The 72089-nt window shown below is 43.1% G+C and overlaps 1 protein-coding gene across 1 annotated transcript; it reads left to right on the top strand.

The window, feature by feature from the left end:
• Window positions 1-13223: 13223 nt before the first annotated feature.
• Window positions 13224-43552, top strand: SCD (stearoyl-CoA desaturase). The gene is made up of 6 exons (XM_066600549.1): window positions 13224-13426; window positions 22279-22543; window positions 27844-27974; window positions 30946-31151; window positions 32086-32318; window positions 37025-43552. The coding sequence occupies exons 2-6, from the start codon at window positions 22297-22299 to the stop codon at window positions 37222-37224; spliced, it is 1017 nt and encodes a 338-aa protein (XP_066456646.1). The 5' UTR covers window positions 13224-13426; window positions 22279-22296; the 3' UTR covers window positions 37225-43552.
• The last annotated feature ends 28537 nt before the right edge of the window (window positions 43553-72089 follow it).

Below are 72089 nucleotides of genomic sequence, written 5' to 3'. Positions count from 1 at the left end.
CCACCTCTAGCCTGGATACGTAGTAACTAGAGATGAGCGAGCATACTCGTCCGAGCTTGATACTCGTTCAAGTATTAGGGTGTTCGAGATGCTCGTTACTCGTGACGAGTACCACGCAATGTTCGAGTCACTTTCATTTTCTTCCCTGAGAAATTTGCGCGCTTTTCTGGCCAATAGAAAGACAGGGAAGGCATTACAGCTTCCCCCTGCGACGTTCAAGCCCTATACCACCCCCCTGCAGTGAGTGGCTGGCGAGATTAGGTGTCACCGGAGTATTAAAATCTGCCCCTCCCGCGGCTTGCCACAGATGCGTTCTGACATAGAGGAGGGAAAGTGGTGTTGATGCCGGAGCTGCTATGAATTGTCGGGAAGGGCTTAAATATATAAGCCCTTCCCTGCAATTCATCCAGAAAAGTGTTAAAATAAAAAATATATATATATGCTCACCTGCTCCCGGCAGCCGGAGTTCCGCGCAGCCGGCCTGCAGTGGGTGTGAAGGGGGTGTGAGTCAGACCTGCCCCCTGATTGGCTCAGCGCTGAGCCAATCAGGGGGCAGGTCTGACTCACACCCCCTTCACACCCACTGCAGGCCGGCTGCACGGAACTCCAGCTGCCGGGAGCAGGTGAGCATATATATATATATTTTATTTTAACACTTTTCTGGATGAATTGCAGGGAAGGGCTTATATATTTAAGCCCTTCCCGACAATTGATCCCACACTCGCCCGCAGCGCATTGCTTTCGGACAGCTCCAGCCCGTTTCTAATGAAACGCGGCTAGGAGCAGATTTTCGGGCGATTTTCGGGCACCGGTCACGCGATTTGCGGATGCGCATCCGTCATGCGATCCGCAAATCGCACAAAAAAACGCCCGTCTGACTAAGGTTGCCTACCCACTAGCGTTTTTTTTCCCTGCGAAATTCGCAGCATTTTTTTCTCTGCAGTGGTCTATGGGACTTGTAATGTTAAAATCGCGATCGCGCAAAATCGCAATTTACCGCGAAATCGCGATTTTGCGCGATCGCGATTTTAACATTACAAGTCCCATAGACCCCTGCAGAGAAAAAAATGCTGCGAATTTCGCAGGGGAAAAAAACGCTAGTGTGTAGGCACCCTAAGGCCTTAGGCCATAGAAATCGCAGATTGCACCTATGTGCGATCTGCGATTTCTGTTCTCTTCTCTATATGCGCTCAATGGGGCCGGCGGCAGCAGCGCCGACCCCATTGAGAACATATAGAAGACAAATCATTCTTCTCTGCCACAGCTGTAACAGCTGTGGCAGAGAAGAACGATGTTTGCCCATTGAATTCAATGGAGCCAGCAATACAGCAGGTTCCACTGAAAGCAATGGGCTGCCGGCGATCGCAGGATGAATTGTCGGGAAGGGCTTAAATATATAAGCCCTTCCCAGCAATTCATCCAGAAATGTGTTAAAATAAAAATATATACCGGCGTATAAGGCGACGGGGCGTATAAGACGACCCCCCAACTGTCACCTTATACACCGGCAATACAGTGGAGCAAAGAATGAAAATCATTACTCACTTCTTCTGACGTTCTGCGGTGCTCCTGCAGGCTGTCGCTCCCTCCTGGTTCCCGGCAGAGCATTGCTTTCTCTACGAAGGGCTTTAAATCCCCGCCTCCAGAAACACACGTGCCTTCAGCCAATCACAGCCAATGGCAATGATGTCATTGAATGGCTGTGATTGGCTGTGTTTCTGGAGGCGGGGATTTCAAGCCCTGCGTCCAGAAAGCAATGCTCTGCCAGGAACCAGGAGGGAGCGACAGCCTGCAGGAGCGCCGCAGAACATCAGAAGAAGTGAGTAATGATTTTTATTCTTTGCTCCACTGTATTGCCGGCGTATAAGGTGACAGTTGGGGGGTCGTCTTATACGCCCCATCGCCTTATACGCCGGTATATATTTTTATTGTAACACATTTCTGGATGAATTGCAGGGAAGGGCTTATATATTTAAGCCCTTCCCGACAATTCATCCTGCGATCGCCGGCAGCCCATTGCTTTCAGTGGAACCTGCTGTATTGCCGGCTCCATTGAATTCAATGGGCAAACATCGTTCTTCTCTGCCACAGCTGTTACAGCTATGGCAGAGGAGAATGATCTTTACGCTGACAGTGCGGGGGGGGCACTCTTGCCGCTATTGTGGCTTAATAGTGGGACCTGTGAACTTGAGACGCAGCCCAACATGTAGCCCCTCGCCTGCCCTATCCGTTGCTGTGTCGTTCCCATCACTTTGTTGAATTGCCCAGATTTTCACAAACGAAAACCTTAGCGAGCATCGGCGATATACAAAAATGCTTGGGTCGCCCATTGACTTCAATGGGGTTCGTTACTCGAAACGAACCCTCCAGCATTGCGAAAATTTCGTCCCGAGTAACGAGCACCCGAGCATTTTGGTGCTCGATCATCTCTAGTAGTAACATAATATGTAAGACCGAAAAAAGACATATGTCCATCGAGTTCAGCCTATTACCCCCACAATGTTAATCCAGAGGAAGGCAAAAAACAACTAATGAGGTAGAAGCCAATTTTCCCCATTTAAGAGAAAAAAATTGCTTGTGTTTGTCGGTGACTCAAACAATCCTCTCTACTGGTGGTCAGTCTCAGTCGTCTAGGACCTATTTGCCATGTGTGCATGTTCCCAACACTTCCTAACAGCTTGGTCAGAACAGTCTAGATCAGGGTTTCTCAATTCCAGTCCTCAGGACCCCCAACAGGTCATGTTTTCGGGATATCCTATAGTAAGAACACCTGTGGCAATGTCTGAGACAATGACAATAATTACATCACCTGTGTAACACCGAGGAAATCCTGAAAACATGACGTGTTGAGAATCCTGAGCACTGAAATTGAGAAACACTGGCCTACATGGTGGGCAGTTTGTCGAAACAACCATCCTGCTTCTCTCATTCCAATGATGTGCCTCTACGCAAAATTTGGGCAACATGTTGCATGTAATACCAAACCTGGCCACTGCACTGAGAACGGAGCTGTTTGCTCATGACATGAGAACACTGGTCCAGTGAACAGCTGATTGCTAGGGTTCCTGGGTGGCAGACCAACGCTTATCCACTATTGGTAGCCTATCCTGCAGATAAACCATCAATAGTATATAATAGGACAACCCCTTTAAAGAAGAATTAAAGCCTTCTCCTTTCAGATAGATAGAGAGAAAAAGAGATTATTGCATAAATATACAAATAACTAATTAGACAATTTCATTAAAAATGAGAAAAACACTGCATATTCTGAAGAGAGGAAATCAAATAACCATGTAATATGTTTCATCACAACTGAAAGATATCTGTAGTTAAGAAATTTATAGCTTTCTTATCAAATGTATGATAAGGTCACTATTTGATGCTGTTGTGCCAGGAGGATTGATTTCTAGATAAGGTCACATGCAGATAATGCAGAAGAGTCCTGGTATATAAGGCTGGTGAGTTGCTCACTACATGTCATACTCAGAGGTGGCACAGATCTTGTTCTACACTCTGTGGTCCAGCACTTTCACCTCCTACTGCATTACATTCTGGTGAGTAGATACAACTTATACTGTAAGTATTAATGTGCCTAGCATGTTTCTATATTTTATGTTGCTTTACTACATTCTAAACCATAACTTATATATAAATATGTCTCTCATCAAGGATATCTTGGTGACTTTACCTTGGTTTTATATGAGGTGTTACATGGTTGATTTTGTGACTCTTTCTTTTCAGTGTTGTATGTGGATTAGATTACGTTTATCACTTTTTCTACTTTGTGGAATCAGACTCCATGACATAACTGACATATGTGACACATATTACTGTAACTGCAAGGCCATACATTACTGGTTAGTCTAGATGCAGATAGTATTAATCAAAATGTAAACAATCCATAGAATAATAGGGTGTATGTATTAGAAAGGGATCCGGGGAATTCTTATTGCTGAAACATGTGATCATCATTTCTGTAAAGGCTAATTTACACGCAATGATTATCTCTCACAATTCGTCCAAATGACAGCTTTTAAGCAATAGCCGTTCCGTGTAAATGTGTGCCCATCGTGCACTTACCTTGCACTCTTTGTCCATCGCTGAGTTCAGCTCAGCATAAAATCCGTCGCCCCTGATAAGAGGGACGGCATGCTGTGTTCTCCGCGGGCAGCTCTGATAGCATTGTATGCAGCTGTGAGCCTGTGGCAGAACAAAAGCAATGTATTTAGAGAACAGACCACCCGCTGTATATTTATATGTATAAATATATATGTGTATGTGCAATAAAGATTAGTCACTATAATCATTGGTGTGCAAGCACATCCATATACACCTCGCTTTAATTCTTCACCTGTATTTATAGTTTATGATTGTGTATTTTGCTCATCTCCATATTTCTGGAGTTACCCTCCGTGCTCACCTTGCCTATTGTTGATAAGTAGTGCTGAACTTACCTGCCTTCCTAGTGAATTTTAAGTAAAGCTCTTATTGGTACAGATCTAATAAACCATTCAGATTGACATATCGTTTAATATGAAGGTCAAAAGATGACAAACTGGACGCACTGAGGCTATACAGCTTGATACTAAGGCAATGTACAGCCTCCATGCACTACTATACAGTCTCTGGGGGGTCTGCTGTGTGCATGAGACCTAGGAAGGTTTATACAAGGTTACCATATGGTAGAACATCCAGCGCCCAAGGCTCCACAGTGAGGGGCCTTTGCGAAGTTTATGCCTTATGAATAACGTCTAAAGCTACTTTAACACTACAGTTTCTGCTGCGTCCCCGCTCTCCATCTTTTTCGTCATTAAGACAGAAACCTGGAAGTAACCATAGTGTTTAATAAGTGAGACATACAACACTTTGGCTCTCTGTTTTACGAATTCCCTATCAGTCTTTTCACCTGGATAGAAAAGCATCATCCATGGCACTTTGCTATACCGCATAAAAGACAGACAGTAAAAGGAGTCTTAAGAAACAGAGACTAAAGGCCCATTTACACGGAGCGATGATCGCTCAAAAATCGCTCAAACGACAGTATGAGTGACAGCTTTGAGCGATCATTTTGCATAAACTATTAGGTAGCTACTCAGCTACTTAACAGCTTCTTAGCGTGCAACTGAAGCCTTTAGATGAATGCAGTTAATAGCCCGAGGGCTCCTATCGCCATTTAGCTCCTTTGTTCTCCGGTGGGTTAAATAGCTGAAACAATATCAGCACTACCCGCAGAGAACTCAGCATGCGGTCCTGATAAGAGCGCACGATTTTTAGGCTGGCTTGAATTTAATGATCAACAAGCAGTGCACGAAAAGTGCATGATGGCCGCTCGTTTTGACGCTACGATTATCGCTCAAAAGATAGCTTTTGAGCGAATTTTGAGTGTTCATCTAAGTTTCCATCTAGGTGTCAGTTTATCATAAAAGACAGAAGAGAAAAGACACAGGAGAAACTGTAGTGTGAAAGTGGCTGAACAGGAGAGAGAATCAACATTATTCACTTCACCTGTCAGCAGTTTTCATGCTGTGGCTGATTGATGTACATATAACATACATTTAAAACTTTACTTATTTAAAAAAAAAAAAAAAAAAATCACAATGCTTTGAAAAGCATTTTGTTCATCAGTTGATCAATATGTTCGGATCCACTAGGAAAAAAACATGAACCTATTCTAGGTTTCCATCCACACTATTCACTCATAACTTCCATTCACAATTCATCGGTGTAGAACTTTCAATAAACATTGTAATATTTAATATGCCCCAGAAAGTACTGCTATAGATACTTGAGGTAGGCGCTATGAAGAGGGGCTGGATAATCCCTCATTTTACCTTAAAAATGTGGGCATAAGGATGTTTTCATGTGCGGTATGTTGTATGTAAATGAGCTGTCTGATTGTTGGTCCCACACCTTGTAGTGGTCTGGGCTGTCTTCCACAGTAATCCAGTCCCTCACTCTGCTTAACACATTAGAGACCACAATACGCCTTTTACTGACCTCACTAATGGGCTTTAAATTTGCACATCTTTTTAAGGCGGTGGCTTGACTGACTATGGACAGCCAGGCTCCTGCTCTAACAGCCAGGAGAGGAGAAACCTCAGATGCTGTCAGTTTAATCTCTTACATATTACAATCAATAGAGACTGAAGTATATAAACAGACAACAGGAGGAGGGGCTCTTTCTGTAAAATATCGGCACCCTGCAGTGCGATCGCAAAGTATCCGTGGGTCCCTATCAGGGCTGTAACTATAGGGGATGTTGAAGATGTAGTTGCACCCGGGCCCAGGAGCCTTAGGGGACAAGTAAAACTTCTCTTCTCTATTTAGGATGCACGTCGGGAGCCTTCCGGGAGTACAAGCTAAACGTAAGCCTTTCGGGAGTACAAGCTAAACGTGCCTCCTCTCCACCCCCCTGCACTATTTTCAATGATGAGAGGCGGGACAGAGGCGGAGCTAATTCCCGGAACATAGCCCCGCCCCACCTCCTCTCATTTCAAATAGTGCAGATGGGGTGGAGAGGAGGCAGAGAGGGGGCGGGAGCTCAGAGCACTGCTCCCGACTCTTCCAGCCTCCTCCCCCTGCAGAGAGAGACGCCGTATATCAGCCGGCATGAATACACGGCCGATATACGGTCGTCTGAATGCGCCCTTAGGCTGAATTCACACGGGTGAGCGCGATAGCAACGTGTATTTTTCATGCGGATGTGAGTCGTTTTTCATATAGAAACAATTCTCAATCATTGTTCTAAAGACCTGTCTAAAAAGATCGGACATTGAATTGCAGGAATGCTGCCATCCAATAGGTGGCGCTGCAGAGCCATTGTTCCATCCTACTTATTTGCATATATTTCCCAGAGGAGCATGCATGACTTTATAAGTCTCCTCACTCCTCCTAGGTGCTCCCCTTAAGGAGTGATGATACCCCTAATGACTCTTTTCAAAGTGCAGTATGCTCTAGCTGTGCCATTTTTTTCTGTAGTTTTTTCCTCCAGGACTCACACATAATGCTCAAAAAATTAGCATGTTAAAAATGTAATAAATAGAAAAAATGTCACCAAAAGTTCATGTTAAAAAAAAGGAAAAGAAGTTGCTTTAAATTCACGGCTTCTGTGACCTGAATAGTACTTGTGAAGGCTGGGGAGGTAACTACAGGTCATGAGCCATTTGACACATCAGCACAGCAGGTCTGAATCACTCTTCCCTCAGGCTGGAGCCCACAGTGCAGCTCTGGGTGCATGCTCTATTCCCGAGGACAGGGACAAGTCTTGTAGAGCAATGACCAAAATAGAAGAAGCCACTGTGATTTATGACATGTTTCACACCACAGGTTTCTAGCCATGGCTAACACTACACCAAAAGAATGAAGTACACTATTTGTACTATACAATTCAGGGCAGTTTCACAGGGACGTATATGCAATTGCATGCGACTCAGCACAATGTATTTGCATTTTTGAGAGTGTATCCTACTGTACATTTTGCGCCTGTGATTTAAATAGCTATTTAGCCTAATGAGTTCCAGCAGAATTGTGCAACTTATTGCACATCCGATTGCATACTGCGTGCACATTTGCGCACCACTCATAGACTTCTATGGAGAGCATTTGGTGTGCAAATGCACACAAAGGTATAGCAAGCCGTGAGGCGCGCAAACAAAGGAAATGTAAACAAACCCATTAAAATGGGTTCAATTGCCTGCATATAGCACATGCAAGTCTTGCGCACGCCCATGTGAAGCCATCCTGCCCTATCCTTCTGCTTATACAGAAAGCTACCATAGAAGTCTATGGTAAGTTTTTTTAAAATCACGGTGAAGGGTGTGACAACCCTTGTTTATGCGCAGGTACACTCCATTGTGGCAAGTGTATTTGTGCATATGTATGTATGTGGAAGCCCTTAGGCTGCCTTCACATCTGTGTTGGATCCTACATTCTGAGATTTCCATTGCAGATCTGGCACAAAATACCAGAAGAAATGGAGCTGCATGCAGTGCTTTTTCTTCCGGTAAAATGCTGGGCAGCTGAGCAGAAACTGAACCAACCCCATTATAGTACATGGGGTCTGTTCGGCGCTGTTCAGTTCCGTCATAAGACCGGTCTTACACGGGCGATCCAGATTTTGAATGCGGGAGCTCACGGTGGAATTCAGCTCTGACCCTGGCTGGCGACCCTGGGTTCCGTTGCTTTTCTGTATTGCGGATGAGCACGGACGCTCGCCGTTGGTCATGTGCAGTACAGATTTTTTTAAAAATATTTGCTTTTCCAGTGCTGTCACTAGGCGATGACGTAGGTACCCGTGGCCTATGTGTAATGTCAATTGTGGATGGGTTGGACGGCTTCCATTGTACTGCATTACAAAAATAGAACATGCTGCGATTTAACTTCCGCTTACAGAAATTGCAATCGCTATCCGCTCATCTGAGTGTGCAGAATACCGTGGATCGTCCGTACGGGTGACAATCGTGGATTCCGCAATTGAAATCCAGTTGTGCGTGATCGACCTAAGACAGAGCTGTTCGGCCAGGGGATTTCCCTTTCCTGCTTCCCAATTGGAGCAGGAAAACGGAAGCCCCAACGCAGATGTGAAAGCAAGAAATACAACTTTTTATAGTGCAGAGCTGGAAAATTAAACTAGTTAGTAAAAGTTAACCCTTTCAATTGTATTATGATAGCAGTCCATGTGTACATGTTCTCACCTAATAGTGACACGGTATATCTTTATGGCCAGTTCCAGATCAGACGTGTTACATATGACATTATGGGCTTATTTAGACGACCGTATATTGGCTCGGTTTTCACGCCAAGCCAATATACGATGTCCTTGTCTGCAGGGAAGGGAGGGGGGATGGAAGAGCCAGGAGCAGGAACTGAGCTCCCACCCCTTGCCACTATTTGCAATGGGAGGAGCGGGACGGGGGTGGGGCTAAGCGTCGGGACTTAGCTCCGCCCCCGTCTCGCACCCTCCTATTGCAAATAGTGGCAAGGGGCGGGAGCTCAGTTCCTGCTCCTGGCTCTTCCATCCCCCCCCCTGCAGACAAGGACACCGTATATCGGCTCGGCGTGAAAACCGAGCCAATATACGGTCGTCTAAATAAGCCCTACAACTGTATGTCAGCAGTATTTGATCAGTATTGGCCTTCTCATTGTTTTTGTTTTCTACTGGGCAAATATTGATCCATATACGAAGGCAGAAATGCAAAAAAATAGGTCATGCTGCATTTTTAAAAATACACAGCATATTTATGTGAACAAAAACTCCCATGAATGGCCAAATATGCAGGGAACTGCAATTTTTTTTGCCCACGTAAATCCGCAGCATATTTATGTGATTAAGGGCTATTTCAGACGACCGTATATCGGCCGCATATTCACGCTGGCCGATATACGGCGTCTCTCTCTGCAGGGGGAGGAGGCTGGAAGAGCCAAGAGCAGTGCTCTGAGCTCCCGCCCCCTCTCTGCCTCCTCTCCACCCCCTCTCCGCCCCTCTGCACTATTTGCAATGAGGGGATACGGGACAGGGGAGGAGCTAATTCACGGAACTTAGCCCCACCCCGCACCCTCTCATTGCAAATAGTGCAGAGGGGCGGAGAGGGGGTGGAGAGGAGGCAGAGAGGGGGCGGGAGCTCAGAGCACTGCTCTTGGCTCTTCCAGCCTCCTCCCCTGCAGAGAGAGACGCCGTATATCGGCCGGCGTGAATACCCGGCCGATATACGGTCGTCTGAAATATCCCTAAAACCCATGTGAACCAGCCCTAAAGGGGTATTCTTGAGCAGATTTGTGCTGTGGATACCAACACTTGAAAAACAAGGGTTAAAATCTGCAGCACACCTGCTACGAAAATCACGGCCAAATTCACACCATTTAGGGCTCCTTCACATGCATGTATCCACACTTCAGCGCAACGTATTTGTACTATGAATGAGGTTGATTTGCATGTGTATCAGCGCATTTTAATGTACTTTTTCTGTGCGCAGGGCATGTTAATTTGCGTACAACAGATGAACACGCCCCAATTTATATGGGTATTTAGCCTAATGAGGTCCAGATGTGTTCTGTTTCCAGCGGAATTGCGCAGCCCACTGCACATTTGGCATCTCCCACAGACTAATATGGGGACCTTTGGTGCACAAATGCACAGAAAAAAAAGTATATCCTACGTTTTTTTGTGTGCATTAGAAATGCGTGTGCAAAAACAGAAGATATCAATGGGTTCTATTCTCTGCATATTGCGCACACAACTTTTGTGTGTGCCAATATGTTCATGTGAAGGAGCCCTTCGGTGAGGATTTGGCCACTGCAGTTTTTCAGCATATTTCCTGCAGATTATCCACTGTGGGAAATCTGCAGCAAATATCGGAAAATTTCCGTTCAGGAGACTTTAGAAAACTTTAGACTTTACAAACCCACAGCATTTCCGCAGTGTCTGAAGCCACCCTTTAAAATCTGTTACTGCAGAGGGAGATGCTCTGGATCTTCACACTGCATATATGTGTTCGAAAAGGGTTAAATCACTATTTCATTATTTTAGTGCAGTATTCTATGGATAATAAGCATAATTTACTAAAAGTTGGAAACTACAGGGAAAAGAAAAATATATCCCCCAAAATGTATATTTATAAATTCTCATCATTTCCCTGCAGCTGCTGGCTCTAATTTATTATTAATGGGGTCCTTGGATGCCCCTCATTTATAATCCTTGTTTGCGATATATAGTAATAAGGGACGTTTCACACGGTATGGAATAGGCCAAACAACGCAGGGGAAGCCACAGTAAATTTTGGACCAAAATTTGCAGGTTACCTGCTGATTTTGATGCAGAATTGAAAATGGCTTAAAACCTGCCTGCAATTCTTACGCAGCAAAGTCTGCAGATTTGTCCGCGTTGTGCGCCCTATTCCATCCCGTTTGAAAGGTCCCCATCTAGGATACTCTGCATCTATCACACTGCACAGACAGAAGCAGGCTGTGCTAAGGAGAAGAAGAGTTAAAAGCGGGACGGCGCTCTGACAACATCCTATCCTGTTTATTTATTCTTACCTTGTGTACTGTTTGTTATATTAGGCCGCCTGCACACGAGCGGGTCGGATCCGGCAGCGAGAATTCTCGCCGCGGGACCCGACCCGAGAGCCTGCAGGGACGAGCGCGTACTCACCCGCGCCTGGCGGCCCCGGCTCTTTCATGTGCCAGCTGCGGCGCAGCCGGCGCATGCGCAGACCGGAGCCGGCGGCCGGGTGAGTGCGTGCCCCGCACAAAAATAGGACATGCCGCGGTTTGTCTGCCGCGCGAGATTTCGCGCAGCCAAACCGCGGCCGTCTGCATAGGAGTGCGTATTGTAATGCACTCCTATGCAAACTTTCAGTGGCGGAAATCCCGCGGGAAATCCCGCGGCGGGATTTCCGCCCGTGTGCAGGCAGCCTTAATATTGGTTTTATTTCCAGTCTATTATTTATTTGAGAATGATCTGTTTATATATTTTTGGCTAATTAATGCTTTTAAGGCAGCCTGCACACGAACGGGTCGGATTCTGCATGCAGGAGCCCACAGCAGAATTTGATCCTGTGCCCAGCCGGTGACCCCGCCCGCGTACCTTTCAGTTATGTTTTTTTTTCTGTACTGCGGATGGCTGCGGTAAGCCCCCATTGGATATGCGCAGTACAGAGTTTTAAAAAATGTTTCTCTTTCTGGGTACATGCAACTTATCTGCAATGTCAACAGTGGATGGGCCATGGGCGTGACAGCTTTCATTGCCTTCAACTAAAGCCGTCCATGCGGAAACTGCACAAAAATAGAGCGTTCAGCGATTTTTCCTCTGCTCGCGAAATCGCATTTTATTTTATACGCAAGAGTGCAGGAAGAAGCGTTTTTCCATAGCATGCTATGAACAGTATTTGCTGCGGATCCGCGATGCGGACAACCGCAGATTCTGCAATGCAAATCCGTTCTTGTGCAGGCAGCCTAAGGCCGCCTGCAGACGACCGGGTCGGATCCAGCTGCGAGAATTCTCACAGCGGGACCCGACCCGAGCACCTGCAGAGAGCACCGCAGACTCACTCGCTCTTTCATGTTGCGGCTGCCGGGCTGCCGGCGGTTGGTGAGTGACGTTTGTTTCTGTGCGGGGCTCTGCAGGCCCCGCACAGAATTCGAGCATGCTGTGTTTTGTTTGCTGCGCGTGATTTTGCGCAGACAAACCGCGGCCATCTGCATAGGATTGTGTGCTGTAATGCAATCCTATGCAGGCGTCCAGGGGTGGAAATTCTGCGGGGAATCCCGCCACGGAATTTTCGCCCGTCTGCAGGCGGCCTAAGAGTGGCATATATTTGCATCTATTTCTAGTTATACATAGACCTTTTTCATTGTTTGTTCCTCATTTTAATTTAGATGTTGTTAGATATATTTTTATATACGTTTCCCTGACCTTATTGTCCTTATTAATATTGTAACATATTCTGTACCTCCATAATTATATTAGTGCCACACAATTTGGTGACATCCTTGTTTGCTGTCCAGTTTGTAAGCCTTGCACTGAAACACGTTGCATCTACTTCTATACCTAACTTATGGAATAAACATGTGCATTTTCCTGACTGGCGCCTACAGTGTCTGCTTTAACACGAATGCATATTGATAACTAATGAGCCATGCGAGATGTAAGGGGGGTTAATTGAGTTTCACCGCCCCTTCTGAAATTTGGATTCTAATCATCTCATTCACTTCAATTTTCTGTTTCTTTCTCCTACACCTTGGATATATATATACGCTCTTTCCTTTTCTGCACTCCTGCTAGGGATGTTTTTTCCGTTTCTTATGTTTTCTAAACCATGACGTCTCTGTATTATATTACTATAAACGATATTTTTTTATACTAGACTTGCTGCACCGTTGGCTCTGATGAAGTACCTGTGCTCCGAATCGCTTCGGATACGCCTGTGATTTTAACGTCTCATGAATACAATAGGATTTGCTTTCAGGTGCTGGCATCCTTTCTAACCTTCACTGAATTGCAACTCACTGCAACACACGAGTCATGCTGAGGGGTGGACAGGGTTAAGAGCTGGAGAGGTGTGTGTGTGTGTGTTCGAATTCCGGCTTGCATAGCAGTCAGCAGATTGCCTCTCGGCCAATGGAAGTGTACAGATCATGTGGCACCAAATTTCACTACGCCAATAGAATGGCCGTGCTCTTACTGGAATAATGTACAGACATCATTATCATTTCAATCCCCTCACCGTCAGCAGCAGCAGCAGAGGCAGCAGGGCACAGCTCCACTGGGGATCACATGCACCAAGCAGCCTTCATATCCTTAACCAATAGCTGCTGAAGAGCCTGTGCATCGTCTGTACGCAGCATCCATCCCTGCAGTGCATGACAGATCATTACCCAGTGCTGCAAACAGAGCTGCGGAGATACCAGGATCCAGAACATACAGCAGGTACCAATGCACCGACTGCCTGGCACAAGCAGCTCCTGCAGAGGGGTGACGACATACATCACATACATTCAGTCCTGCCATCTGACATGAAGAGAGATGCAACCTGTCATATTCTACATCACTGTGGAATAATAGGTTTTTTCCTTACTATTTTTTTTAATTACCTGCTTTGTATTCATTCAATGGGGGCATAATAAATCTAGGACGCATCCCTGGTGCCCTGGCATTATTAATCTTCTAATTTTCTATGCGTCTTTCGCCATCTAATGCTTTCTGGATGCTCCACTAGGGTGAGCTACGCAGGACACTGCAAAATAGATGATACATGTTAGAATGTAGCTAGAATGTTCGTGATTGATACAAATGTTTCCATATGTATTCATTCCATAAGCAATATATTTGTATGATCTGCAATGAATGGAGCAGACCTGATGAGGGCATATCTATTAATAAACAGAGAATGAGGTCTGTTGTGGATGATAATTTATGTATTAGTCTGCAGTTCTTCTTCTTTCCTTCACGAATAGATGGTTGGTGCACAACAATCCACCGAATGTGCGGCATCTTAAGGGTGCAGATTCCCATTTCTGCTTCATATATAAGACAGAGAATTGTTGACATGTCTGTCTTCACCGTCACACCCCCCTCTGGTGTATAGGCTGGCACAAGGCACAAAATGAAATGGTAATGGTGAACATAGAATAGGAAATTTGGTGCATTAAGCAATGCCAAAGGGTAACCTTGCAATGTTTTTAATGAAATGGTCACAATATGCCATTTTGCATAGAGTGTGCGACGGTTAAATCCCATTCCATCCTTTCTGTGCTTCTCCACAAATCGCAGGCTGGCCTGCTACCCTGACTAACCCAGTGACGTGGGCTAGTTTGCAGCCTGAATACATGATGTATACAAGAAACGATGGCACATTTCAGGAAAGTTTGGTTATGTTGTGTTTGCATTTGCTTCTCTAGTATGTAGATTTCCCATTTTGGATTGATTCGGAGACCATTTTTGTGCAGGGAGAGCTGTGGAGAACAGGCCTTTGTTCGAGGACTATCTTTTATGTTACTGCGTTGCAGTCATTTTTTTCATTTGTGCTAATTGTTTTGATGCGACATCATGTGTCAGGATTACTGCATGCAGCATCTAACATCAGTGGGAGTTCATCCCGCTCATTAAAGGAAAAGCCACACAGCACATCTGTCAGTTTTACAACCGTATTCTTGCGTCTGTTAGAAGTATACATTGCAAAATATGAAAAAGTGTGTATTTATAGAGAGAGAGTCAGAAGTTGTCTTAGGGGAAATATCATCAAGAATTCATAAGCCAGGCATGGAACGTAAGGAGAGAATGATGTTTAGAGTTGAGGTGAGACAATCTACGTCACAATGTCTTCTATTGGTATGTACTTTCAGATATTAGGGTACATTGGCTTTGTCGAATTTACATGAATATGATCAGGAACTCCATAAATAGGCGATTTCTGAATATATACTAATATTCTCGCTACAAGAGGGGGTGATCAATAATTGAGCAGATAAGCAGCAGGTAACTTCAATTCCCTGATGCGGTCCTGTCTGCAGTTACTGGCTGTTTAACCACAGCCTGCATTATCCTGATGGGCTTGGAGTGCAGCATTGGTGAACTCGATATTCCGGTAGCTCTGCAAGATTATTGCATGATCTTTCACACTTGTAAGGACACCAGATATTTCATGTAGGGGACAAATAAAAGGTAGGTTCACTAAAGTTGTACTTGAGACAATATTTTGTGGAATTTACCATAAAGCTACGTTCACACTAGTGTTTTTTTCAACTGATCCAGTTTTACTAAAAAGAGAAAATCAGCAAACAGAGATAGGCACAAAGCATTCCTTTCATTTATTTGGTAGACTTATAAAATGGATCCGTCAAAACTCCTGTTTTTCAGCATTGGAAACGGATCAGTTTTCTTATGCAGCCCAGTAGAGATGAGCGAACCGAGCCCTTACGACAGTAGATACTGCCCATCTGCACTACAGGAGGTTTTTGTGCTCCCCTTAGGACACCTGCATTACAATGATGATAGTGGTGGCTCTTCAGTGAATGTGGCTCAGTGGTTAGCACTGTTGGCTTGCAGTACTGAAGTCCTAGGTTTAAATCTAAAGGACAACGTCTGCATGGAGTTTGTATGTTGTCTTTGTGTTTCTTCTTCTTGTTCTTCTCGTTTTCCTCCTCTAGAGAAGGAAGAACAAGTATGGTGGTTCAATCGTAAGTACTGCTGCCTTGCTGTGTTGGAGTCATAGGTTCAAATCTGATTGAGGGCAACATCTGTATAGAGTTTGTTAAAGTCCTTACAGATGTTTCGAAAAGGCCCTAGCAGAGACGTTAGAATGAGACCTTAGTGATAGGGCTACAGCCATGGCTTCCTTTTGGTGAAATGCATTAAATACAGCTGTGCCTAGTTTTGATCCACAATTGTTGTGGTTGCACACTGCCTCTTAGCCAATCAGGCCAGGAGGCATTATAATTAACATATGATACATGCTTTTAAATGGCGCCAAGAATGGTAGTTGGAGGCATTGTTCAGGGGGTACTATAAAACACAGTGATATTAATTTTTTATACAGTAGATACTCTTTACAAGACATTGACTTGTAAATGCTAATAATGGTGTGTAGTACTTCTAGAAAATTAATTTACAAAAATTTTCTGGCCTGGTTTATACATAGAGGGGTTCCATGAGCAATGCAAGGGAATTTGTTTTCCCTTTAGATATCCTTCACTAACTAAAAAAAACCCTTCTGCTTGTGCAAATACCAGAAAAATTGCTTGATGTACATGCTGAATATAAACACCCAACATATGCAAGTCTATGGGATACAGTTGCATATGCTCTTTCTTGATGCATATACTGAATGCACCAATCAAATGCGCTGTGATCATAGTCTTAGAGGGTTACATATTCCCTAGTATACTTCTGTGTGCCTTCAAACCACAAGTACAATGTAAATTAAATGCATTTATTGTGGTGCCCAGGAAAAAAATCTGCAGTGAAAGGTGAAATGTAATAATCCTGCTATTATAGGTCTGGAGCAGAGGCGTAACGTGAAGCTCCTGGGCCCCAATGCAGAAGCTGTAACAGGGCCCCCAACTATAATGCTTTATTCATAGTACTGGACTCCCTATATGGAGAAGAGGCCTTATGGGCCCCCTAAGGCTCCTGGGCCCGGGTGCAACTGTATCCCCTGCATCCTCTATAGTCACGCCAGTGGTGTGGAGCAATCCCATGTGCCAGGCAACCAACATGCTTAGAGATTCCCCACTGGCGCCTACATTTTTAGGTTTCATTGGTAACTATGGGATTCTTGTGCATTGGCCACGAAAAGTAAAAACAAAAATTGGTCTAAATGGTTCCTTAAGTCTGAAGTAGTTTGTCCATATTTGATCTACTATAACTAGAGATGAGCTAGCGGTTGACTACAATATCATATTTTGTGCCTCTGTTGCTATGTCGCTCAGGTAGATTGCAGTAGAATACCACCTGTCAAACACTTCAATCTTCCCTGAAGTGACTTCATACTTCATGTGCCATCCTGAAATAATCACCTTCCCTGTAAACTATTCCATATGACAGTCATCAATTATTGCTTATAATAATAGTCATTTTTCTCTGCCCACGGAAAATGTCAAACCCGTAGAACTACAGAGGGCCCATCTTGAGGTTGAGTTACTGCTTCACATGATATCGTAGATGAAACAGATTAAGGCAAATCTTGCATTTCTTATAAAAAAATAAGAATAAACTGTCCTTTCATCAGAGAAATAGGTGGCTTCTGTTCAGTCAGAACTAACGATTCGGCACATTCGTTATCAAACCCGCATTTCTCTAGAACTGGATACAAGAAGATATTTTCATAAATGAAGGCATAACAGTATATTGCACTTTAGCCTACTGACCTAGTTCTTCTTAACTGCAGCAGTCCAAATGCAATGCAAGCGTTTGAACTCCAATTACCCAACCAGTAGGAAGTGAAGAACCGCATGACTTCTGTGTTCTCAAAGTAACCGCAGTTTATGGTTGTTGTCGGTAAAACTTCTCTGTAAATCATACACAACACACAGCATGGGTTAGTTCTACATGGGAAGGCTATATGCGAGCAACGAAAGGCTTCATCAGGTCATATTGTGTTCTGAATAGTAATTTGGTACATCTTTCCTTACCTCACTATCAACGTTGCTAAAATACGAATCCAACGTCTCCCCTTTACTATTGTTTTTCATTAAATTACAGGTTATAGTCACTGATTACTCAGAAGGGTTGTTGAAGAAGGGATTTATTCTGATTGCCAAATTGAAGTTGGGAGGGAATTATATTCCCCTAAAATGAGGAAAATTGGCTTCTATCTCATTGGGATTTTTTTTGCCTTTCTATGGAGCAACATTGGGGGGTAATAGGCTGAACTGGAAGGACATATGTCTTTCTTCAGCCTTACACATTAAAGCGACCCTCTGGTTTCAGGACAAAATTAGTAACATAGTATGTTAGACCAAAAAAAAGACATAGGTCCTTCCAGTTCAGCCTATTACCCCACCACCACCACCACCACCACCACCACCATCAGTGGTGAGGTAGAAACCAATTTATCTCATTTAAGGGAAAAAATTCTATCCCCGGACTGGGGGAGTAGGGCATATATTACCTGCAGTTGTTATTCTCATTTTTGGCTGTCCAAGATCTACAAGGCAATTTTATAACTACCTAACGTACATTGTGTACTGCTCTCCGAGCAGCTCTGGTCGATCCTAGAGTAGGTATAGTGCATTGGTCATCTAATGCTACCAATGCACTGTGGGGTTTAGGTGGTTTGAAGACTGCTTTGGCTGTTTTGGACTGCCCAAAACTTGGCCTGACAAATCGGAAGGATGGCAGAGGAGAACAAATGCAGGTAATATACTGCCCTCTCCCTCTGCCCCGGAAAGGAATTTTGTCCAAAAACTGGAATGTCGTTTTTAATAACTAGGCTTTCTAAAAACAGACTTCAGTTAATCATGAAAGCGCTATGTTGATCTTTCTCTCCAGTTGTTAAGATAATGCTTCCTCTCTGTCATTGATCACCTATTTCTTCTAGAATTAAATACAAATTACCTTATTACTCATTCACAAAACTCTCCATAGTGCTGCACCTCTCTACATTTTATCTCTCTACTCTTCAGCAACCAACAACCATCATATTCATCATATCCTGCCTTCTCATAGACGTCTGCACTGCACTCACAGTCTGGAATGTTTTGTCTGGGAACATCATACATTAAAGGGTTTATTCCGAGAGGGATATACCTGATCTATTCTCAGACCAGCAGTACCGTCATCCCTTCTCTTCCGGCCCAGTTCTGACACTAGGTCATGTGGTATGGAGTCTTCCTTCCCCTCTCATCGGTTCCATCATCCAAAGGGGCTGACTATTTGGCTCATTTCTGTAATTAAGCCAGCCCCCTTCTTAGTCTCTGAATCGGTCATGGCAGAGAAGAGGGCTGGTTTAATTATTGAAATGAGTAGATGCAATGATGTCACTGACAACGAAATGGGGGAGAGACTCCGCAGCACATGATACAGTGGTGGAAGTGTGACGGCACCACTGGATCCAGACTGGATTGGTTAAGTATTTCCCTCCATTGATAAAACATTTAAAGGGGCTTTCCTGGACTAAACTATTGATGGCCTATCACGCATTATTAATCCTTATTTTAAACATTACCTAAAGCCATATTTTACAATAGCAATGACAGCCACAAGATTTAATAATGGGATGAGGGTAGGTAAAATCAAACCCTACTTTTAAAGAAAATATCTACTCAGGATAGTTGTTACTAAACTTCACCCAAATGGAAGTCAATAAAATGGCTCAAAGATGTATTCATACCAGATGAAGTTGTAAGTAGCACCACCCTGCAAAGCATCATGGCCCATTAAAAAAACATTTAGCGCCCCCTAATGCTATATTTATAAATCAATGCCAATTGCATCCATGTATAAATAATATCTAGTTGAAATTGCTCTTTGATGCCCAAACATGCCACTAGAAGTTATATCACTTCAATAACCACACATCAAAGCTTTTTAACTTGTGCTATAAATTCCTTTCACAGCAGCTGACTCAAGATATGTGAATTGACATGAAGTCTGTTATAAAGTGTTCCTTTTTTAGCTTTTTAAAACACAAAAATGAAAAGGTACTTTGAGTTAAGTGATTGAAGAAAAAAAAAACATATTCGTGTGAATGAATAAATACTGTATGGCAGTAACAACAGAGCCATGTGTGTGGAGCCTGCGTGGTAATGTACAGAGGCTGTACGACTGGTGCGCACAAAGACATGCAAGCTCTGTTGGGTGCAGTATGTGTTGTTTTCTACTATAAACAATAACTTTGTATATATAGTTTGCATGAAGTAATATGTTATAAGCTTTATAAGTTGCACGTGTCTGTATACATCTTGACGCCTGTAGAGCGCTGTTTCATCCTGTTAGTATGTTTGCAGCCAGAATGACATGCACCTAAATGTATTTAACGCTTTCCAATCCACTGTCTGATGTCTTCCTACATTCTGATTGAAGCTTGTACAGCTCCAATGTCAGAAGACGTCCGACAGGGTATTCTTACCGTCTATTGCCAGCCACTCTGCTGTTGGAGCCTCTCTGGCGCACGCACATTGGCTTTAGCCAGCAGATGGCACTGTTGTACAACAGCAAAAAGAGAAAGTCTTTTAGGAAACCCTAAATCCAAAATTGGATTGGAAAGGGTTAATATTCCAATATATCACTGATTACGTCAGAAGGATTGGTTATGCAGGGATTATTCTGATTACCAGTCTGGACTGGGAACTTAATTTAGCCCTGGAAAAAATCGTTAAGTGGCCCCAAGTTGTAGGTGGGTTTAATTATGCAAAGGGCAGGGACAAAATGAGTAAGTGGCGACTATTAATTCTGCTTCCTATGTATAAGAATATAATATATTGAGGCCTATGGGCAAGGATATAGCCACTGTAATGATGGCCCTCATGCCAAGGGGGTAACATAGTGTGTAAGGCTGAAAAAAATACAAATGTCCATCCAGTTCAGCTTATTACCCCCAATGTTGATCCAGAGGAAAGCAAAAAAACGCAATGAGGCAGCAACCAATTTTACTCATTTTAGGGGGAAAAAATTATTTCCTGTGTCCTATCTGGCAATTGGATCACCGGCCCTTTTAAAGTAATCGGTGACTATAACATGTAACATTATTACACTCAGTAGTAGTAGTAGTATTGCAGTGGCATTGCTATAGTAGCTTTATTCTTGGCTATAGGGGCAGCATGGTGTGCATCAAAGCCTGGCAAAGCAGCCAGGACTTAAGCCACTTTCAAACGGGTGATAAAACCGTGCAATTTTCCCACAATGTGACAGGGCTACAAATCGCATGTATGTGAAGTCCATGCTTTTCAATGGGTTCCTTCACATTAGCGATGTTTTGGAGGCGGCTGCATTGCAAGAAAAGAAAATCACGGCATGTTATATACAGCCGCGATTTGCGATGTTTTGTAGCCCATGTTTCTCTATGAAGCCTTCTTTTGTGTTGCATCGCACAAAAAACGTGTTTTTTCAGGCGGCGCGGTGCAACTTTTACAGTAGAAAGTCCTACTGTAAAAGCCCTAAAATAAGCCCTAGCTGCATAAAAGAATAATAATAATAAATCACCTACTAGGCGGTCATCTCCGGCGCGGGTCCCCTCTGCAGCTCTGGCACACTTTTCTGTAGTCTTCAGGCAGCTCTTCCTGGATAGGAGTTTTAAAATCCCTGCTCCAGGAAGAGCTGGCTGTGATTGCTTCTCAAGCACTATCTCTGCTCAGCCCCCCTTTCACTGTGATTAAAATAAGGAAGATGGAATAATACCTTCACAGTGCCACCTATTGAAGGCAGCATTTCTTCAAGCCAAAGTTAGACTCTTTATACAAGCCTTGTAACAATGAATGGGAATTAAAACCAAAGCCAGACTCCATGTACATACAGCTGTTTCAGGGTGTTTGCCCTTTATCAGTGTACAGTAGGAGTCTGGCTTTGCTAGTGAGAGGCCTAAGATGGGGGTCAGCAACACTATCTTTTCTTTTTAGGGAGAGCACCTAGACAGTGAGTGAGTGAATATATATTAATCCAGCTCCCTTATTTGCATATATATTATTCTATCTCCATTATTTGCATATATTATTATTCCATCTCCCTTATTTGCATATAGCCTTTTGAGTCTCCTCACTCTCTGTCTAGGTGCTCTCCCTAAGGGGTGAGATTAAAGGCACATCCCATGCTGGTCAGTGAATAGAAGCAGCAGGCCATGTGTGTAATGAAGCACAGTGGTAGGCCCATGATACAGTGAGAGGAGCAATTGGCCCACAATACTTGGCCAATCCTCCCCTGATGTAATGTGGTGCTGCTGATATCAGGTTCTGCCTGCACAAACACCAAATATAAATTACCAGATGAAGCGCAGAAGATATTCCCACGTCCCTAGATATACACACAGACTTTATATATAACCACAGGTAGTTAAATGAAGTGATTGCAATATACCGAAAAACTAGGGGAAAAGGAAAACTCGTATATCATGGACTCTCACGGTTATCACATTGATGACTGTCTACACTAGTAGAGCAGAGGTTATATGCACATGATGTTGAGCCCTTTACTTCACTTTCTCAGATAATCGCAAGCACTTGCTGTAACTACCTGTAGCTTTGGAGACATGACATAGGATCCTAGCCTTGCCTTCCAATGTGACACTTTGTTATTATAAGATAGAAAAGAATTTTTGTACCATTCATTTTTCCTGTTCTTATTCTCAGTGTTGATCAACGTTTAACATGATGTATCGGGGGAGTCAGACTGTTGGCACATATGTGGAAACTCCCAAACCAAAGTGTGAGGACGATGGACAAGATCGTGAAATGATGGATGACATATTTGACACTACTTATACCGCAAAAGAAGGCCCCGAACCTCCCAGGAAAATAGTATGGAGAAATGTCATACTGATGTCTATGCTACATATTGGAGCTTTGTATGGGTGCTTTTTTATATCATCTGCAAAACCCGCTACTCTTCTTTGGGGTAAGGCACTCTTCTCTTCTATCTCATTTTATAGTCTTTGTTAACTTTAACAATTGTATAATTTCCATGTTAAGGTTATGGACACCCATAAATCTGTATTTAAGGAAACTATAGATTACCTGTTACAGTTGATCCATTGTCAAGCGCTACAATCAGAGGCGTAACTTGAAGCTCCTGGGCCCCGATGCAAAACCTGTAACAGGGCCCCCAACTATAATGCTTTACTTATAGTACTGGGTTCCCTATATGCAGAAGAGAGGCCTTATGGGCCCCCTAAGGCTCCTGGGCCCAGGTGCAACCGCATCCCCTGCATCCCCTATAGTTTTGCCCCTGGAATGGATCACTGAGCAACGAAGACATGAACAGCTTACTATTTTCATGGTGTTCCTTTTGTCGAAAAGTGAGTTTCACATAATAAAGTTGACTGAAATAAGAAAAAACGGTCTGCTTTTCTTCCCATATACGGCTCCACTCTTTTCCTTGAGCTATGTTCTGGTTTGAAGCTTGACTTGAAGTACGCCACACAACCCTTTTGAGATGTCTTTTAACATGATATAATTCACTGCTGAGGCCGGTAGTAATGGTAGATCCAGTAAACTGAGATCAAACAAGATTGGTTTCTCTTGGTGGTGGCATTGCATCTTCATAGCATGTTTCTACAAGAGGAAGCTCTTTATATTTTCTCCATTTTGGGGAATGGTGATCAGATTTGGGGTTGTATCCCAAGCCTGTTACATGCTACAATATTTACTGGGGTTCTTTTACATAGAAATGTACCATGAAATGATCAAATTAGGCTGCTTTCACATCAACATTTAGTATTTCATTTATAATGGAAGCCACAATGATGTGCTGGATTTGTTGCATGCCGAAAAAGAGTGGGCTCAAAGAAACCCAATGATGCAATGGGGTCTGTTAGATTTTGCTGAAGTGTTTGCTGTTTTAATGAACAAAAATAGTGCTGCATTGAGCACTATTTTTCCTGTCAAAATACGGAATCTGCAATGTAGGCTTAGAATAGAGCCTTCAATGCGGATGTAAAACTAAGTCTTACACTGAACAATCACTGCCTTAGGAACAGCTGGCGTATTACATCCTGCGATCAGTAATGTAGTATCACGTGATGACTGTGTCATGATCTGCTCTCATATAATGTGCTTACCCCTCCTCTGCACAGCAGAAGGCAACATTTGGCAGTTGTGGCTAAATGTGGTGACTTGAGTGATTTTAATCGTGGGTAGATTGCACATGCCTGGAGGTGTGGTACCAGAATTTCTAAAAAACACTCATACTTGTTGGCTGTTCCCAACGCATTGTGTAAAGAGTGTAGTAAGACTGGTTGAACCATGGCCAGACATCCAACAGAAGATAACACAGCGGCAAGCCACATATGGTTGATCTTAATGGCGAGCATCAGGTGGTATGTCTGGTATCTCACCTGCCACAGTGGACCAACTGACCCAGCAGTGAGGAGGTTAGACAAATTTCCACAATAACCAAACGGCGTACCTTGCATCAACTGGGGTTCGATAGCCAAAGAATGACAAGGGTGCCCCTAATGACACTGTGTTACCACCAACGATGTCTCAAGTGGAGCCAGAAAAGACATTAGTGGACCTTGGACACATGGCAGAAGGTTGTCCGGAGTGACAAGTCCTGTTTTCTGCTAAACCATATCCTGTATCCCTTGAATGCACCGTTGGGGTTCAACAGGCCGGTGGTGTTATGGCCTGGGGAGTGTTTCTGTAATGTGACCTAGGACTGTGGGTCATCATGCCACAATCCTTGAATGGTGAATGCTACAGGCAACTGTTAGCTGTACATCTGTAACCATATCTTCAGGAAAACTTCCCCAACTGCAGTGCCATCTTTCAAAAGGAATGTGCTCTGTGTAATCGAGCTCGGATCACTAGGGAGTGGTTGGAGGAACATGGCAATGAATTCTTCACACTGCCTTGGCCCCCAAACACACCAGACTGTAACCCCATTGAACATGTTTGGGATATGCTGAAAAGGGTTGTGCTCCCACTTATCTGTAAAATGTGCACTAACTGACGGAGTCGCCACCTTATGGAATCTGTTCCCCGACGTCTGAAAGCCATGACCGCCCAAAAGGTGGAACTAACTGTTATTGCGTAGGTGTTCCTAATGCAGTGTTCATTCGTGTAGATACTTCAAATGTTGAATAAAGGTTGGTAGACTTTCAAAACTAATACCATCTGGGAACTTCATTGACATAAGCCCTTTAGCAAAAGTAAAATTCTCTATCATAGTGTTGCTTTTTACTGCATTTTTGGTCATGGCCTCCACCAGAAAGAGTTTTAAGGGCATATTCAAGTACATATTTCTGTAGGCATTAGAGTTAGGGTGAAGTCACACGAACGTATGTCGGCTCGGTTTTTACGCCGAGCCGATATACGTTGTCCTCGTGTGCAGGGGGGGGGGGATGGAAGAGCCAGGAGCAGGAACTGAGCTCCCGCCCCCCTCTCTGCCTCCTCTCCGCCCCTCTGCACTATTTGCAATGGGGAGAGGTGGGACGGGGGCGAGGCTAATTCGCGGAACTTAGCTCCGCCCCCGCCCCGCCTCTTCCCATTGCAAATAGTGCAGAGGGGCGGAGAGGGGGACGGGAGCTCAGTTCCTTCTCCTGGCTCTTCCATCCTCCCCCCCCCCCCCTGCACACGAGGACAACGTATATCGGCTCGGCGTAAAAACCGAGCCGATATACGTTCGTGTGACTTCACCCTTAGCCTTTAAATACTCACCAGTACTCCCATAGGTTTAAGGACTAGTTAAATGAGTTATCTATTTTAATAATCAGCACTCTCCGTGTGTCATGTGACTTGTTTTGCCTTATTGAGCATCTAGAAAGTTTGCATAAATCTAATTAGTGTTGACAGCAAGTATCTCATTATAACTTGAGTTCAAGTGGAAACAAGTGATTTGATTTTTTCTAGTACGCAGTTGTTGCATTTGTAAAACAGTCCAATATTTGTATTCGCTAAATCATTTACTATATGCAGGGTTTAAGGATATTTAACAGCCAGAACCACGAGGTATCAATTGGCTGTTTAAATAATATGCCTCAATCCTTCTTGAGAGTTAAGAACATTGATTTTAGCTGTTTTATCTCAGCGGAATAGACCATTTATAGCCATTTGTTATTTACCCTGAGCATAATAAAGTGTACAGTATTATTTATTAAGCAGAAATTGGCCCACATTTAGAGAAGGGAAGTCAAAATCCATTATAGGGGAAGTTCTAATGATTACTAAAGCAAATACTGATAGATTGCCTCTATGAAAGGGTTGACAGATAAGAATCAGAAATAAAATACTGACAGGGCTTTCATAAAGGAGTATATATAATAGATGTAGCCTTTGCCGTTGTTACGGAGAAAAGTCCAAGTCAGATTCAGGGTATAAACCGGTGCAAGGCTTCCTATCTACCCAATGTTTACAAACTGAAGGCTCTTACACACGGGCGGATCATGAGCGAAAATCGAATGAGGGTCAGGCAGCTGCAACCAAGTCGCGGCTGCATCTCCTGTTATAACGCCCGATCTGATGGCCGGGTTGTGGCGTGTATACTCCCTCCCCTTCTCTACCCCTTGGTGGCTAGCAGCAAAGGAAGGGGGCGGAAAGGGGCGGAAGATAGTGTGTTAAAATCCCGCCCCCTCTCAGCCTCTTGCTGGTTGCCGCAAAGGAGAGGGGGTGGAACAGGGTGGGAGCTTTGTAGAGCCAGTGTACTAATCTCCCGCTCCATCCCGCCCCCTCCCTTTGTTGGCAGCCTGCAAGCAGCGGAGAGGGGGAGGGAGTTTAGCAAAGCCGCTCCTAAATGTCCTCCCACCGCCCTTTTCTGACAGCTCTCATAGGCTCCCATAGGAGTCTATAGGAACAGCCAGCATATTCCGGCAAAAGATAGGTCCAGACCTATCTTTTCTAGTCAGCGTAAAAGTGGCCGGACAGCATGCACACCATATGCTCTATCCTTTCCATCCGGCCGATTATACACACGGGAAAATCGCCCATCTGAACAAATGCATTGGAATCCAATGCATTAGATGGTTGCGATTTTCGGCCAGCATTTACTAAACGCTCGTGTGAATAAAGCCTAAATAAGAGGACCGGTTGAAGGGACTTGTCTCTGTTCAGTCCTACTAGGAATCAGAATAGAAGAACAATATCCAGTGCGTCTTGTCCTAGGATGGAGAGAGCACTAATGTGAACCATGACAAGACAGTAAATTTTGAGATCCTTTCTTCTGTGTATCGTATGCCCCTGTTGTAATATTAGCTCTATGACGCTATTTGGGCAGTTCACATAAACCACTTACAGTATATAGTCCCAGTTAAAGAAGCTCCACCAAATATAGAATATATAACAAAGCCCTTATCAATGTATAGTACTATATGTTACATCCCATTACTGCATCTACTTGATTTCAAAAGAAACTGCAATGCAGTAGATTAAAGTAGCATTGTCTGAAAAGCAAGCTATGAAAGACCCTATAGACATGAGTTTGATAAAGCCCTAGAAAATGTACCAAATGACCACAAGGTCACAAAGTCACCGTTCATAAAGAACTAACAGAGTGTATTTTCCTAGCATCTCAATTGTTCGGCGCATTATCCTGCTAATTCAATTATTCAGCCCTTCTTGATTTAATGAGAAAGCAATTCTGTGTGGCTGGGAAAAATGTATTAACCTTATGTCAGCAGCCTAAATAATGGTTGGCCTAAATATCTTTATTTTTTTGCTTATGCATTTTTGTGTTTGTACAAAGTTTATGTAGTTTTATTGTCTCATTTACAAAATGTGGGTTAATTTTTTTTTTTGCAATGTGAAGAAAATTATGCTTTTGTAGCTTTTTGGATAAGTTTGTTTCATTGTGAAAGGCATATCATTTATCTAAAGTAGGTAATTACACTGAGATCAGAATGACCTTCCTGGGAAAATATTCTTTATATTGCAACTCAAAAACCTAAATGTTGCTCTAATTTTGAAACAATCAACGACTAAGTGAAAGGAGTTGGCTAGGATTATAGAAACGCGGCTACGTCCTACCACAAAGAGCATTACACCTGTACACAGGTTGTGTGTCGTTTTACTACTCTGCCTCATCCACTTCAGGAGCAGAACTGCAATACCAGATACAACCCATGGACAGGTGTGGCACTGTTTTTGGGAGAAAGCATATTTGTTTTTCTAATCTGGCTATGAACTGAAATTCAATCTCAGCTTCAAACTCGTATATATCTTACTCTATGTTCTTGCCAGTAATTAATATAATTGTTCCCACAGCCGTCTTGTGTTTCATGTTGAGTGCCCTGGGAGTGACTGCAGGTGCCCACCGTCTCTGGAGTCATCGATCCTTTAAAGCCAAGCTGCCTCTAAGGATATTTTTGGCAGTTTCAAACACTATGGCATTTCAGGTAAATACTTTCTTAGATCTTGAAGGAACAAGTAAAATTATAAAACCACATATGCATCCGAAGAACCTTACATTCTCACAGCAGTAAAGTCCGTTTGTTGGTTGATCCTGAAAATTTCAAGCAAATCCAACAATAATCTCTGGTAATAGCCCAACTGCCTCATGTTGGTGATGGACAGCTTGCATTTAACCCCTCTGATTTTATGGGTTTTCCTAAAGAAATTGGTACCATAGGCTCCTGGCAGCCATTTTTCTTCCTCCTACCATAAAATTACATGCTGTATAGGCCAAACCAAATGGTATGAGTAGTCAGAGCTGTCTTTCTATTTATGAATTTTTATCTATGTTTAGATTATAGATACGGTATATATTTTCATCTGAGGCATTAATAGTATATCAAAAGATTATAAAGATGATAAATGACTGTTGAGGATCCTACTTCTGTGACTTCCACCTATAGAGAAAAAAAAGTGTTTTTTTTTCCTGTTTTGGGAAGCCCAGTTCCAAATGTCCTATGAGGAAATTGATGAGTTAATAGAGGAGGGACCCATCTCCTAGCCGGAGAGTGGATTACAAAAAGAGTCTCTCACTCTTGGGGACCTAAAATGTCCAGTCATTACATAGACAACTCATTGATTTCAGTGTAAATGGTATAATCCTGCTTTTATCCCCCAGTGATGAAGCAGGAAAATCTACATTTGCAGCTCTGTTTCTTCGTAGATTATAGCTGATCACTGGGTGACACCCTACATTGGACAACATGTCCAACAAAAAATGGATTATCCAAAGCTGTTCACCTCAATGTTTAATTGCTTTAAGGCAATAAAGATTGCCTCAAAGCAATTAAACGGAGCACCCTACTGAAACTGTTCAGCTTATAAAAGGAGTAAACAACTTCAGTCATAATAATGACCTTCTACAAGACACTGAAAACCATCATTTAATTTTCATAGTGTGTATAATCTAGTTGTTACTGTTACTGTTTTAGCCCTTGTACAGGTATCTTATCAAGGAATTTGGCTCTGTGGATTCTAAGAAGTTTCTGCATAATTGGCATATATGGCTAAAAAATGTATGTCCTATCATCAACCTCCGTTTCTGGCTAAATTTAAGGGGTTTTCCAGTGAAATTCTACTGATGACCCATCTGGGGTTTGTCGCTCGGGACATGTAGTGGGCGGCGCTTGTAATTGAAATGACTGAAATCAGTGAGAGCCGCGCCTGCAGTTACTAGTTCCAGCCACTACACGGAAGTCGACGCGGAGGCTTCTGCTCTGACCCCTGTGTATTTGCGGCACTGACAGCTTGCGCCCACTCAGCTGATCAGTCGGGGTCACAAGAGACGGACCCTGACCGATCAACTATTGATAAAGAGATAGAAAAGAGGTGGAGCAAACCTGGTGTGTATGAGGGTCCGGAGCCCGGTAGGATGTCCGGGGGCTAGAAGCCTCAAGCAGGTGAAGAAAAAAGAGGGTAGATTTGTGTGAAAATTAATTTCACTAGGAGGCGCTGCCAACCAGATAAAGCCACCAACTGATGGACAAAATGGAGCAAGTGGAGAAACAATACTGGTAGCCTGGCGACGCTCTCCAATGGAATAAGATTTATCCAACTTCTCTTTTTATTCTGTTAATTAAAACCAGCAGATACGCATTTCGGGGTAGGACCCTTCATTAGTCAAGCTGGGTTACACATAACGTCTTAGGGCTGGAGAATAAACCCAAAAGCGCTGGTGTTACCAGAAGGCGCCGTGAGCCTACCAGGGAACACCAGGAGAAGTTGTCTTGGTCCTGATCACTACTGGTTGACTGAACGCCTATGTCACAGCTCTGGGGGTATATTGACTCACACTGAAGACATCCAGCTGGGGTATGGAGACTAATGGCCATTATACATGGAACAATTATCATTAGCGGGAACGCAGGAATCTGAACAATAATCGTCTCATGTAAATGCATGCAGCTACTAAACAAGAATGTCGTTCAGTGTAAACAGCAGTTGTTCACTTTTGATCGACTGTCTGCTTACTGTGAATGGTTGCGGGCGTCGGGAGAACACTGTCCAGCCTGCTCCGCCTCCATGCCGGCAGGACTGTGAGCGATGCCAGTATTACTTGCTCCTGTGTAACAGCACATTAGTGAGCATCACTGGGACAAGTGTCGGCATGTGTTGCCCGACAGCTCGTCCCGTGTAAAAAGACCATTACTTGCAGGCAATGCTCCATGGGGGGAAAAAAGTCTTCAAATTTGCTCTCCTCCAGAAGGAAGAGTTATCTTATCTCCCTTTATAGTATATCGAAAATGTATTTCTATTTTGGAAGCAACTTTAGTTAAAATGCCTTTTCATAACATATAGCTGTTGGAACAATTAGAATCAACTAATCTGGTTGCTTCCGAATTTCATTCTTCAGTATAGTTTACAATCATTCACTGTTGATAGGCTTCATATTATAGTCTATAAGCCTACATAAATCAAGCACTATACCTCAATAGAAAATACATCTTTGTTACCATAAATAGTTAAAATCAATATAAACGACCTCATATCAACCAACAAGGGATCAGCATAGCAAAATGCTAATTTATTATTATAATTCCTATTATTAAAAATAGAATAAATAATAGGCATGTATATAAACCACATGTTATGTAATTTGAGTTACAGTGTACCACGATTAAAAAGTCTTATCATAGGAGCTGACCCCACAAGCAATAGTAACCAGACTAGGTATACACAAATGCTACATAATAGAGTCTAAAATGAGAAAGAAGTCCCAAATAGATGCAGACATGTTATTTAGTGTTGGAGAAGTCCACAATCCCCAAGACCAACACTCGATTCGCCTTGTTTCGTAACATAACTTTTTTCTAAATTTGCTAAAACTGTATGTACATGTTTAGAACAAGCAAGAAGTTCAGAAAAACTAGTCCTAAAAAGGCATGTAAGAGACTTTTATTCTTTCTATTGTTCTAGAATGACATATATGAATGGGCCAGAGACCACCGTGCACATCACAAGTATTCGGAGACTAATGCCGACCCTCATAATGCAATGAGAGGTTTCTTCTTTGCTCACATTGGTTGGCTGCTGATGAGGAAACACCCAGACGTTATAGAAAAAGGAAAGAAGCTTGATTTAAGTGATCTTCATGCAGATAAAGTGGTGATGTTTCAGAGGAGGTAAGATTTCTGATGCTGGTTGCTTTGTTTGCTGTAAAGCAGATCTGACCCACTTCACATTTTCAATATCTGATCTTTGGTAGTTAGTAGATTTCGTAGTATAAGAAGCATAGTTTTTTTAACTTAAATTACGCATAAGTCAAAGAAAAACATTTACTAGTGGAGAATAGCTACACACATACAGCCCCCGATGGCGCACACAACACACAATGGCCCTATGACTCTGCACTAAGGATACATATAGCCACTGTGCACCGCCATACAGGCAGAGACATGTGGATGGGGCTTTACCAAGTATCATGAAGATGAGATTGTGCTCAGTAACACTAGACTTACATAGAATGATCCTGCTGCATGAACGGAAGGTCAAGTGATTATCTGCCAGTTTCTGACTCAATGGCTTAATCAGAACACAGTCCCTTGGGGTCTGTTGCAGCCAGTTAGCTCAGCTGGAGGATTATCAGCCTATGTATAGTAATAATGTAAGTCTTGATCTTTATAGTATTTTATAGTAAGTGTATAGCAATAAAATTAGACTGCATTTTGGTGAAGCTTTATGTTTTTATAACCACCTATGGCCTATATGAGATTTTTAAAAAATGGCAAAGAAGAACAATTTCTCAGTCTGTCTTGCTGGTGTCAATAGGAATTTATCAATTCCCATTGAGTGAAAGACCTGTTAAGAAATGTTTTAGGGGTCTGTATGTACCTACATACCAACATTTTTGTGTCATTACTGGTAGCTGGTTAACCAGGACCTAAAGAAGCTGCAAAATAATGTTGATGATTTATTATATTCTCAGTGCACCAAATTTGCCCAAAAGTACATAGAAGTTTTATAATGACATTTAACAAGAAGCCCGATATATGACATAGGTTACAACTATGGGACAGTTATGATCATCATTCATTTTATTTTTCTTCTTCCCATCAGACACTACAAGAAATTGATCCTGGTGATGTGCTTTATAGTTCCTACTATGGTCCCTTGGTATTTCTGGGATGAATCTCTCTATACGGCTTTCTATGTACCCTGCCTCTTGCGTTACGCATTAGTACTAAATGCAACATGGCTGGTGAACAGTGCAGCTCATATGTTTGGAAACAGACCATATGACAAGAGCATTAACCCCAGAGAAAACAGATTTGTGGCAATAGGAGCAATTGGTAAGTTTCCTATGTCTATCAGATATTATAATTTATTACCAGCGCTTAAATGTTATTAGATTATTATAAGTGGCAATAAAACTTATTGCACCTAGTAAAACACAGTCTACAGTTTATGTAGTAAGGAGGACACCTAATATAATTACCCCAGCTTATCAGGCTGTAAAGCGATTGGAGCAATGTGATTTTGTAGCTCTAGAAAACTCAATCTCCTGAGTATTTATCAGTTTAACACAAATCACTCTCATGGGAACTTGACACTAGATAATATTTTTCATTTGCCCTGAACATGTGGACATAAGCAAAGATATCCAGCAATACAATTCAACATTTCACTGTTTTAAGGCCCCTTTACACGGTATGACAGTTGGGTGCATAAGCACCCGACAGCCAATCCAGTGAATATCGCTCCTGTTGTTCAAGTGAATGGATCTGTTACGATCGTGTGGGCAAACTAAGCACGGGGCCCACACGATCGCGACCAAAGCGGACTGGGTACACACACGGGTCACACAGGTTTCAAGCAGCTGGCCCTGGCTATAGGGAGGTTGACCTGGCCCTACCGAAGCAGGGACATTGCCCCAATAAGGGCAGCCCAGCGGTCTTCGGATCTGGGCCCTAGCTGATCCTAGGAGCCACGCACGAGAACAGGACACATTCACATGTCACATGTCAGGGACTGAGCAACAGGACACACAGAGGCAGAATACACAGCATACAACAGCCAAAATGTAACCACTAGTAACAGATAGGAAGCTGAATATAAATACCAGGTATTAGTTGACATTTTTTACAAAACGTGAAAGCTAGTAGGCCACTTCACGGCTCCTGGTTATACTGCTAGTCCCTACACTAACCAGGAGTCCAGCAGAACCGGACAGAGTTCACACAGAACGCTGCAACAGGACAGGACACAGATCGCAGGTCACACAGCAAGCTAACACAAAACTGACAGAATATAAACGAACAAACGGACATGAACCAGCAAGACACAGATCACACAGCAAACTTCAACAGGCAAGGATTCATGACTGCTCACCCTGAACACCAGGCGGAGACTGACCAGGAGCTGGGTTTATATGTGAGCACAGACCCAGGGGATTGGCTAGCATGAAGTACCACACCCAGCCAGCTCAATCAATTAACCCTGTGAGAGCTGTGCTGCTAGGAAGCTTAGAACTACAGATCCTAGCAGCACACGTGACAGGATCATTCCAGCCACCCGCTTCTATTCACTCTAAACAGGCAGTTGCTCAAACATTGAGCAACCCCTGTTTACACTGAGCAAGAAGCCGCTCAGCAGTCATTCTTTTTCAGCAAGCTGAAAGGGAACAACTAGCAATAACTGAGCGATTTTTTTACTCAGTGCCCTGTCTGCTGCCATGTGTACACGAACCAACAGTCTCCCAAAATCGGTCATTTGAGTGATTATTTGGGTGACTATGGACCTGTGTAAAGGTAGCTTTAATCTATTTAAAATCTAGGCAATATTACTGAATTTAAAAAAATAGGTAAAATTTGCAATAGGGCCAAGATGAGGAATATTGGTTACTTTTAAGTATCTACCATATATTACCAGTCCGTTACCGTTTAAGGTATTAGGGAAAAAAATGCCTTTACTCTTAGAGTTAAAGATAGGAAAATGAAGAGCCACACATTTAGTGAGGTCCTTTCTTAGCACTGGCTTTGATTGATCTCATTCAAGTCCCTTCTGGAAGCCTACTCTCTGGGAACAGGCCCCCTGTCTATTCAGTCAGCATTATAAAATGTTATTTTCTTGCCCCTATATATAAGATTAGTAGGTCTAGGCATGCATGTTTATGAGGAGAAAGGAGTAAAAGGAACCCATACACATTAGGAAATGTCAATTTCAGCAGCAAGACCAGACAACTTATATGTATGGAGGATTCTCATGTGCCCAATACTTTTGTTCCCCTGTAGATAAGCTGCCGCCAGAGCTGTCTGGCAATGGCTTATTTAACTCTGCCCATTGAAAACACATGAACCCCGGTCTAAACCGAGCATTCATGTGTATGGAGGAGACAGGAGAAATAACTGTCAGATGAACAGTTTATTTCCTGCGAGAACACAAAGGAATGTGTCACAGCGTATCACTGCTGCTCACTCCATTCACCTGTCCCCCGGGTTGTGGTTTGATGACGCTGTCTATCACAGGCCGCTGCTCACTCCCAGGCCTCTGCCCATAGGGCTTGCGCCCGCTCTCAACTTCTTTCTTAAAGGGCCAGCGAGCACTCCCGACTTCTGTGTTCCACCAATCACCAGCCATCCCCTGCTATATCAGGCAGCCTTCCCTCATGGAGGATGCCTAAGCAATTTGGTTGCATTAGCCATTTGTTACAATGTCCCCGTTTATGTACTTTCTGGTTCTGAAAGTTTGCCTGACTATCCCGATCTTTGTTCTACACTACCACAGCTTTGCATTCTGGACTTTGCTATTGCTTGGTGCCTGCCCTGACTTTCAGTCTGGTCCTCTTTATTGCACCAGCCCTGACCGCAGTCTGTATTGCTGCAAGACTCCTTTTCAGACCTTTAAGTACTGCACCGTGGCCTATTGCAGCATCAGCAGCCACATTAATGGAACTATCTGTGTTTGTAATGGCTTGGAGACCCTGCAGCAAAGCCGGTATCCCATTTGGAGAAATCAAGCATGAAGACCAGGGTTTTCTTGGTGCTGCCACATCAGATAGCCCAAAGACAAACCAATGTGTGGCAAGGCAGATCCACTTCCGTCTGCCTGACAGGTTGTGCATGTTGAAATTCAACATGTTCAGGAAGCCTCCATACACATAAGATCATCGGCTGATCCCACAGGAATTGGCAAGAGTGGCTAACTTTTATCTAATGTCTATGGAATGATTGTTCAAGGCATATAAAAATGTATTTTTTCCCTAGAATGTACCTAAAATAATCAGATCATTGATGTATTGTTATGCAGGCAGAAAAACTGCTTTTATCCATCTAGTATATTCTCTAAGTTATCTGCTTCTTCCTATGAAACACCAGCATTGCTGCTCATTATTAATTAAAATGCTGATCTTGTGTAATACGGGTATTGCTCCCATGTTCACGCTGTCATATCTCTTTGCAGAAGACACTAGACTTACTGTTGCATACTGTTCACTTAGTGACCTGTGCTCCTCCTCGGTGATATTTACAATCAGTTCTCTTTTCACTTGTTCCCTGTAATCTCTACTATTGTACAGAAGCATACTAACCAAAGCCATTGTTGATTTTAGTTATTCTTGTATAAACATTACTACTGTAGGCGCAGTGGGAGAGGACTTGGGTTGTCAATAGTCAGAAGTCTTGGAATCTCGCAAACTGCTGGACTTTTAATATTTCAAAAAGAAAAAGAAAGATCTGTCTCCATGTAATTTATATTGCAATGTCTATACGGGGAGATAATGAAATGATATACTAATAACTGACTAAAAGTATATTATAATTGTGCCGTGATGCTAAATTTGAGCCACATGTAAACACAAGCATACAAGACGGCAGGGGAGGCTCTGTCTGTATCACATCCTTCATTACTGATCCTGGCATAATGGACAGAATTCCTTCTGGCTTTGTTTAGTCTCATCATCAGGGCCAAACTGTAACATGAGTTACATTATTGATTTGCAGGGATATTCAGATCAAGAATATTTATGGCTTATCAAACAGAGGTCATAGATGGGTGTCCAAGAGGAAAAAAATCAATTCCCAACTCCAAGTCTGGCGATCGGAATACTCCCTGGATCACTGACCCTTCTGAACTAATTAGTGGCTATAACATGTAATATTGTATGGCTCAAGAAAGGCGTCCAGGCCCCTCTATTATCAAGTACTGCATCACCACATCATCAGTCAGAGTGTTTCATAGTCTCACTGCTCTTACAGTAAAGAACCCCCTTCTGTGTGGGTGTAGAAACCTCCTTGCCTCTAGATGTGGAGGGCACCCCCTTGTTACAGTCACAGTCCTGGGCATAAATAGATGATGGGAGAAATCTCTGTATTGTCCCCGACACCTCAGCCGTCTTTTGTCTAAACTAAATAAACCCAATTGTGATCACCTCTCTGGGTATTGTAGTCCATCCATTACATTTATTACTTTAGTTGCCCACCTTTGTACCCACTCAAGCTCTGATATGTCCTTTTTGAGTACTTGTGCCTAAAACTGTCCACAATATTCCATGTGTGGTCTGACCAGTGACTTGTAAAGAGGGAGAACAATGTTCTCGTCATGTGCCCCTAGACCTCTTTTGATGCACTCCATGATCCTATTTGCCTTGGCAGCAGCTGCCTGACACTGGTTGCTCCAGTTAAGTTTACAGTTAACTGAAAAACCTTTTTCATCGCAGTTTTTGCTCAGTGGTTTTCCATTAGGTGTGTAATAGTAACACATATTTCCCTGCCCATGTGCATAAACTTCCGTTTATCAGTGTTAAACTTCATTTGCCACTTGATATTTTATTGTGCAATCCTTCTACCAGGTCATTAATAAATACATGAAAAGGAATAAGGCCCAATACTGCCCCCTGTGGTACCCCACTAGTAACACAATCAAAGTATGTACCATTAATAACCACCCCAGTTACTTATCCACTTACACACATATTAATGGTAATATTTTATTACAATTGTGAATGTCAAATGTATTTTTGCTGTCAGAGCATATGGTAACCTGTGCTTTCTCTATGCAGGTGAAGGCTTTCATAATTACCATCACACTTTTCCCTATGACTACACTGCCAGTGAATTTGGAATCCGGTACAACCTCACCACATGCTTTATAAATGTTATGCGTTATTTTAACCTCGCAAGTGACTGCAAGACAGTATCAAAAGAGACCATAACGGCTCGTCGACTACGTACTGGAGATGGAAGCTACAGGAGTGGCTGAAGAAAATACCCATAGAAAGGATGACATTTTTAATATATTTAACAAACCAACAACCAATATAGAGCAAGGCTAAATATGATTACTTTAACATGACCCAGCACAGTGTTCTTTTAATTATGTACTTAAAGTAATTATATCTCTACCTTGAGTTTTCATCTCTTCTTCCATTTGCTTTCCTCTGTGTGTTGTCTCTTCAGTAGGCTTTTGTAAGTTGGGTTGCATTTTGTATTTATATTGTATTTTGTTCTCTTCTCCAAGTTCTATTTTATTTCACAGTCGGTATAAGTTCTTATTGTCAACTGATGAGATCTTTACCTACTGTCAATTTTATTCTTAAGCACTGACCACAACTCCAGCTCTCTTTTTCAGTTTTTATTGACTGCTCTCAGGCTATCTGCAAAAAGAATGAAATCCAATAAGAGGAAAACTTACAAGTGCCATTTTTACCAATTTGTACATAAGGGATAAAAGCTAAAGGAGTTTTGTATGTATTTAATTTACTCTTGTACAAACAGAGTGATTTTTAGACAGTTCCTTTGCTATCATGCTATTTAAGCTATCGACTGTCCCACCATTGGATTCTTGTTGGATGTAGTGGTGGATTGCAGAATTTAGGATGCAGTAAATGCTTTATGTGAGTTGTGGCAGTATGCATAATAACGTTTGCTTTGACTCCTAGTTCTTGCATAACTAAATCCTTTCAAAGGTAGAGGAATTATATATATTTTCATTGGCTTCCTCAGTAGAACTTTTAGCTTCATGTTATGTTTGCTACCGGGCTGATATAAGGTCATTGCAGAGTCTTATGTTAAGCTATGGAGATGTTCTCTTTCTTGAACAGTCTGAAATTGTAGAATCCAACTTGCTGCTTTTCAGCCATACCAATATCTATTAAATAGGCATAGACGATTAACATTGATAGAAAGCCTCAAGCAGCCAACCGTGATGGAAAGTGTATAGCGGCATCACTAGTAAATGTTTAGCTCCAAAAGAGGTTCGGGAATATAAGAAGAGCATGCTAAATTTTAATTCCATTTCATTACGTGCTGGGATGAAATGTTGACAAGGTTATTTGGTTATATAGCTTGATGTATTGGTCCTGATGGGCCATACAAACTAGATTAACTTCTTTTGGTAGTATGTACAGGGGCATGGCTTTGGTCGCCCTCATTTTGTATATTATGACATGTCTTTAGCTATTGTATGGCATATTAATAACTTAGTTAAAATAATTCATTTCAGATCAATGTTGAAGTGCGTGCTAATGTTCGTAGCACTTATTCTAATTTCCTTCAGAAGTGAACTTTGATATGTACCTTATATGAACTAAAAGCACTTAAAATGACTTGCACCAAAAAAGATGCTATTTTTTTTCTCCTCTTATGTTTGGGCCATGGCATAAACATAAAGGAATAGATTTTTTGCACCAAACTAATATTTTGTGCAAACATAAACAGTCCAGCGGTCAACCAGGTTATGTGCGCAGAAATATGAATGCAATTGCATCGCTCACAGCAATATTCATCTTCATCATGATTATCAAGTCAACGAATAAAATAGGTTGGCCCCTGAAAACTGCACCATGTTGAGCTCTTAAAGGATGTAGACCAGGGGCATAACTTGAAGCTCCTGGGCCCCAATGCAAAATCTGTAACAGGGCCCCCAACTGCTATATTCATAGTAACTGTCGAGAACCAGAACATACGGAAAAATACTAGCATTCAAATAGTTTTTGAACTGCAATGTGTTTATTTGCAAAGAATAGAAAAAGAATATATTTTGCGTGCATAAAAGATGACTAAAGAAATCCATTTAAAGCTCAGTAACATAATAGAACAAACTGAAACTTTTAAGATAACTTTTCTGCTTTGGAAAAGCAAAAAATGATCCTGCACATTAAGCTGATCTCAAAGTGTCTGGTTGTTGGAACCCGAATGATCAGATATAACTGATGGCTGGTAATCGGCAGCAAGTATATAATCCCCCTGCAGCGCCACCACTGGGGAAACTGACACATTGTATAGAATGTTTATAAGCTAGCTAATTACTGTAGGTAACCTTAGGTTATACATTCTATAGTAAAATACATTACGGTTTTTCAAAAGGACTACAAGCTTGAAACATATTAAAACTATAGAGCCATGTGATAATGTCATTGTCATAATTTGTGCACACTAATATCCTCCTCTTAGTAGTTTTTTGACTATATGCACAGCTAGACGTTTTTTAGTGGTTGGCTTACTAGGTTTGAAGCTTAATATGCACGTGCAGAATATTAGCTGTTGTTCATTTAGAGAAAACCAAACATGATAGCGATGATTACACGTAACCTGGTGCTGTATGTGAAGAGACGAGATTAATATTTTGATTTTATTTATATTTATTGAGATGTACAAAATTATACCAAAAATCTTGGCCTTACACTAGGTGTGTTGAAATGGAGATGGAGGTATTGGTTACATACCAAATGCACTTTCCCCTCAGCTCTTTTAGACCTATTTGAACATAAGCACTTAAAACGATTTTTTTTTCTCCATGTAAACTGCTTAAAATAAATGCCCGCTTGGAAGTAAAACTCCAACTACCTCCCCTTTAGACACCTTACATCTTTTTAATACTTAGTAATAAAAACACTTTCTGCAACTGCAACTCATTTGTGTTGACAGTCCTTTCTTCAGTATGTCTTCCTCAAATGTATCAGCATGATCCCAGGCATACAGTGTTAACATATTATAGACTAATATAAGACAGGGTAAATGACTGGGTGATCATGGGATATTGTCCACATTAACAGCATGGTACGTATAGTACAGGGTAAATGACCGGGTGGTCATAGGACGCTGTAATATAGTACAGGGTAAAATGACTAAGTGATCATGGGTCGCCTTGAATGCGCTCTTTAAAGAGAAGAATAATGGGCGGAAAGGTGATACATACTCAGTTTGAAGAACTATAAAGAGTAAATGTTCTCCAAGTAACTTCATCTGAATAATATCAGGGCTCAAGATGGCAAAAGGCACGTTTTAACATTAACAGGGTGTCAATGGCATATGTATATGCACAGAGGTTGACCATGCAACTAGTGTGGTATCCCTGGAGAGAGGGGTAATTCCAAATTAGTCTCAACCCCATTTTACTGGGCAGTGAAAACTTCTATAGGGATGCTGTAATATTAGCAAACAGGGAAGAGGAAGTGTACCGAAGTCATAACAATGGTATAGGGGCACCAGGTCCACTTTATTGCAAGCATAGTAGTTAGGAATGTGATGTTGTCAAGCAGCACCTGAAAGGGGACTAATTTTATCTTTGTATTGAGACCTCGGTCACCACTGGCTGATGCCAAGTTGCTTTTTTTTTCTTGTCTGCAACCACCACATGGTCAATTTAACCTTGAGTTGAAAGACTGAGTCCCGTCTAACAGTCTGGTTGCTAGGGACACATTTGCTAACAATTATCTTTTCAGTAGATTTTGCAACCGCTCTCAGATTACTTTTGAGATTTAGCTGAAAGTACAATTGCCTCAGCTACGCTGCTTTTTATTTCTTGCTTCCTTATTATCCATATATTTGTTAAAAAAAACATAGGTGGAAAAGCCCTTGCAGGTTAGTTCTAGGAATTATACAAGTGTCAGCGAACAAATGAAGTTGCAACAGGTTGAATTTATAGGGATCTACAAAGGGCGTTATTACACACAACATTTTCCCCCTGATTGCTGGCAGCCCCTAGACTCATCAATTCAAACACTATGAGGAATCCAGGTGCCGGCTGCAATCAGCGTTTCTCCGGCCTGTGTTTTGCACAGAGGAGAGAGGCTGCGTGTAATAGTACCCAAACTCCATAACTTGGATCGTAAGGGTATTTCTAATTCATGATCTATGGTGCAGAGAAAACAATTGCATGTGTACAAGCAGTTATCTAAGCAGCAATAGTCAAGTAGACTTTTTTCTATTTTTTCCGGCTTTCGCTGTCTTTGGCATGGTATCGCTTCAGCTGCTGCACGATGTTACATACGCACAATAGAAAGAGGCATTGTGTGAGATGAACTAAAGTGCCCTGCTGCACATTTCTAATAAATGGATAGATTTCCATAAAATTCCAGGCTTTGCAATTTTTTGAAGCCTTGCCTATAAAAAGGAGTATCCCATCTAAACCATTCATGGCCGAGATAAGTATATTAATCTGCTCCCCATGGTCACAGGTGGATGGGATCATGAGGACAGCAAAACTGGCTGTTCTGTTTCAGTACTCCCATAGAAGTTCCTAAACAGTATAACACAGCCAGCTACGTTAGTTTCATAGCTTATAAGATGTGGAAACGGCATAAGTTACTGTGCCAAGTTGCTTATTCAACTTCCATTCACTTCTATGAGAGTTACAGAAATTGCTTTAAAGAACCAGTTCTGCTGTTTCCAGAATCCTTGACACCTCAGCAGAAGGTCAGCTGGGATGGAGTCATAGGGGAGGAGCAATTCTGGAGATAGGATCTAAGAGGTTTGACCGGCAACTATCAGACATTTAAGGTATATATCCTATGAGTATGCCATAAATGTCTGAAATGGGAATACTCCTTAAAGAGAACCTGGCACCTACCTAAAGCACCATAGACTAGCTTATGATGCTGTTAGGCAACGTGACAGGGAGCTGGGTGCTGTGTTTTTTTATACTTGCCCCCTTCCTAGTTCTACCTACAATGCCTGTTGCTGAAGTCCGCATGCTGGATGAAAAAATGACTCTTCTCAGAGTCCCGTGTGCAGACTCTCCCATAGACTTGTATAGAAGAATGTGCACATGAGACTCTGAAGAGAGTCAAATGTTCGTCCAGTTGGCAGACTTCAGTGGCGAATACTGCAAGAACCATGAAGTGGGCGAGTATAAAAAGCACACCACCCAGCTCTATGTCACCTTGCCTAAGAGCACCCTAAGTTAGTCTGTAGTGCATTAGGCAGGTGACGGGTTCCCTTTAAAATCAAAATATAGGCCTAACTGACATACAGTCCTCAGCTATGGTGTGGTACTACACTTGAACTGAAGTGGTACACGTTTACACGCCAAGACATTCTGTGAACAGAACTATGCTATATGCTTTTAATGCATTTCATATTCTACTCACGTCCTTTTAATTTTGTGTTTGAGGTGCCTTCTCTGCAATGCCACATCTTTTGTTTGGTGATACATTGTGCTGGCATATGATGAAAGACCGGTGTGTGTATGTCAGGCTTAACTGTGTTCTTCATCTCATCTGCTAGTAGGATCTTCTTAATGCCTCGTTTTTGGTTGTGGTATTCAGAATATAGCTTATTAGCACTAAAGGAGCCCACTGATATTTAAAACAAAAACTTGGTCTTCTAAGACTTGGGTTCTCATGACTTGACACTGTGGCAGCACTAACCTTACGATATTCACTTGTACTTAGTATAACATGCGTTCTGGTCCAAATAGGCTGTTCTCTATCTTAAGGCCCATTTACAGAGGCAGATAATATGCCTGCAACGAGTGCCGATCAACAATATAGCTAATCAAACGACATTTGTTTACTTACATTAGAATGGATCAGTTGTCAGTATGTTCGGACGAACAGTTGACAATATGATCGTTAAGACTCCATAAACTCAATACATCTTCGTTACTGCCAGCAGCACATCCCCCGTTTACATGAGGGGGGGTGCAGGCAGCAAACTATGATTTTCATGCCTGCATAAAAGATGTGATTAATGACAAACAAGCATTTTCTCATTTGATCAGTGAACATGTTCATATGAACGCTAGCCGATCATTGCCCTATGTAAATGGGCCTTTAGACTTTGGAAGTCCAGTTTGTTTTTTAGCCTAGCAACATGCTCAAGAACAGTTTAGTAAATAATGAATATATTCTTCAAAACAGAAAAATCATCTTCAAATATTATACTACATTTCTACCAAGACAGGGAAGCCAGTGAGTAATATAAGGACTTTCAGGGACTATATAGAGACAGCAATGGACATCTTTCTTTAAACATAAAGCGTCTTTCAAGGCAACTGCTTTTCATACATGTGTAGAAAAAAAACATTTTTGTCATTTCAGTATAGTACGTTGTCTTGTGATTTTGTTGGAAAAACAACTGTGTGTCTGTGTCTAGATTTCTTGATTTGGGAATATCCAATTAAAAACAGGCTTCTGGGAACTGAGGTCAAGAAGTCACAAACGTAAAAAGAAAAAAAAAGGAGTTTTACACTAGGGGACAAATATTGGACACTGAAATGTGAAGCTGTTTGTATACTGTTCCAACAAAAGTGTTTAAATGTGCAACAAAAGATAATGTTTTATATTAATAAAAACCTGTTAAGACAATGTTTGGCCGTTTCTCATCATTACGCGATTGAATAGATTTTACGCTGCACTGCATGAATGAGTGATTTGTTGCATACATAGACTAAGTGGTCTGTAAAAGGTGTCCATCAGAAGTTAAAAAGGTTGTCCAGACTTCTATTGTGCCAGCGCTGCATATCCCATATTTCTCACTGGCCTGTTTACAGACGATGACATCCCATATCTAGGCTGACCGCTACTGCCAAAAACAATGCACTGCTGCGGCCTATGATTGGCTGCAGCAGTCTGTCTATGGAGTGCCACCTTCTGTAGGATGCAAATGGAGAGGGTGGGCAGATTGGGAGTTGCAGTGCTGGAGCTGTGGGGGCATGGAGCTGGTGATGATAGGCTTTTTTATTATTTTTCGGCATTGCCTGCATATAAGTGAAAAAAAACTTTACCAGGACAACCTCTTTAATCTAATGAGCAATAGGTATATCCAGTATACAACGCCAAAGCTGCAGAATGGTACTGTAGATTGCTACCCAACGCATCAGCCATTCACAGCCAGCGCTTCCAGGAGACGGGGATTTTTCAATCCCCGGCCAGAAGATGATGAAGAAAAACATGTGTCGGGAAGCTGCGGTGGCACCCCAGACAGTGCAGGAGAGGCAATATATACTTATTTTTTATTTTTTTCTTCAGCTACAGCTTATTTTCGGGGTAGGGATTCTATTTCAAGTCGCTACAAAATTGCGGTATCACCTTGAGAAACCACAGCGATATCTCGGGGACCAGCTATGTGATATCGCTGTGACTTTCTCTCAGCGATGCCATGCCGCTCGTGTGAATGAGGCCTAATGGAGAGGAAAGACTGATTTTCTGTTGCTGTTTCCACATCCTAGTTATCAATGTTTTGATAAATACTTTGATGAATAGAACACATATTTATAGGGCATTTCAAAACTTTCCTAAATTCCTATGAAAGGAAATAAGCAAAAAATTCTGCATTTAATTAATTTTACTATATTTATAATAGTGTATTTATATGTTTCTTATTGTCCGGAGTTGAATTTGGTACATTTCTACCGACTCCAACTCCACAGCCCTAAAACTATTGACATTTCCCTCATTTTTGTTTTCTGTACTACCATAGGAATAATAAAATCGGAAACAATAGAGTGCTGGATCTGTCACATGATAGGCACCACCCTGTTTTATATTCACAGTGTTTTACCCAGGGATTTCCTCAGACCTTAATTCGGTTTATTGAACCAAAAGAACACGGAGACACAGCTAGCAGTGAAATAATTGCATTGAAAACTATAGTCTGCATGCTGAATACCACATTTATCAAGACCCATCCCAATTTTTCTGACACTTCCATATTTGTCACAAATGAATAGTATAGCTTTCAAATATCACTATGTGGACGGTTATAAAAAAGTATTCTGTAATTTTTCTATGTTGAAAGTTGGTGATGCACAATGCTAAACGGTGTAGGGTCATACCACATTCACAAGGGTAATGGTAAACAGTGTAAGGTCATACCACATTCACAGGGGTAATGGTAAACCTGGTTGTCAATATACTCATAAATATCTAGGAGGAATAAGAGGAAAACACAAAATGTGAATCTATTTTAAAAAATTACACCGGAATTGCTATTTCGTGGAACATACCTGTAGTATTTACTGAAACAAAAATATCACGTAAAGGGGTATTCCCATCTTAGTAAGTCATGACGGTACTGTTGTATTATGTCTCCACCGGAATCTAGGGGTGGAGACCTAATTGAGCTGGGTTGACATGCAGGTGACGGTCACAGCTTGTGATTGGCTGTCCCTGCTGCCTTGCTATCTCTGTGTCTCTGCTCTTATGTGCTGTCTAGACCCCGCTGTTGCCACTGTGCCGTTGATTGTCTGTCTCCGCTGCTCTGCCATCTCCGGCTCTTGGCTCTGATGTGCCGTGCAGACCCCGCAGGTGTGACTGTCCCATAGATTGGCTGTCCCCACTGCCTTGCCATCTCCATGTCTCAGGTCTCATGTGCCGTCCGGACCCCGCTCTTGTCAGTGTACCGACCCTGCTGCCGCTGGCAATTGCCGTTCACTGTCAGTGCAGGACAGCGGCAGGGGTTTTGACTGACAACAACGGAGGAGCGGAGCACATCGGCGATCGCCAGGGAGACGGGGGACCAAAGCACATCGCCAATAGCCACACAACGGGAGATGGACAACAGCGGGGTGGTGAGTCAGCAGCAGGAACCGGATGTTCCAGTAGCAGGGGGGAAAAGAGCATCATCAGCCGGGAGGGCAGATTAGCCTACAGCAGCGGCAGAGCAAACAGCCGGAAATGGCAGCAGCGGGAACAGGCAATCAACAGCACAGTGGCGACAGTGGGGTTCGGACGGCACATGAGAGCAGAGACATGGAGATAGCAGGGCAGTGGGGACAGCCAATCATAAGCTGGTGCTGTCACCTGCATGTCAACCCAGTAAAATTATGTCTCCAACCCTAGCTTCCAGTGGAGACATAATACAACGGTACCAGTCATGACTTAGATGAAAATATCCATTTGTATGCCACAACCAGAGGTGGCCCAAACTACATTAACAGCCAAGCTGGCTGTTCTACACTGTTTCCATAACTCCTATTCACTTGTATGGAGTGACAAACTGTGTGGAACACCCCACTAGGCTATTTCTGCATTCCCCCCACTCCCACCCCTCTGGTGGCCAGAGCATACATATAGGTATTCACATCTAAGCTGTGGTTTATTAAAATGGGAATACCCCTTTAAGTGAGAGCTGGTGTATTTCATTAGATGAATGCATTCATCAGCTGACGTGTATCACCTTGGGGAGTATGGAAGAGCCTATAAATAGAGATGAGTGAGCACCCAAATGCTCGGGTCCGCATTATTCGAGTTGAGCTTTTCGTAAAATTCGAGAGCTCTACTCGAGTAACGAACCCCATTAACTACAATAGGAGACTCGAGCTTTTTTGTATGTGGGACGCCGGGTGCCGAGCTTTTTTTTTTCTCTAGGTTTTCTCTCTCTCTCGACAAAAAATTTGCCATTGACGCGCACTGCGTCGTGGCGGGGAGGGGCCAAAACAGGCACGTCACAGCGGGGAGGAGCCAAAAACTGCTGCGGGGTCGAACACGGTTTGATGCTCGTTCGAGTAGCGAGCACCATCGAGCACGCTAATACTCGAACGAGAATCAAGCTCGGCAGAGTATGTTCACTCAACTCTACCTATAAAGTAACAGCTGCCCGTGTATCACCTTGGGAACTATGGAAGAGCCTATGGCGTAACAGCTGCCTCTGACGCTGCACGCAGCGTTCTTGCACAACAAACTGTAGCTCCTTCACTCCTTCCTCCTCCCGGCCTCTGCGTTTGCCTCGGAGTACAGTGAGCGCCAAATGGGGAAAGAAGTGAAGAAGCTACAGTACGCTGTGTAATATAGCCGCATGCAACGTCAGATGACAAATGCCTTTGTACATACAGAAAGGTAATATCTGCCAGACTGGAGTACTGGGACCACAAAAAGGGCCCTTATTAAGCAGTTGGGCCCACATGGGGGTTCCCTGTTAGGCAGTTGGGTCACATAGAGGGGTCCGTATTACTAAATGATGACCACACGATAGGTTCAAATTACTAGGTGGAGACAGTAGGGTCACTATTACTAAGGTGGCTATACAGAGGGCTCTATTAATAAGTTTGGGTCCCAATTTCTAAGTGGGGCCCACAGCAGGGGCACTAAATGGAGAAAACAGCAAGGGGGCCATTACTAAGTGAGGACCACAGCAGGGGCATCATAACTAAATGAAGACCACCACAGGGTATCATTACTAAGTGGAGACCATAGCCAGGGCATCATTACTAAGTAGAGTCCACAGCGGGGGACACTATAACTACGTATGGGGCACTGATAAATTAATTAGAGATTACTGAATGGGGAGAGTCTGCAGAGGCAAGTCATGGATGTAAGAAGTCTCAATGGTGGAGTGGGCTCAAAGGGCAGAAAACCAAATATGGATGACTCCAAACGGAGGTGACATCATCAGTGATAACTGCAGGTAACAGCACCGCTATCACTATCACTGTGCAGAGCCAGTATTTGAGTATATTATATGTGTCCCCCAACTCCAGTCCTCAGGGACCGCCAACAGGTCATGTTTTCAGGATTTCCTCAGTATTGCACAGGTGATGTAATTATTGTTGGTGCCTCAGACATTGCCACAGGTGTTCTTACCAGAGGAGATCCTAAGAACATGACCTGTTGGGGGTCCCTGAGGACTGGAGTTGGGGATATGATACGTTACATGTATAGATACTAGGGTTGAGCAGCAGTATTTAGGCCTGCTACATTATAGAGCTCGTCCTATAGAAAATATATATTTTTTCTTCTTGGTGAGCAGCGAGCAAATTTTGATTTTTGCCATGGGTACCCATAAGTTCTTTGTATGCCCCCAACTCACTTCATAGATCCCTATGATTTTAGGTCAGTAGATGTGAAGTCAGGCTGGGACACTCGTCTATAAAATGCACCCGTAATACATTTGTCTGCAACTGTCCATATAGAGAAGAAATATGGTTCTTGGTCCCGTTGCTGTAGTTATGTTATGAGCTTGCTTCTAGTACTGTATTTATGGACTGAGCTTATTTCTATTTCTGTATCGGGTTTGGTTCTGGTGCTGTAGTTATGTTATAATGACATCCATCATGTATAATAGAGAAAGCCACATGCATTGTCTCCTGCTCGCTGGGGCGGAATTGCTGCGGAATTTCCGTGCGGACTTTATGCACGGAAATTCCGCCTACAACCTTAAGCCCGAGAATAAGCAGCAAAGTGGGCGTTTGCAAAGATCTTGTCCACACGCTGCGGACAGTCCGAGCTGAACCTGACATGTTGCGCAGAATTAAAAGACACGGCATGTTAATTGTATCGCCGTTTCTGCTGCAGGCTCTCTTCTGTCTATGGGGAGAGATGGCCGCAGCAGAATAAGCTGCTTACAAAACCCGCGCCAAATGTCTTTGGCTGCGGAAATCTCGCAGAATTTCCGTGCGGTCCTGCTGCGGACATTCTGTGGGTTTTCCACCCCGTGTATATATATATATATATATATATATATATATATATATATATATATAGTGAGCACACAGCTGTACTATGTATGTTGATGCACATTTCATTCTGTCCTCCTTCAGCACAATTGTCGGCTTCTTGTCTCTCAGGACATATTTCTGTCCGGGCTTGCCCTGCTGCTCTGACATGGAGGCACAGGACGTTTGCTCCTATTCACGCCTTCACCTCAAATGAGTTTATTAATGTCTTTCAGGAGCGTCTGTGGTGATTACACATAGTTCTGCCATGACAGACAAGTGTTATTGAGCACGTCCCACACTTCCCCTGTGCACTGAGGCCTGAGGAGTGTGCAGTCACTGGCTGCCGGGGAACATGCCGAAATGGGGTGACCAATGAGCGCCACCACCAAAACCTGTGAACTAGTCAGACTGAGGTAACTGTCGGTCATAGACTCCACGTCTGAGAACAGCCTACAGCTCCTGACCCGCCTCTGACCAATCACAGCGCGCCCATCACTTGTCTGATCCTCAGTAGCCAATCAGCGATCGCTTGGAGTTTTCCCGCCTCTTCTGCTCTGAAACCTTATCTTCACAGCTGCCGGGTTTAACCCTTCAGTTGTAAACTATTTCCCTAGTAACAGCCGGGAACATACGATGTGATGTGCGGGGTGTAGATGGCCGTGTGTGTATATACTGCATGTGTGTGGAGATCAGAGGCAGTATATATATACACGTGTAAAGGATATACACTATGTTACAGTATACATATATGCAATCATGGTGCTTTATTAGGGTCTCTATTCACTCCATTGTGCTGGAAGAGGCACTGGACACCAAACCTATATATATAGATTCATATAGAACAGACAGACGATGAAAGAATATACTCCGCGCCCACAAGGATTTGGCGCAGTAAATTGCGGACATTGAAAGGCATGTCTTTTCGAATTTTCCTTCATGCTCGTGGATATAAATTGCGTATTACGCAAGCGGAAGAAAAATCGCAGCATGCCTTATTTCCATGGTGGTTAATGGAGGTGTCCGACCTGCAGCCCATACGCAGTTAACATTACGAATGGGCTGCGGGAACCCGCGTCATCCCTGAGCCAGGCCGGGTTCACAGCCGGAATTCGCTGCAGGCCTCCCAATTGTCCCTCTTTTGCAGCTGCAGTCCCTATTTTTGACCAAGTGCCTCTGTCCCTCTTTTAGCCCTTAAGGGCTCATGTCCACGGGGAAAATATGATTTAGGATCCGCAGCGGATTACCTGCACGCGGATCCGCACCCCATAGGGATGCATTGACCACCCGCGGGTACATAAATACCCGCGGATCGTCAATAAAAGTGATTTAAAAAAAAAATGGAGCATGAAAAAATCTGGACCATGCTCCATTTTCATGCGGGTCTCCCGCGGGGACGGCTCCCGCGGGCTTCTATTGAAGCCTATGGAAGCCGTCCGGATCCGCGGGAGACCTAAAATAGGAATTAAAAGCATTTACTCACCCGCAGCGGGCCGGGAAGGTCTTCTCTTCCTCACGGCCGCATCTCCCTTGCTTCGGCTCGGCGGATGTGCCCGGCGCATGCGCGCGGCACGTCGACGACGTGCCGGCGACGTGCCGCCGGTGTGAGGAATTCATCCGCCGGACGAAAAAGAAGATCCGGCCGTGAGGAAGAGCAGAGCTTCGCCGCCCGCTACGGAAAGGTAAATGCTTTTAAATTGCTATTTTCGGCGCTCATGTCCGCGGGGCAGGAGGGACCCGCTGCAGATTCTACATGGAGAATCTGCAGCGGATCAGATTTTCCCCGTGGACATGAGGCCTAAAGGGGTTGTCCCGCGGCAGCAAGTGGGTCTATACACTTCTGTATGGCCATATTAATGCACTTTGTAATGTACATTGTGCATTAATTATGAGCCATACAGAAGTTATCAAAAGTTTTATACTTACCTGCTCCGTTGCTGGCGTCCTCGTCTCCATGGTTGCCGTGTAATTTTCGCCGTCTAATGGCCAAATTAGACGCGCTTGCGCAGTCCGGGTCTTCTTATCTTCTCAATGGGGCTCCGTGTAGCTCCGCCCCGTCACGTGCCGATTCCAGCCAATCAGGAGGCTGGAATCGGCAATGGACCGCACAGAAGCCCTGCGGTCCACAGAGAAAGAGGATCCCGGCGGCCATCTTCAGCAGGTGAGTATGAAGACGCCGGACCGCCGGGATTCGGGTAAGTACTACCTGGTTTGTTTTTTTAACCCCTGCATCGGGGTTGTCTCGCGCCGAACGGGGGGGGGGGGGGGGGGTTAAAAAAAAAAAAAACCCGTTTCGGCGCGGGACAACCCCTTTAACCACTTAAAGACCACAGTGTTTCTGTCCTAAAGGATCAGACATTTTTTAGCGATTCTTCCCATGGGGAGGTTTTATCTCCCTATTTTTTTTTCTGGCCTGCCAAAACAATTTTTCCCCCTTTTTTTTGTTTTTATATATACAACTATTTTTAAAATGTATAGTTCTTTATTTTTAAAATGATAATATTTACATTAAAATAAAGTACCGGAATGGGTTCGCCATTTTGTTTCGGATGTTTTGATATATAATTTGTATAACCTTGGATTACAGGGCTGGGATGGTTTATGTTGGCGGTGGGTCGTTTCTTTATATATATATATATATATATATATATATATATATATATATATATATATATTTTTTTTTTATTCTGTCATTTTTTCAAACTTTTCTTTGCCACTTTTTTTTTAACCCCTTCCCGCTCCAGGGCGTAAGTTTATGTCCTGGGAGCGGGATACTTCCTGCAACAGGGCGTAAACGTACGTCCTGGGGATAGCGCGAGATCACATAAGACCTCGCGCTATCCCGCAGCGGGAGCCGGCTGTCTGTCACAGCCGGCAATCCGCTGCAACAGCAGGAGGGCATCGGAGATGCGCCCCTCTGCTGTTAACCCCTTCCCTGCTGCGATCTAAGTAGATCACAGCAGGGAAAGAGTTCACAGAGGGAGCGCGCTCCCTCTGTGTCTTCAACCGACTCCCGCGATGTTATTGCGAGAGCCCGGCCTGTCGCCATGGCAACAGGACGCCAGACACTGGCGTCCTGTATTGCCAGTGCCTATTATCGCTGTATAAGCGATAAGGCATGGCAAGGCAGTAGCCCTGCCATGCCTTATCACAGCGATGGGCAGTACTGTGGTCAAAATCCCCCAGGGGGACACAAGTTGTGTAAAAAAAAAAATGAATTAAAAAAAATGTAAAAAAGTAAAAAAAGCCCTTTTTTATGCTTTTTTCTCATATTAGCATAAAAAAGGGTTAAAAAAAATTAAAACCCCACATATTTGGTATTGTCACCTCCGTAATGACGCGTACAATAAGCTGCACATGCTTTTGAATGTTCACGGAAAAACACGTAAAAAAAAACACAAAAAAACTGAGGCAAAATGCTAATTTTTAGCATTTTGCCTCCCTAAAAACGCAATAAAAGTGATCAAAAAAGCCGTATGTACCCCAAAATGGTACCAATAAAACTACAGCTCGTCTAGCAAATAATAAGCCCTCATAGAGCTCCGTACATCAAAAAATAAAAAAAGTTACAGGACTTTGAATGCAGCGATTTAGAAAAAAAAAAGATTTCCAAAAAAAGGGGTTTTATTGCAGAACAGTGGAAAAACCTAAAACAAATGTAAGAGTTTTGGTATCGTTGTAACCGTACCGACCCGCAGAAAAAATGGATTGTGTCATTTATGCTGCATGATTAACGCTGTAGAAAATAAAAATCTATGGCAGAATTGATGCGTTTTCTCTCCCTGTTATCATAAAAAAAAGGTTTTACAATATAGTCAAATGTAACCCAAAAGTGGCACCAATAAAAACTACAGTTCGCCACGCAAAAAACAAGCCCTTATTTGGCCGCGTCGACGGAAAAATAAAAAAGTTATGACTTTTGATAAATGGAGAAGAAAATCTGCCAAAAATCATTGCGTCCTTAAGCCCAAAATAGGCCATGTCATTAAGGGGTTAATATCAATGTCCCCCATGATGTCATATAAGACATCTGGGGTCATTCACAATGTATTTTTTTCATACTTTTGCACTGTAAAGCTACCTCCACACGGCTGAGCGTGATATCTTTTTTGTCAAAAACGCCTCCTATCACTTCTGTAGGGGTTGCGATCCTCCAATTGTGGTTTTTAGCCACTTTGCAGGATCGGCAAGTGTTTAGCATTATTTTCAATGGGAAACCTAACATCGCACTCACGTGCACATCATACACCGTGCAAAAAGATAGAGCATGCCACGATTTTTTCCATCACCGCATCGCTCATGAATATGACTCTATTCAAAAGCATGGGGTTCATATTCATGTGCGTCTCACAACACACAGAACTGGCACAATTTTCTTGGCCATATAAAATCTGTCTTACTGGAGCATCCATAAGAGCCAAGTGTGACTATAGTAACTGTCGGAGCCGGTCAGTGGGTCTGCTAAGACCCTACAGCTCCGACATACTGGTGGTCGCCGGCGGTCAGGTGATCGCCAGGTCCTATGCAGTAAATGGTACTGCCGCTTCCTGCATTCTCTACATGGCACTCATTGTAGCTTGTAAAGGAGAAGGCAGAACTGCTTCTTAACTAGAGATGAGCGAGCGTACTCGGCCACTCCCCTTTTTCGCCCGAATACCGCGATTTTCGAGTACTTCCGTACTCGGGCGAAAAAACTCGGGGGGCGCCGTGGGTGAGTGGGGGTTGCAGCGGGGACTGGGGGGGAGAGGGAGAGAGAGAGGGCTCCCCACTGTTCCCCGCTGCTACCCCCTGCGCCGCCACGCCTCCCCCCGCCCCCCGGCGCCCCCCGAATCTTTTCACCCGAGTATTGAAGTACTCGAAAATCGTGGTGCTCGATCGAGTAATTACTCGAAACGAGTACGTTCGCTCATCTCTATTCTTAACCTTTTCTGCCTTCTCCTTCGGGTCCTCAGCTGTGTCTGACAGACAAGAACTCGACCTGCAACTGCTTGATTTCAAGAGCTTTAATCCTGCTCCATACATTGTCTTTTGGCTGGAATTAAGGCTAAAAACACACCTGGAAAATGGAGAAAAACTTGACCATGTGTTTAACCCTAAAGCCCCAGACCAAGCGCCGTATATTTACCCACACTTGGCCCTTATGGGTTGAATGTCCCTCTTTTTGACCTTGGAAATAGATTTGCATTAACGAATTTACCATATTGCTCCGTTAGGCTCTTTTTATACAGAGAGATAAATCATTTGCACGAGCGATCGATGAAAGAGTTCGCTCATGCAGCCTGTTTATGCAGGCAGATTAATTGTTCACAATTTCATTCACATTTCATTCGGATATTTACATTCACTGTGAATGTGAACGACTGAGCGATCACTGTTCACACAGCAACATTATTTTTATGCCTGTATAAAATGAACAATGAATGAGAAGCGAACGAATTCTCATTCGTCGTTCAATCATTGTCAATGTTTACACTGAATGATTATTAAAATTCATACAATCCCAATGATTTTTTTGAACGATAATTGTTCAGTGTAAAAGGGCTTTTAAAGGGGTTTTGTCATTAAAACAGCTGTCCATCTAATTGCGCCCTGCTTAAAATAACAAATGAGGGTACATTCACCTTTCCTGGGGCCCCCGGGACGCAGTCGACAGCCGGCGGTGACTTCCGTGTAGACATCCAGGGTGTAAACATTTGACTGCTGCTGTCAACATAAGAAGCAATCATATACTCTTAACTCAGAGGCATAACTTGAAGCTCCTGGGCCCCAATGCAAAACCTGTAACAGGGCCCCCAACTATAATGGTTTATTCATAGTACCGGGCTCCCTGTATGGAGAGGAGAGGCCGTATGGGCCCCCTAAGGCTCCTGGTCTCGGGTCCAACCGCATCCTCTATAGTTACGCCCCTGCTCTAACTGCAGTTTCATCATCCAGTGTCTTATTTACATTTGGAGCTGGTTTATCAGGAGCACAGCTTAATTCCTCTAATCGCAGTCAAAAAGAAAAGTACATCACAAATAATATAGAACATTCTATTTAAGAACAGCACGTTACAGGAGAAAACAAGATTTTCCATATAAAAAAGGGTTGCCCCACTAGAAAAAAACGCATTTAAAATGCATCTGTTGAGGCACTCAGCTGATCACTCCAGGTCACACTCCTGGCACCCCAGGAACTCCAGGGAAGCCTAAACCACCCAGGCATTTCCCCTGCAGAAATGTAATATAAGGGTATGTTCACATGGCAAATTTTGTCTTGGATTTAGCGCAAAAATCTGCACCAAATCATTTCAACGGGAATCCAGATTTCTCTGTTGCAAATTTGCAATTCGCATTGCGAAGCAATAAAGAAGTGTCACTGTTTTTCTCTTTTCTATTTCTTCTATTCTTTCATTTACAAAGCTTCTCTTCTAGTGCATCTCAGTTACTTTAGGTCATTTGTGATTCTCCTGGTTTGGGCTATTTTCTCTAGCTTGCTAAAATTCCCATTTCACTTTAGTTCCTTTTATTTTTTTCTGTAGATATTACACATCTTTGGGAAGTCACACTTTCTTCTCCTTCCCACCACACTGTCTCTTAGCTCTCACTTCTTCTTGCTGGACTCCATCCCTCTTTCTTCTTTCTCTTTTCCTTAGGTCTACCTTATCTAAACTTTCCCCCCCTATCTTTTACCAACTCTTACCAACCAACCCATGCGGAGGATCTATCTACCATTTACAGGCTGCCTATCTCCTGACTCACAACTCTAGCTTAGATTCTGATTCTAAGAAAAAAGTGTGGTTGACCAACAATAAATCTTAAAGTGACATATACATACATTACATTAAAGTCCACATTTTACTATGGAGTGTACAGTCCTGTACACTACACTTTTTTTTCCAAATCTCCCTAAAAAAATTAATAAAAGTAATACAATACATTGTACAAATGGGACAAATTTTACTTTAATTGAGATACCAGAGCGTAGAAAGTCATCTTATTATAGTGGCCCAGAACTAGTGGGGCCCCTCCATAATGTTATATGTCTGTCTCGTGGCCTTGTCTTGTCAGTGTCTTAATTGTAGTGTGCATTTGGTATGTGTATTGCACCTCTCCGGCACTGAATGGGTTAATGTCTGGGTTATGTCTGGAAAATGTATCTTGTGTGTCATGTGACTGTGTCATGTATATGTGTTTGCCTGGATGCTATGCTAGTTTGTCTAAGGTAATATAAGAGAGTTTTCACAATGAGTGGGAGTCAGTTAGCAAGTCAGAGTCTGCAAGTGAGTGAACCCCACATATATTGATCAGTCTGTGTGTGGAGAATGGAAGAAGCTGAGCGATACCCTTCAGTTTGGACTGGGCCTACTTTACCCAGTATGTGCCGGTGCTACCACTAAGCACTGAGTGAGAGAGAAAGAAGGATCACTGCTTGAAAGAGAGAAAGTCACCAGAAGCGTGAGTGTTGACCGGTAGAGTGTTGGAGAGAGAAAGAGAGTCGCTGGGAGCGGGATCACACAGATAACTGGGACTGTGGATTGTCCAGATTACCCCGAGAAATCCTCCCTGTCACATCACCTTCTAGAAGTGTAATTTGTGCTAAACCACTGTTTTATGTTGAAGCTTTGCTGAAGTTACAGTAAACAGACATTACCAACCGTTCCCGAGATTCACCGCAGAGGACGGAATGGTGATGTCACGAGTGACAAGAAGATTGCAGGTAACCTCCGGTTACATTTTCCCTGTGACCTCCCCCAGCAGTAACTTGAACGGGTCCCGAGCTACTCCCAGGGGAGGAGACTGTAGCGCCACCATGACAAGGCCTTTATCTATTCCGCCATTTCCTCGGCTGTGGGCCTGCTCCTCGGACGCTGCATTATCTTAACCCAATTAAAAGCTATTTTTCTCTTATCTTAATACAAAACCTATTGCAAAGTAATTCAAAGTGTCATCATGTTGCATTAAGAGTTAAGCCAAAGAATAACCCATCTTTATGTACCCCAAAATGATACTATTAAAAAATACAACTCGTCCCACAAAAGCAAGGTCTCATATGCATTTGTTGACAAAAAAATTTAAAAAGTTATGGCTCTAGGAATGCAACAATGGGAAGAACTGAATAATTAGTTGGTAGTTAAAAGCATTTTCCAGGTTTCATTTTTTATGTAAAACCTTGTTACCTCTCTCCACTGTGTCCAATGCCACCACACAGTCCTTGCTACTTTGTTTGTTTACAGGCTGCAGTACAGCCAATGACAGCACCTGTGGCAGCCTGTAAACATGACATAAGAGAGGAGACGCCAAACAGTTCAAACAGGTTTACGGTATTACAGAGTTAACCCCTTAAGGACCAGGCTGTTCTGTACCATAAGGACTAGACACTTTTTAGGGATTTTACCCATGTGGTGGTTTTTCTTCCCTATTTTTTTTCCTTCATCTACCTAAATTATTTTTGCTGCGTTTTTTTTTTTGCCGTGAAACATAGGGCTATTTTTGAATATATTTTTGTCTGACTTTTTTCCCCGTTTTTAGTTTTATTGGGTGTAAAAGCTTAAAAAAATGAGTTTCAAAAAAATTAGTATATTTACGCTAAAATAAAGTATGGGAATGGGTTCCTCATTTTGTTTCGGACGTTTTGATATATAATATGTAGAGATGAGCGAGCACGCTCGTTTAAGGCTGATACTCGAGCGAGCATTGGTCTTCTCGAGTAACTGATTACTCGTCCGAGCAAATGCAGGGGGGCGGCGGGGGGAGAGTGAGAGAGGTCTCTCGTTCTCTCTCCCCCCCCCCCCCCCTCGCTCCCCTCTGCCCACCCCCGCAATTTCTCAGACGAGTAATCAGTTACTCGAGAAGACCGATGCTCGCTCGAGCATCAGCCTTAAACGAGCGTGCTCGCTCATGTCTAATAATATGTATAGTTTTGGATTACAGGGCGCATACGGTGACGGTTTTGGTTGGCATTGGCTTTGGGTCATTTTCTTTTTATGCATATTTTTTTATTTTATTCTGTAATTTTTTTATTATTTATTTTTGTAACTATTTTTTTTCACCATCTATGTCTCCCATGACGTCTTATAAGACCTCTGGGGGACATTCACATGTTTTTGGTTTTGTTCCTTACACACTTTTCCACTGTAGCTGGAGCAACCATGGGAGCCCAAATTACAGGGGAAAAGATTCCCCTGTAGTGGCAATAGTCACTGGCAGAGCTGATCAGGGTCTGTTAGGACCCTGTAGCTCTGCTGTAACAGGGGCACCCGGTGGTCACATAATCGCAGGATCACATAGTGGAAGAAACACTTCCACTTCTTAGTACATAGCACTCATTAAGTGCTATGTACCTGGGAAAGGAGAAAGCAGAAACGGTTAAAAACTGCTTCTCGCTTCTCCTCCGGGCTGTCAGCTGGAACTCATAGCTGAGAACCCGACCTGCTTCTGCTTGATTGTGGGAGCAGAGGCTTTAATCCAGCACCATATTTCCACAATCAGGCGGGATTAAAGCCCTGGACCAAATGCCATAAATTTACAGCGCTTGGTCCTTAAGGGGTTAAAGAGGTATTCCAGCAACTGGATATTTTTTCAAGTCTCATCCATCCACTGGATAGGTGAAAACTGATAGGTCAGTGGGAGTCCAATTGCTGGGACCATGGTCACCAGAAAGGGGAACCTACATTTCTTTAAATGAATGGAGGAGTGGCTGTGCATACACACCATTGCTCTATTCATTTCAATATGACTGTCGAGGTAGTCAAGCATTTTACTTGGCTATCTCCGGGAGTCCAAGTGAATTGAATGGCATGGCCACCACTCCAATCATTCAGCAAGCCTCAGAAGCCTTGTTATGGTGATTGGTGGGAGTCGCAGTGGTCGGACTTTCATTGATCCATCAGTTTTTAGCTACCCAGTGGATGGGTGAAAACCTAAAAAAACATCTATTTACCTTGAGATTCTTTTAACAAATAGTGTCCATGTGAACTAAAATGGCAGCACGTAATATCAGACTATTTCTACAGCAGTTTGCTAAAGCTTAGAATTTGTAGTGTTGTCCAAATATCCTTCTGATTAGCATCATAGGATAGAGAGAGGCACTGGTACTGGGTTATAAATATTCTGCTGTTCATGGACCACAGCACTGCCCATTGTACTCAGAGCAGCCTCGTGCTTTCCAGCTTAGTCTCTTTCTTCATTGTGCCTTAGCTGCCTACATTTTTCAGCAAGCAAAAGCATTGTAAGGCTTCCTTTACACAGTTCTTTTTGTCCCATTATTTTTGACACCAGGAATTTCATGCCTTTGTACATGTGTTTTTGGGTGGCATTTTTTAATGCATTTTTTTCATGCCCTTTTCCAGTCCTACAGAAAAGCTTATGGGAAATCACATAAAAAAGCACTTTTACAAAGCATGCTAAAAAATACCATTGATCCAAAATCAATGTAACATAGTAAGGCCTCATGTCCACGGGAAAAATCAGGCGCGCCGCGGATTCTTCATGGAGAATCTGTAGCGGGTCCCTCCTGCCCCGCGGACATAAGGCCGAAAAATAAGAATAAACTCACCTCTCCGGACTCTGCGGTTCTTCCCTCCTTCCCGGCCGGATCTTCTTTCTTCGGCCTGGCGGATGTGCTCGGCACACCGGCAGCGTGCCGCGCGCATGTGCCAGGCACATCCGCCGGGCTGAAGAAAGAAGATCCGCCCGGGAAGGAAGGCAGACCTGCAGCGTTCAGGACAGGTGAGTTTTAATTGTGGTACGGGTGTTCCGCGGATCCGGATGGCTAGCATAGGGAGCCGTCCCCGCGGGAGACCCGCAGTAAAATGGAGCATGTCCGGATTTTTCCCCGCACGCGGATCCGCGCCTGAGGGGAAGAATGACATCCGCAGGTATTTAACTACCTGCGGGTGTCCAATGCATCCCTATGGGGCGCGGATCCGCATGTGGGAAAAACGGTGCGGATTTTAAATATTAATTTACCCGTGGACATGAGGCCTTAATGTCAGCAGCCATCCAGTAAAGCCAGTGAGACAGGGGCAGTTGCAGGACTATTCAGTGCTTGCAGATAGCTCCCTTTACATTAAATGGACCATGTTTGCTTATCCAGGTCTATCAGTGAGATGCTCTGATTAGGAATTTGACAATATACTTTATCTTATCAAAGTGACCTTGTAAAGATTTACTGATATTTTATAGAAGCCATTACCCTTGCAAGAAGCTGTATCAACTTCTGAGAACTATTGATTTTGTGTAGTGTTTAACACAGGAAGTTGTGTGGCTGATAGAGAAGGAGGGAGCCGTGAGGAACATTGAGGACCCAATGCAGAATACATTTTAATCCTATGTCAATAAAAAATAAGAAATATTGTATAGTAATGAATTTACATTAAAAAAAAGCAATGTTTTATTATGGAAGAGTCTCATTCTCAAAATACTGTAAATAAAGAATACAAAGCATATGGCGATGTGATGACATACAATATGCTATGCTTATGACCACAGTAGACTACCAGGGATCCCGGCATTAACCTTTTCACTAACCTAGGCACCCTGGGAACCCTAAACCAGCAGTAATATTTCCATGAATCCCTTATGTCTCAACTGCATGTAAGCAGGTGCTTCAGCACAAACAGACTAGATGATTGACTTATCACCCCTTGCATAACAGTGCACGTATACTGATCCCTTGTTGCTGTGCACTTGGACTGCTCAATGCTTTAGTGAAGCTAACTAGACATTAATTCTATGTTTTAAAGGGTATCTGTTACTGGGTCCATGCAGCCAAAACAAGGGGCAGGATGAACACGGAGCAAGTATGCCCAGCCCCCCACCAACCCAATGTACAGTACTGTGTAAAGGTTTTAGGCAGGTGTGGAATAAATGCTGCAAAGTACGAATGCTCTCAAAAATAGAACTGTTAATAGTTTTTTTCTTGTCAAATAACAAAATGCAAAGTGAATGAAAAAAAAGGGCAACCTAAATGAAATCAATATTTGGTGTGCCCCCCCCCCCCCCACCCCCCTTGCCTTCCAAACAGCATCAATTCTTCTAGGTTTGCACACAGTTTTTGAAAAAACTTCGTCAGGGCAGCTATTTCAAACATTGTGGATGTCGGCTTGCTTAAATCCTTCTGTCTCTTCCTGTAACCCCAGACAGACTGGATGATGTGAGATTAGGGCTCTGTGGGGCCATATCATCACTTCCAGGACTCCTTGTTCTTCTTTACATTGCAGATAGTTCTTAATGACATTGGCTGGTTGTTTTGGGCTCATTGTCTTTAATTTAAAAAAAAACACGTACTTTGCAGCATTTTCTCCACGCCTGCCTAAATGTTTTACACAGTACTGTATGCCTTAAACTGAAACGCTGTAGCGTTTTAGAATAATTACACATTGAAGTGGTATTAGTGTATCTTGGCGCCACCTGAAGCTAAGGGTTTGACATGAGGAACACCCCTGTCACACCCCCAGCTCCTGATAGGGCCAAGGCTGGCAGGTCGTAGCTGCAGACAATGGTGAAATGACTGGGTTGTCTGCAGCCCTAATATCACGTTATCCAGACCCTAAGGTCCCCCGCTCACATTTGCTGGCCTCCGCGCTTGTGCTCCGCAGCGTGGATGGTCACGTCGGTGTCGGCCGTTTGCAGCTGTGTCGCTCACGTTTATTGCACCGCCTGGCCACCGCCCTGACTGTGACGTTCATGCACGGCGTTCCCCCCGCTGACAGATGCCACTTCTTGTCTGCCGCCGGCATGACGGTGACATGTGTGGCAGCCACTCCCCCACTGACAGCTGCCGGCCTCAGTGGTGATGGTCCGGCCGCGGGAAAGCCGCATGAGGTGTGTGTGGTTAATGGTTGTTGCAAGGCGGCAGCGTGTACTCCTGCAGTTGGCGCCCCGCGGATAAGACTGTGTCTGTTCCAAGGCATATCAGCTCCCTGCTGGGCCCGCAAGGTGGAACTCACTGCGTTTGTGGGTGCCTGTGGTGCAGCGCTGGCAGCTGTAGTGCCCTTCCCAGACCTGTGTGGCAAGCTGCTGTGCAACCAATCAGGTACAGGGGGCGTCAACCCCCTGTCAAACTTGACTCCACCAGGACTTCCTGGTGGCATCAAGAAACACTAATACCCATTGAAGTTTCATTTGGAATGGAGCTCTGAGTCAAAGAGGCAGGCCACACTGATTTTTTTCCTTCCTGCAGCATGAAGACTGATAGCTCTCTCCCTTTACACATATGGGGAAAGAGCTGTCAGCCAATATGCTATGGGCAGGGAGAGGCCGGTGTGGTCCACCCCCTTGACTCAGAGCTCCATTCCAAGTCAAACTTCTAAATACGTTTTCTCTGAAACACAACAGTGTTTCAGAATAAAACATACATAGGCCAAATGGCCATATCTGTCTCAGGTTCATGCTGTCTGGGGTTCAGGTTGCATGAATCTGCTGACAGCGTCACATTAAGGATACCTTCACCATCTCTGAATACTGTCATCTCTTGGGACCTGTGTAGTGGTTCCTGAACAACAATAATAACACCAAGGCTGTGCTAGTGTATCAGGACAAGATAATCTCCTAAGAGAGGTGTTATCTTTTAGGGTCTGGCTGATTGTTTAAGGGAGCAGCAGGCCATGTCTGTGGAGATATTGAGACATTGTGTGGAGACATTATTCCATTTGCTGTACAGGCAGATATTGGCATTTTTTTAAGCCTATGGCCTCCTACAGACGGCCGGGTTCGATCCCCTTCAGTGACCCGCGGCTCACCTCCTCCCAGTGTCTCCTCCACTCTGCTATGTGCCTCTGCTGTGTGCCGGCTGCCGCCCAGCCGGCACATGCGCGGGGCAGAGACGACGCGTCAGCCGTGACGTTTCTGTGCGGGCCTCTATTTGGCACAGAAATAGGACATGCCATGATTTGCTTACCGCACGAGTTTTCACATGGTCAAATCACAGCTGTCTGCATAGGATTGCATTATCTAATGCAATCCTATTTCAGCGGGCGCGGGCGGAAATTCTGCTGGAAGTACCACTGCAGAATTTTCGCCCATGTGCATTTACCCTTAGGCATATGGCCTTTTGTATGGAGACGTAATAGAGCACCCATAGAGGTGCATGTAGGCCTCAGTAGGCTTTCTCTGTTAAATTCAGTATCAATCCAACATATCAAAAAATTGGGGCATGCTCCGTTGACTAATGAAAAATAGCTCTAAGTATACAGCACCTGCAAAGTGCTGTACCGGGCCAAACATATAAGGGAGTCTAAAAAGTTAATCCTCTGAATTAGGAAAGTTATCCTAATGAATTATAATAAAATATTAAGGAGACCCACTGGTTTCAGGACACAATTTCTGTCCTGGGACAGGATAGGCAGGGGGTATATCATCTGTAGTTTTTGTTCTCTGCTTCTTCTTTGATCCGTCACTTTCAGGCCCAGTTTTTAGCTGCCCAAGACATCTACAGCAATTTTCTAACTATCTAATGCACACAGTACACTGTTCTCTGATTGGCCAGTGATGATCACATGAGCAGCCAATCAGAGAACAAGTATAGTGCATTGGTAGTCTAACACTACTAATGCACTGTGGGTATTAGGTAGACTGAAGATTGTGTCAGCTATCTTAAAGGAGATGTCTCGAGGAAGCAGTGAATTATTTTTTTTGCCCAGTCCCCCTAATTAAACATACATTACTAATTACCCCTGTAAATGACTTTCCTAGCTGGTTTCTACTTACCGTTCCAGCGTTTCAGCAACTTATAAAACTTTTTCCCAAGATGGCCGCCAGCTCTTTTCGCATCGCTTGCTGTAGCCCGACGTGCGCGCTCCCGAGACACTACCAGCTGTGTCTCCATGGCAACCAGACGCCCCGCAGCCGCCGACCGGACCCCTGGAGTGAACACGGCCGACCAGTCACCCACCGCCAGGCAGAAGGTAACCGGCGCAGCCCCCCCCCCCCCCCCATCACAGCGGCAGCCCCCCCGGCCCAGCGACAGCCCCCCCCCCCGGCCCAGCGCTAGTTCCCCCGGCGCAGCGACAGCCCCCCCCCCCCCCGGCCCAGCGCTAGTTCCCCCGGCCCAGCGCTAGTTCCCCCGGCCCAGCGACAGCCCCCCCCGGCCCAGCGCTAGTTCCCCCGGCCCAGCGCTAGTTCCCCCGGCGCAGCGACAGCCCCCCGGCCTAGCGACAGCCCCCCCGGCCCAGCGCTAGTTCCCCCGGCGCAGCGACAGCCCCCCCATCGCAGCGACAGCCCCCCCATCGCAGCGGCAGCCCCCCCCCCCCGGCGCAGCCCGGCGCAGCGGCAGCCCCCCCGACCCATCACTTACCAGGACAGCTGGACGGCGGGACAGCTGGGCGGCTTCTCCGGACAGCTCGGCAGCTCTGCACCTTCCTCTAACAGAGGAAGGTACAGAATGGCTGCTCCAGCGCGCTCCCGAGCAGTGACAGCTCGTCTGCGCATGCGCAGAAGAGCTGTAGCGGGGAGCACACTGAAGCGGCTCCTGCTGAAAGGAGAAGACCGGACTGCGCAAGCGCGTCTAAAAAAGCAAGCTGCCAGCGAATTTAGACGGAACCATGGAGACGAGGACGCTAGCAACGGAGCAGGTAAGTGGAATAACTTCTGTATGGCTCATATTTAATGCACGATGTATATTACAAAGTGCATTAATATGGCCATACGGAAGTGTATAACCCCACTTGGTTTCGCGAGACCACCCCTTTAAATGCCCGAATACAGGACTTGGAATTGGCGATTGAAGGGCTAGCAGAGAACAACAACAACAGGTAAATATATACCTTGCCTCTTCTGGACCCAGGCCAGAATTTTGTCACAAAACCGGAGGGTCGCTTTAAAGGGGTTGTCCCGCGCCGAAACGGGTTTTTTTTTTTTCAACCCCCCCCCGTTCGGCGCGAGACAACCCCGATGCAGGGACCTAAAGAAAGCTTACCGGAGCGCTTACCTGAATCCCCGCGCTCCGGTGACTTCTATACTTACCGGTGAAGATGGCCGCCGGGATCCTCTTCCTCCGTGGACCGCAGCTCTTCTGTGCGGTCCATTGCCGATTCCAGCCTCCTGATTGGCTGGAATCGGCACGTGACGGGGCAGAGCTACACGGAGACGGCATCCTGCACGAGAGGCTCCATTGAAGAAAGCAGAAGACCCGGACTGCGCAAGCGCGGCTAATTTGGCCATCAGAGGCCGAAAATTAGTCCGAAACCATGGAGACGAGGACGCCAGCAACGGAGCAGGTAAGTATAAAACTTTTTATAACTTCTGTATGGCTCATAATTAATGCACAATGTATATTACAAAGTGCATTAATATGGCCATACAGAAGTGTATAGACCCACTTGCTGCCGCGGGACAACCCCTTTAAGTCTTGTGTAAAAGTTTTAGGCAGGTGTTGAAAAATTGCTGCAAAGTAAGATTTTTTTTTAAAATAGAAGTTTTCTAATTGACTCCAAATTTAGCCTGCAGCTGGACAACGACCCCAAAAATAAAGCCAATGCCATAAAGAACTATCTTCAGCATAAGGAACTAAGAGTGATGATATGGCCCCACAAGGTCCTGATCTCAACATCCTTGTGTCTGTCAGGGATTACATGAAGGGACAGAAGGGTTGAACAAGCTACACCCATAGAAGATCTGTGGTTAGTTCTCCAAGATGTCTAGAATAACTTCCCTGCTGAGTTCCTTCAAAAGCTGTGTGCAAGTGTTGTTGGCTGGTTCATGTATCAGGGTGGAAGTGGCACTCTGATGGTTCTGATGGCCACTGGGACTTAAGCCCTGTCCCCAGTTAGTTTAGAGTTCAAAGGTGCTAAAGAGAGGAGGCTTCACCCTCCTCAACGATGCGGCTTGCACGTCACCCCTACAAATCGCTCTTATTAAGAATAGTGAAGAGGGTTTAAACATTCACGTTTGCGTTTATCTGTTCGAGCATCTACTTTTTTGGAGATTATTATACTGAGAAGTGTTTTGTGACATGATGTGGTATTTGGCGCGCATTCACATCGCACGAATGTTCGGGTATGCACTTATTTGTTCGTCGTTATTAAAATTTCCGTGATTCTATGTGTGTACCTGCACTAACATGGATTGGGTGGAGTTCTTATATACGTTGAGATGATATGCACCTATGTTCGATTCTGCCTCTGTGTATGTTACCGAACATTTGATGCTTTCACATATAATCTGGTTATTTAAGTATATTCACACTACATGAACATTCATGCATGCGTTTATTTGTTCATGTGTCTACTGACTTGGAGATTAGCATATTAGAAACTTTTGTGATCCTATGTGATTTTAACGTCCATTCACATAGATTGGGTGGAGATCTTATATATGTTGTGTTTTTTTGTACTTATACTAGTTATTGCCTTTGCATATATTCATTCATATTTGCTTGGGGATCTTGGGGTGCATCGAATAATCTGTTATGCAAACATTTAATTACGCTTTTACGTTCAAAAGATCCCTACATGTGGATTTTATTGAAAATGCCTCCATTACATAAAGATATCTGTTATGTAGAGTCTTTTGGGGGTTTTCATGATAATTCGTATTTTCGTTCGATTTTGCCACCGAACATGTTACCAGAAATATTTTCTGATATATGCTGACCAAGCCTCTCTCTAGCTGCTTACTCCATTTCTGCCTGCCGGTCACTTCGTTTCATTAACACACTATATATTGGAGTGTTTGTATATCATGGGTACCCCAGAGGAAGCTATCTGAGCATAGCAATAAGCTTGGGGATTTCATGTTATCTTTTCTTATTTGTTTATTTTGAATTTTTTCGTTTTTATTATGTTTTTCTGCCTGCTAGCATCACAAGCTCTTACCATGGTGTCAGGGAAATTCTGCGTACTGCACCAATCAAGCCCACCCCAATGCCCCGCTGCCGGCGGTAAAGAAGAAACACCACATACGGAGGTCTGGTATAGTTCCTCACACGGGGAAATAACTGCGCACTTTATTACAGATTACATGGGGTCTTATACCCTTTGGTCACATCACTAGGAATGGGTGATGGTCTCACTGGCTCAAATCCACCGCATAACCATATATGTGATGACCGCATTTCCGCCTGAGGCAGTGTTAGTCATATACGTAGTTAAACAGTCGTTATCTAGATACGGTGCTTCTGGGAAAATAGCCAAGCACGCGGCCTTCGTATCCGGATCTATATAATCTCTGAATTTCTGGACACATCTCTCTTGGCCGTGCAAAGCCTTGGCATATCTGATATGATCTTTAAGGCTACATATTAAGTTTTTTTCATTTTAGTGTTGCATAGAACTTGCATACAGGTATAAAAGCATAAAAAACATATGGCAATATATACATATACCCTCACAATGGGATCTGGTAAAGGTTTATATTTCTCTTTATTGCATGTTATATTCTGTTACTAAATCCTTTGTTATTTTTTCATTTGTTGTTTTTTGCACTTTATTTACAAAATATATATTGTACTTTGGCCCTTGATTACTATGATTACATTTATCTATCCCTGTGATATTTGCGGTTTCATACTTGGAGGGCTAGCCTTAATATTATTATTCTTATTTTTTTGTTGATGGTTTGTTATATTATTTCTGATTGCACAGGTCCATCTACCCTATATTTTGTAGGCAGTTTTGTTACATAATGTTTTTATGTTCACTCTATAGTGTGTTTATTAATAAGAAAAAATATTTTTGTTGACTTTTTGTGTGTGCGCCTTTTATATATTATGTTGCTTTTTCTCCTGTTTTTCAATTAGGTTGTTATTTTGACTCAATAGCAGCACCCTATTTTGTATGTAGCAGTGCCCACATCTTGTCTGCTTGGTCTATAAAATGGACCCACATGGGTTACTAAAGGTATAGTACTTATATACTGTACATTTATAATTATCTTATCACTCACATGCCTGTACATTTTTGATTTCTAATGGTGTTTTTCCAGAAAAAGGCCGGGATCCCAACTGCTGCTGAACAGCTTTGAAGTGGTAGCAGCAGTTGTCAAAACCAGACGCCCCCTCACATACTGCTTTGCAAGAATTAGCAATAGCTAAAAACAAACATCATTACTACCTGCCTGCTTGTTCTGTATAATGTTTAGTTAAACTGGGTTCCCACCAGCACACAGTTGTTCCATTGATCAACTACATCCTACAAACTGAACAGCAGAGAAAACGGAAGCGCCCAATGGACTCAACTGACCATATTAAGGTCCACCCAGCTTCCAGCATGCAGACAGAAATTTTGCCAGACAAAATAGCGCAGCATGCTGCTTAATTTTGACCAGAGTTTCATGCCGCATTTGCACCAAAGGCTCTGAATGGAGTACAAATGTGAATATAGCCTCAGGTCACTTTCACATGACAGTAGCTGGATTAGAATTTTGCATCGGTATTTGTAAGCCAAAGCCAGAATCGGGTCTAATAAACGAAGAAAAAGTAAAATGGAAAGATTTGTGCCTCCTTCTATGTTTGAACCGACTCCTGGTGGCTTACAAATACTAATGTAAAATACTGACCTTTAATAGAGTTAATAGAGTTAATAATACTTAATAGAGTTCTTTGCTTTAGACTTCCCCTATATACGGAAAAGCAATGCAAGAGTTTTTGCTTTAAAAAAAACTCTAAAAAACAGCATGTAAAACTGCTTTGTGTGAACCTGGTCTTACAGCGATATCTTCTTGATTTCTCTCATGTCTAGGGCACTTAAAGGGGAGGTTCAATCTGTCTAATGAACTAATCAACTATGTGTCATGTGTAATTTTTTTCTACATGTGATTATTCTAAGAGCGAGAAGCTAAGTAATCTTGTAGATATGAAACCTTTTAATGGCTAACAAAAATGCATGATGTTACAGCAAGCTTTCAGGGATATCTCGCCCCCTTTGTCAGGCTGAATGTTTTTCTACCCCACATTTATGGTGTACAAAATTAGCAACTTAGGCACACATTCCACAATTGTGACTCTTTGGACTTTGCTACTTTTCATAAAGTGGTTCAGGCAGATAATTGGGCCTGTCACATTTACTGTAATTTATGCCAGAAATTGTTGTGAATTATAGCTGAAACATACACCAGTTTGTGCCCTTTAATATATTAGCATAGTATGTAAGGCCGAAAAAAGACATATGTCCATCCAGTTCAGCCTATTACCCCCAATGTTGATCCAGAGGAAGGCAAACACCCCAATGAAGTAGAAGTCAACTTTCCCCATTTAAGGGGAAAAAATTCTTCCTGACTATATGTTTCTATATGTTTTAGCTTCTTAGTACTTTTATAATGTTTGTATAAATGTTCGAAATGTCTCCTTTTTGTTTTTTCTACCCTCTCTCTTGCTTTCTTACAAGATTCTCCTTTACAGCATATTCATTCACAAATTAGTGTATGCATATAGGAGTGAAGTATAAAATTTGTGCACGTGTCCAAAACATCAGACAGAGTTGTCATTTTATACTTATTATGTTATATACTAATATCTTTGTATTTAATGACCAACATTTTGTTAATGTTACGTAAAATTTAATACAATCAATAAAAAGTTTGTTAACAAAAATGTGCAAAATGTATTTTTTGATAAATCTAGCTTTGTATAAAAGAGGTAAATTTTCGATCTAGTCAGTGTAAAGTAAGAAAATATTTCCATTCGGTTTCCTTTTGGAAGGTCTCACTGCTTTTCCCTGATTGGATTAGATTCCATACTTGACATAAAATATATTGCATTCAGATGGACATGAACTACCACAGTGTCAATAAAGCTTTATGAAGTGAAAAAAAAATTAAATATAAACTTTGTGTAATACATTTGCTCCATCTTGTGGCAAGAAGTAAACTTGCAGATTTTTTTTTTTTAAAAGATAGCCTAATCAATAATTGTCTGTAGGAGGCAGCAGTCTAACAGGCCTTGTAGTTCACCAGCTTTAGAGGTAGACTGCCTAAATGAAGGCTATATGCACCCTGGCACTACGTTTGATGTGTATTTCAGAAATGAATTCCAAAATATAGATCTAAAGTGCTGATATTTATTTATTTTGCTTAAACATATTGTGCAGTGCTGTAGAAATATGTTCATCACTCATATCAATAAAGTAAATTTTTATTGGACGGGCATATAACAAAAGTAATATTTTGCAATACAACTGCAAAAAAAGGAAAGAAAATGTCAAAATGTTCAGAATAACTCACAACATGTTATAAAGATGAATGAAGCTGGTAAAGGCTACAAAATAATTTCTAAAGACAGGTGTACATCAATCCAGGATAAGACAAATTTTGTACAAACGGAGAAAATTCTGAACAGTCTTTACCTAGGAGTGGGCATCTTCAAAAGGTCACTGCACGAGCACAACAGCAATCCTAAGAGAGGTAAGGAAGAACCTCCACAAAAAAGAGGCACATCTCAGGTTTGCCCGTGACCACCTAGATGTTTCTCAGTATTTCTGGGCAAATGTTCTAGGGACAGATATAGCAAAAGTGGAACTTAATAGCAAAATTACACAAAACTGTGTTTGGAGGAAACAAACTCTACACAACAACACCCTGGGAAAACTATGTTATTGATTCATTAAAACAAACCTTTATAGTTAATTCCGCCTCAATCGACAAAAATGCTATTGCATTTTTACCCTATTGTTCTGCATGCTGATGTTACGATTCTGTGTGTGCTATAAAAAAGAAGAAATTCTGTTTTTCCATGTGCATTGTATAGAAAACAACATAACAGCAGGCTCCTCCGATCAGCTCTGATAGAACTGAAAATTAGAGATACAACCTGCAGAAGGAAAGCTTTTGATATATTCCATATACAAGTCATCTAATTGCCAAATATAGTGTTATGTATAGACATAGCAGCTTATTCAGAAAAGTTATCAAAAATGCAGATGCAGTATGCTAAAACTCTTAACTTACTTGCTTAGCGCTATAATATTACAGGATATGGACATTAAATAACCAGGGGGCTGTTGATCTGGCTCTTGGAGTCAGATCAACAACCCCACTGGTTGTTTAATGTCCAGAATAATTCCTGGATCATCACGGAGTCGAGAAAATCCCCTCCCCCAAGGGCCTTAATTGGCTTCTGCCTCATTGGGGTTTTTTTTGCCTTCCTCTGGATCAACAAGGGGTGTGTGGAAACAGGCTGAACTGGATGGACATTGTCTCCTTTCAGCCTAACATACTATGTTACTGAACTAATTTATTGTGACTGATTCAACTTTGATCACAGCCTCAATTCTGAGTCAGTTCTTACACAGTCCACACATGTGTGATACTTATATGTGTGAAGCCGCAAAATGCAAATCTGAAAAAAAGTGGCGGTTCATGTTACTGTACTTTTTCTAACCATATCAATTTGAAAAGATTTCATACTTTTTGTTGAAACGTAATACAGTATTAGTCTTCCTTCACATTTTGACGCAGTGGTGTTTTTTTCAGGCAAAAAATGCTACATCCAGATGTTTTCTATAGGTTAATGGTAACATATGAAAAGCCCTACAAACATTGCGTACTCTAGGAATCACCATTTTTCTGGTATTTTTCCACAGGTGTTTCTCTAAGAATAAAATACCAAAGAAAAATGTATGAATGATTAAAAGTTGCATGCAAAAACACATTTTTCTTGGTTTTTTTTAATTAAAAAAACACCAGAAGTAAGATTATGTCTGTGAGTACCCTTGGTGGCGGGTTCCACATAGTATTTTCTTTTTTTAAAGCACGACTGTTGTGTTAATTTTAGCCCAAACCAAGTATATTTAAATTAATTGGGATAATACAGGAATGGTGTCACCTTCTTGCTGGATCCACTCCTGGCTTTGATTCAAAAAGTTGCATAAAAATAACTAAAGTCGCATTTTTCTGAAAAACTGAGTATTTTCGGTAGACTTTTTTCTGGACATTTTTTGTGTCAAAAACACTTTGGGCAGATGTTAGGGAAACTCTCTGAGGCAGAGTCTGCCCTATGTGGGCTTTCATTCCTTCTTACATCATATACAGCCTTTGTGATCTGCCCCCTATGAAGACCTAAAGTAAAGCCAATCCAATTAGCTACTGCTAACAATACTTAGGGCTTATTTAGACAGACGTATATCGATCGGTTATCACGCCCAGCCGATATACGCTGCCTCTCTCTGCAACGGGAGGAGGTGGGACGGGAGCTAGTGCACTGAGCTCCCGCCCCCTCTCCTCCCCTCACCATTGTTTGCAATAGGAGGGGCGGGGCAAAGTTCCATCCCCATCCCGCCCCCTCCCATTGCAAACAGTGGTGAGGGGCAGAGAGAGGGCGTGAGCTCAGTGCACTAGCTCCCATCCCACCTCCTCCCCTTGCAGAGAGAGGCAGTGTATATCGGCCGTGAGTGAAAACCTGACCGATATACACCCACCTGAATAAGCCCTTACCTAGTAAAACTGCAGTTTGAACTTAAGGCCCATTTACATGGAAAGATGATCACTCAAAATTTGTTTAAAGATAACTTGAACGACAGTTTTGAGCGATCATTTTGCATAAACTACTAAGTAGCTAAT

This window comes from Eleutherodactylus coqui, chromosome 4, assembly GCF_035609145.1.
Source record: "Eleutherodactylus coqui strain aEleCoq1 chromosome 4, aEleCoq1.hap1, whole genome shotgun sequence".
Taxonomy (NCBI): Eukaryota; Metazoa; Chordata; class Amphibia; order Anura; family Eleutherodactylidae; genus Eleutherodactylus; species Eleutherodactylus coqui.
This window is presented reverse-complemented; position numbering and strand designations above follow the sequence as displayed.

Excerpts from the sequence above, each read along its gene's own strand:
- SCD (XM_066600549.1), top strand. The coding sequence starts at position 22,297 with ATGATGTATCGGGGGAGTCAGACTGTTGGCACATATGTGGAAACTCCC. Across the intron at positions 22,544-27,843 it reads ACCCGCTACTCTTCTTTGGG|CCGTCTTGTGTTTCATGTTG; the intron begins GTAAGGCACTCT and ends TTGTTCCCACAG. Across the intron at positions 27,975-30,945 it reads CAAACACTATGGCATTTCAG|AATGACATATATGAATGGGC; the intron begins GTAAATACTTTC and ends CTATTGTTCTAG.